Source organism: Fistularia commersonii, chromosome 25 (assembly GCF_037954325.1).
Source record: "Fistularia commersonii isolate RoL2024-O1a breed Wild chromosome 25, RoL_Fcom_v1.0, whole genome shotgun sequence".
Taxonomy (NCBI): domain Eukaryota; kingdom Metazoa; phylum Chordata; class Actinopteri; order Syngnathiformes; family Fistulariidae; genus Fistularia; species Fistularia commersonii.
This window is the reverse complement of record NC_141308.1, coordinates 14,612,365-14,681,667: the sequence shown is the minus strand read 5'-3', so window position 1 is coordinate 14,681,667 and position 69,303 is coordinate 14,612,365. Positions and strand designations below refer to the sequence as shown.

The window sequence follows — 69,303 nt, the reverse complement described above, 5'->3', positions numbered from 1 at the left end:
GGCCACAGAGCCACGGGGCCACAGAGCCACGGGGCCACAGAGCCACGGGGCCACGGAGCCACAGAGCCACGGGGCCACAGAGCCACGGGGCCACAGAGCCACGGGGCCACAGAGCCAAAGTCTGGGGGGACGAGGACACTTTTAAAGTCAGCAGGAAGACACGTACATGGAGGATTTTACACACTGCAGCACTGGTGTGTGTGTGTGTTTTCACCTGTTGTTTGTGTGTGTTTGTGTGTTTTTCCACGTTCGTGTGTGTGGGTGTCTGTGTGTGTGTGTTTGTCTTTGTGTGTTTCCACCTGTGTGTGTGTGTGTGTGTGTGTGTGTGTGTTTTTCCATGTTTGTTTGTGTGTGTGTGTGTTTGTGTTTTTCCACATTTGTGTGTGTGGGTGTCTGTGTGTGTGTGTGTGTTTGTCTTTTTGTGTTTCCACCTGTGTGTGTGTTTGTCTTTGTGTGTTTCCACCTGTGTGTGTGTGTGTGTGTGTGTGTTTGTGTGTTTTTCCATGTTTGTTTGTGTGTGTGTGTGTGTTTGTGTTTTTCCATGTTTGTTTGTGTGTGTGTGTGTTTGTGTTTTTCCACATTTGTGTGTGTGGGTGTCTGTGTGTGTGTGTGTTTGTCTTTGTGTGTTTCCACCTGTGTGTGTGTTTGTCTTTGTGTGTTTCCACCTGTGTGTGTGTGTGTTTCCACCTGTTGTTTGTGTGTGTGTGTGTTTGTGTGTTTTTCCACGTTTGTGTGTGTGTTTGTGTTTTTCCGTGTGTGTGTGTGTGTATGTGTGTGTGAGCAGTACATGCAGGTCCAGGAGCAGCAGTCCCAGATGTGGAGCCAGGCCCAGGCTGCCCTGCAGAAGATGCCCCCCCTGCAGATGCCCCTGAAGCAGCAGCAGCAGCAGCAGCAGCAGCAGCAGCAGCAGACCTTCTACATGGCCTCCCAGGACCCCCTCAAGCTGTTCGAGCACCAGCTGCCCCCCCCCAACATGGACAAGAAGCTGAAGTACGACCTGAAGGTGCAGGACTTCTACTGGGAGCCGTCCTACCGGGTGGGGGACAGCCTGGCCGTCATGGCGGAGCGTCTGAAGAGGCCCCCCGGGGGTCTGGGCCCCGAGCAGGACCCCGGCTCCTCGGCCCGCGGGCCCCCCTTCGAGGTGGGTGGTTGTCCCGTGTCTCCTCCTCCCGTACGCCGCGATCCGAACCCCCTCGGCCCAAACATCTCACCTGAGCCGTGTGAAGAGCAGGGAGAACCCAGAGGCCGCTGTGATGCTGCTTTGACCTTCTGTTTCCAACTCTGACTGTCCTTTATCCCTTGTACTCCTCCTCCTTCCTCCTCCCCGTCTTTCTTCTCCTCCTCCTCCTCCTCCTCTCTCCTCAGGACACCAAGTCGCCTCTTCTACCTCCTGACCTGTTAAAAACTCTAGCAGATTTAGAGGAGGAGGAGGAGCTGCTGTTTTCTAAGCCTCCTGATTTCTTCCAGGCTCTGGCTGCTCCTCTTAGCTCCGCTCCCGGACCAAACATCTTTGTATGTAGCCTGTCTTCACCCCTGACCTCCGACCCCTGACCCCTGACCCCCATCACCCCCCCGGCCCCCCGCCTTTCACAGCCTCACTTCCTAAGACTTGTCTGATGTTCATAAAGAGGCCAGTCCCTGGGTTCCTCATTAGAACCCGGAGGAGGAGCTGAAACGGTGGAGAACACCAGCAGATCAGGGTGGTCCTCTGGCGGCCCGGCAAAGGGGGCATTTTGATTGGTGGTCTGGGGCGATGATGTCATGGGTCTGTGTCCAGGTTTACGCTTGAGATGACGACCGTCTGAGCTGACGCTCTGGATGATTGACAGGGTGTGTGTGTGTGTGTGTGTGTGTGTATGTGTGTGTGTGTGTGTGTGTGTGTGTGTGTGTGTGTGTGTGTGTGTGTCTGCAGCTGAACCAGACCAGGATGGACAGCGTCCCCGAGGTCGGCCCCTCCTCCTCCCTGCTGCCCATGTCTGGCTTCCCCATGCAGGTCAGCATGTCAGCACCTCAACCTGTACAAGCCTGCATCATAGAGTCCTGGTCTGCAGACCAGAACCGTGGCTTCAGGTGGTCTGCAGACCAGAACCCTGAGGTGGCATTAAGGTTTCCCTTAATGGACATGAAACCAGGTCCTTGTAGGTCTTCCAGATCTGTCTTGGTGTCCTACTGTGTCCAGCTACTGGTGTCCAGCTCCACCCAACACTCATACTCACACACACACACACACACACACACCCATGTGTATCTGCTGGTGGTTGGCTGCAGCAGAAGTAACGGAGGTCCTCCTGTGTGTCCTGGTGACAGGAGTTCAACCAGAACAGCATCTTCAGCCAGGCGTACGGGAAGAACCTGCCCCCCAGCTCCAAGGCCGACGCTCCCATGATGCACCAGGAGCCGTCCCTGTACTCCCTGTTCGAGGGGACCCCCTGGTCCCCCTCCCTGCCCGCCAGCTCAGGTAGGCCCCGCCCCCTCCGGCGCCGCCCTCCCTCCCTCTGGCCCGCCGTGAGTAACCTTGGCTGTGATTGGCAGATCACTCCACCCCGGCCAGCCAGTCTCCTCACTCGTCCAACCCCAGCAGCCTGCCGTCCTCCCCCCCCACCCACAACCACGGCGCCCCTCCTTTCTCCAACTTCGGTCCGATCGGCCAGTCGGACAGCCGCGAGCGCCGCGGCCTGGACCGCTGGAAGGCCGACAAGCCCGGCGAGCTGAGACGGGGCTGCGGGTTGTTTTCCTCCGAGGTGGAGGCCGGCCCCGCCGCCGCGTCTTCCACCGTGGGCGGCTTCGGCCTGGACTACCTGCCGCCCGCCGGACCCTCCGCCGCCGCCGCCTCGGACGGCGGCTGGCGCCAGGCCCCGCCCGCCGCCGGCTCCTGGACCAATCAGGAGTCCCCCATGGAGGAGTCGTCCTCCACCGTGCTGCTCGACAGCCTCAAGGTCCGATGCCTGCCGTGCACCCGCCCGCAGGGGCGACAACCAGCATCACTAGGTCAAACCAGTATCAGTAGTCATAGGTATAATGTATAACTAGTAACATTGGTTACAGGTACTACCCACAATTAGCATCACTTGCTTCAAGCACTGCCTACAACCAGTATCACATGCTTCAAGTACTACCTACAACTAGTAGCACTTGCTACAGGTACTACATACAACTAGCATCATTTGCTAAGGTACTACCTACAACTAGTATCACTTGCTTCAATTATTACCTACAACTAGCATCACTTGTTACAGGTACTACCTACAACTAGTATCACATGCTACAGGCACTACCTACAACTAGCACCACTTGCTGCAAGTACTACCTACAACTAGCATCATTTGCTAAGGTACTACCTACAACTAGTATCACTTGCTTCAAGTATTACCTACAACTAGCATCACTTACTTCAAGCACTACCTACAACTAGCATCACTTGCTACAGGTACTACCTACAACTAGTATCACTCGCTTCAAGTACTGCCTACAGCTAGTATCACTTGCTTCAAGCACTACCTACAACAAGCATCACTGTTTAAGTTACATTTACAATTATTATCACTGGTTAAAAGAACTACTTGCCACTGGTATCACTAGTTATGAGGACTTTGAATAACTAGTATAATTAGAGTAGAGGGTGTTGCTACTTACAACTAGTATTGATTATTTCACCTAGTACTACGAGTTACAGCCAGGTCTATTTATAAGTGGGTACTATTATTCACAAGTAGGTTCTCCTAGTCAATATTACCCACAAGATATATTGTATTTTGCTAGTTCTGTCCACTATCACTAGTTATAAGTGCATATTAGGAGTTGAAATTAGTATGACTAGTTGTTAGTAGATACTGCTAGTAACAACAGCTACTGCCAATTGTAAACGTAAACTAGTTATAAACACTATTGCTGTTTATGAGTAGACGCTGCTAGTAATAGCCATGTAGATACTGCTAGTTGGAACCATGGTTACTAAGGATAATTACATATTGCTAGCTATGATTAGAGAATGCTAGTTGTGATTAGCTACTGGTAGTTATAGCTACGATTGCTAGTTATGTGTTGTGACGGCTAGTTGTAATTGCAATAGCTAGTTCTGAGTTCCTTGTTGGATTGAAGATGGCGGTGAATGTCGCCGGTCATGTAGTTGGCGTCCGTCCTTGCTGGTGGCTCCAGACCGCTAACGCTGTGTTTGGGTCCTCAGTCCATCTGGTCCAACACCATGATGCAGCCGGGCCCGTCGGCGGTGGAGCAGCTGCTGCTGCAGCAGAAGCAGAAGCAGCAGCGAGGTCACGGCGCCATGAACCCGCCGCACTGAGTCCGCCGCCGCCGCCACACGGAGGAAGAAGCTCGTTCGACCGGCTCCGAACACAATGGAAGATTAGAGCGGCCTGAAGCGGCGGAGCTGGGGAGGCCGCGACCCCCCCAGGCCGACAACCCCCATCCCCCACCCCTCGGCCGTCGAGGAGCGGGGACGCCTCACCCGCATCGGAGGGCGCGGGATCTCTTGGCGCCGCACGCCACCGGAGCTCAACCCGTGGAAACCTGAACATTGAGGAACACCCCGCCCACCCCCGCCCCCGTTTGGACCCCCCCGACCTGTACCAAAACAAACAGCGCGTGGACGTCTGATTGGTCGGCTCCAGGCGCCCCTTTTTTTTTTTTTTTTTTTTTTTTTTTCTCTGTGCCGCCGCCACAGAATGACGGCTGAGTGGTTGGAGAACGCCACCGCCAGGAGGTCCGGCTGAGGGTGGGCAAGGAATCACCGCGGGGGGTGCATTAACTCTTATTTCTCTGTTAACTTTGACTATGGAGGCGGAGGAGGACGAGCGGCTGCGGCTGATCGGCCGGACGAAGGAGATGACAAACCGCCGTCTACTTATATAAATACCTATTTATCGCCACAGCGACTCGTGATGGGCCGGTGACATCACACGGAGGAGGCGGGGCTTAGTCTTAGCTTCAGGAGAGAAAGTGTACTTTGTGATTTGTTTGTAGCCGTTTTAGCGTGGACACTTTTAGTTTCCTGCCTGCGTACCTCGGCCCTCCTCTTCCCCATCTTCCTTCCAGCGAAGAGCTTTCCTTTCCAAGGGACGTCCCTCCGCGGCCGGAGGCCGGGCAGAAGGTTCCCGGGGGGCCGGTCAGTCGGCCGCAGAAAAGGTGAACTTTGTGCCAAAATGAAGCTGTTTTGTGCGAAGGCCCTCGCCTGACGCAGCGGGAATCACCCGCAGGCTTAGGAAGCAAGGGGGAAGCGACGGGGACAGTTTGGCCGCTCGGAAACCATCATGCGGACGACGACGCGTGACGGATCTGCCCGAGGACGGACGGAAAGGTTCTCGTCGTCGACTTGTAAATATTTACTCGCATGGATGGACATCAGGAGAGGAGGCGGGACCTCACGCATCGCCACGACATCACCGGGAGAGCCGCCGCTCCCGTCGTAGACTTGTTGTCTCCGATGCCGCCTCGAGACGGCGAGCGCGGCGGCGGCGGCCGTCACACGGGTCCCCTTCGGACGCCGTGGTCTGCCCCGGGAAGCCCCGCCCCCTGCGTTCAACCAGCCCAGACTCCGCCCACTCCGCGCCTCCATCCGGCCTCTCGGTCGCCACGGGGCGAGGATCGGAACACCCGCTGGACTTTGGAGGTCGATGGAACCTTGTAGTCATGGAAACCAAGGTGGAAGCGACATCGCCATGACGACCAGCAAACTGTTTGAAAGTCTTGTTTCCTGCTTAGACAGGAAGTTGTCCTTCAGAGCCGTCGGAGACAGACGACAGAGACGCACCTGCTTTTTACTCCCGAACAAACAGCCCTTTCTTTTAGTTTGATCCAGAACCCGAGAGGCCGGAAGAGGTGTTTTTTAAAGTTCTCCCGCGGGGGAACCGGCGGAGCGTCCCGATGGAGCGGAGATGTTCTCGCAGCAGGTCCGCCGCTGACCTCCCGTGGGTCGGGAGGGAGGCCGGCGGGCCGGCACATTCCGCTCGGCTCGTGACGAGAAATGATGGTTCGGGTCTCGGTTTTGTTTTTCTGTTGAATTGACCTTTAAATAAAGTGCAGCCATGTTCTCCCTCCACGCCGCGTCCACCTTCAGTTGGTTCCCAGCAGCAGCTCAGCACTAACGTCACCTCCTCTCATCCAGATGGGTGGTTTTCTTTGTTCTTGTAGGTGGAGCCCAGAGAACCAAGTCATCCTCAGCAGATGTTCTTCAGAAGGTAGTTTCTTTCAGCTCCTGTTTGTCCCACAGCCCCCTCCTGATAGGAGGCGTTTCCAGGAAAGAAGGTAACTGAAGTTTGGAGATACCGCTTTGATGGTTGATTTCCGTGGCAGCTCAGAGCCTCAACTGTCACTCGTAGGCCAGATCTACTCTTGTGACTGGAGGGTTTCTGGAGTTCCAGGAGTTGACAGGACGATGGATGGTGACAACATGCAGCCAGTCATTTCACTTTGAGGATTTGTGTTCAGAATCAACGGGAGTGGTGTCACTCCGGAGCCGGTGTGACGGCCGGACGGTCGATAAGGGGTTGGAGCTGCTCCTCCGTTTGACCGATGGTCTCAGAATCGAGGGGAACGTGCAGCTTCTGCTCCGTTGCTTCTTGAGCTCTTCGTGCCCGGTGACATCATGCTGTCATGTGACCCACCTGGCTGATTGAACCCCCCAGGTGGGGTTCTGCTTTGGATCCCATCAGATAAATCCCCCCCAAAGAACCACAGGGGTTTGTGGCGCCGCCGCCTGCAGCTGCCTCCAGTGACTGAGAGGTGAAGAGTTTTTGTGTGGCAGGTTCTCACAGTGGGTTATACAATGGGGCTTATATACCCACAGTGAGAGATACTGCGAGGCGGCGCTAAGAGAATCCCCTGTGGCCTTGGTGGACGGGTATTGACTGGAAATCAGAAAATCAAAAGGAGCGATTGCAGTCTTAGAAGAGACCCGGACACGACCACGTATGAGAACGTCAGTCTGGGTTTCATTCAGAGTCCCTTTATGTGTTTGGCAGTTTCTTGGGGGAAAATAAGGAACCAGAGTCAGTTTTGGTCCTCCTGACATCTCAAAGACAACTTCTCTCTTTCATTCATGTGACCCAAACTTCACCATCCTTTAGAGTTCCAAGAGAGATGGAGGGCAGTTCATGCTCCATCCTGCTCCCACTGGCCAGACTCATAGATTCTGAGGCCGTATCTACTCCAACCTGTAGACCGGCAGACGGCCGGTTCAGGAATGGGACCAGGGCCTCTAACTTACCCAAACTGGTTTTACACTCTGCTGTAAATCACGCCGGCACCCCCTGAAGGTCAAATGATTGTGGAACCAACGGGACCACCTTCTCGACAGCCTCAGATAGGTACACTGTCCTCCCCGAGGAGGCCCGGTCCAAGAAGATCTTGTCTAGAACAGGTGGCAGGGTTGAGGGTTCTAGCTGTCCAACTCTTCCAGGACCCAGACAAAATCAGTTGATCCTTCTTCTTTCAGCTTTCCCTTCAGGTGTCGCCACAGCGAATCAACTTTCCCCATCTAACCCTATTCTCTGTATCCTCTCTCACACCAACTACCTTCATATCTCTCACTACGTCCACAAATCTTCTCTTTGGTCTTCCTCGAGACCTCCTGCCTTGCAGTTCCAATTCCAGCATCCGTCTACCAATACATCCACTCTCCCTCCTCTGTCCATGACCCAACCATCTCAGTCTGGCTTCTCTGACCTTCTCTCCAAAACATCTAACATGTGCTGTTCCTCTGATAGACTCATTCCTGATCCTCTCCATCCTGGTCACTCCCAAAGAGAACCTCAACATCTTCATCTCTGCAACCTGCCTGCTGTCTTTTGGTCATTGTAACAGTTTCAAGTCCATACATCATCGCTGGTCTCACCACTGTCTTGTACACCTTTCCTTTCCTTCTGGCTGATGTTCTTCTATCTCTTGGTACCCCTGACACTTTTCTCCACCCATTCCAACCTGCTTGGACCCGTCTCTTCACCTCTTTTCCACACTCTCCTACGCTCTGGACTGTTGACCCTAAGTACCTGAAATCCTCCAGCTTCTTGATCTCCACTCCCTGTAGCCTCACCGTTCCACCTGAGTTCCTCTCATTCACACATATATTCTGTCATGCTGCGACTAACTTTCATTCCTCTCCTTTCCAGATCATACCTCCACCTCTCTAGATGTTCCTCTACCTGTTTTCTGTGGTCTGATGCAAACATCATGGTCCATGGAGATTCCTGTCTAACCTCATCTGTCAGCCTATCCATCACCATTGCAAACAAGAAGGGGCTCAGAGCTGATCCCTGATGGAGTCCCAACTCCACCTTGAACTTCTCGGTTACCCCTACAGCACACCGTACCAGTGTCTCACAGCTAGCATACATGTCCTGCACCAGTCTAACATACTTCTCTTCCACTCCAGACTTCCTCATACAATACCAGAGCTCCTCTCTTGGCACCCTGTCATATGCTTTTTCTAGGTCTACAAAAACACAATGCAGCTCCCTCTGGCCTTCTCTGTACTTTTCTATTAGCATTCTCAACGCAAATACTGCATCTGTAGTACTCTTCCTCGGCATGAAGCCATACTGCTGTTCACAAATGCTGACTTCTGCTCTCTGTCTAGTTTCCACTACTCTTTCCCATAACTTCATTGTATGGCTCATCAACTTTAGCCCTCTATAGTTGCCACAATTCTGCACATCCCCTTTATTCTTAAAAATAGGCACCATCACACTTTGTCTCCATTCTTCAGGCATCTTCTCACTCTCTAAGGTTCTGTTGAATAATCTAGTCAGAAACTCTACCGCTGCCTCTCCTAGACACTTCCACACCTCCACAGGTATATCATCAGGACCAACTGCTTTTCCGCTCTTCATCCTCTTCAATGCCTTCCTCACTTCACTTTTACTAATCTCTGCTACTTTGTGGTCTACAATAGTCACCTCTTCTACCCTTGCCTCTCTTTCATTTTCCACATTCATCAGCTCTTCAAAGTACTCTTTCCATCTTCCCATCACTCTTCGAGCATCTGTCAATACATGTCCCTCTCTGTCCTTAATCACCCGGACCTGTTGTACATCCTTTCCATCTTTATCTCTGTTTCGCCAACCTGTATAGATCATTCTCACCCTCCTTACTATCCAGCCAAGCATACAAGTCATCATACGCCCTTTGTTTTGCCTTTGCTACCTCTATCTTTACCTTTCGCCGCATCTCCCTGAACTCCTGTCTGTTCTCTTCAGTCCTCTCAGTATCCCACTTCTTCTTCGCTAACTGCTTTCTCTGTATACACTCCTGCACTTCCTCATTCCACCACCAAGTCTCCTTATCTACTTTCCTTCCAGATGACACACCAAGTACTCTTCTACCTGTCTCCCTGATAACACTAGCTGTTGTTGTCTGGAAGCTCACCCTGACCACCCAGACCCTTTCTCAACTCCTCCCTGAAAACCATGCAACACTCCTCCCTTTTCAGCTTCCACCACTTTGACCTCTGCTCTGCCTTTGTCCTCTTCATCTTCCTTGTCACCGGAGTCATACTACAAACCACCATCCTATGCTGTCTGGCTACACTCTCACCTACAACTACTTTGCAGTCACTGGTCTCTTTCAGGTTACCTCGTCTATACAAGATGTAGTCTACCTGCGTGCTCCTACCTCTGCTCTTATAAGTTACCCTATGTTCCTGTTTTTTCTGGAAAAAGGTGTTCGCTGCAGCCATTTCCATCCTTTTTGCAAAATCTACCACCATCTGTCCCTCGGCATTCCTATCCTGGATACCAAATCTGCCCATCACTTCTTCATCCCCTCTATTGCCTTCACCGACATGTCCATTGAAGTCTGCACCAATTATCACTCTCTCATTTCTGGGAATATTCTGCATCACTTCATCTAACTCATTCCAGAACTTCTCCTTCTCTTCAGATTCACATCCCACCTGTGGTTCATAGCCACTAACAACATTGAGCATCACACCTTCAACTTCCAGTTTCAGACTCAAAAGTCTATCTGACATTCTTTTCACCTCTAGGACGTTTCTTACAAACTCCTCCTTCAAGATAACTCCTACTCCATTTCTCTTCTTGTCAGTACCATAATAGTACAACTTAAAGCTGCTCCTAAGCTTCTAGCCTTACTACCTTTCCACCTGGTCTCCTGGACACACAGTATATCCACCTTCCTTCTCTGCATCATGTCCACCAACTCTCTACCTTTTCCTGTCATAGTCCCAATATTCAAAGTCCCTCCTCTCAGTCCCAGGCTCTTTCCTTTCCTCCTCTCTCTCTGCTTCCGAACACGCACTCTTCCTCCTCTTCTTGTTCTTGTTCTTCGACCTGCAGTAGCCCATTAGTACCCTGTAGGTCATCAGTACCAATGGCGGTCGTTGTTAACCCGGTCCGCGACCGATCCGGTATGGTATAGTTATGATTGACTCGCAAGTTTGGTTTTGGCAAAAGTTTTACGCCGGATGCCCTTCCTGACGCAACCCTCTGCATTTATGCGGGCTTGGGACCGGCTCAGGGAGACACTGCACTGCCGCCCCAAGGCAGGCTTGGAGAGACTCGGGCCAGTGCCGCCCTGAGGCTGCATTCTTCTGGCCTTAGTCGTCATGATGCCAATATTTTCTTCAGGGTGTTGAGGACACCCCCCTCCACTGCTGCAGGTTTGAATGACTCAACCTGCAGGCACAGCTCGACAAGAACCTGCTGCGTCCAGATGATGGTCACACATCCTCCAGACAAGGTCCAGACAACATCTGAATGACTTCTGGACAACTTCAGGATGTCGTCCATCTACTGATTCCTTAGTACAGGTAACTTGTGTGCGTGTGTGTGTGTGTGTGCGTGTGTGTGTGTGTGTGTGTGTGTGTGTGTGTGCTGGGTCTGCTTGGTAGGGGTGTGTGTGTGTGTGTGTGTGTGTGTGTGTGTGTGCGCACTAGGTCTGCTGGGTAGGTGTGTGTGCCTGTGCACTTGCACGCTTAGTCTGTTAAGTGTGTGTGTGTGTGTGTGTGTGTGTGTGTGTGTGTGTGCCAGGTGGAGCAGGTTTTTGTATGAGGATGTCACACAGTGTTTGCTCTTCGGTTCTCCAATTCGCCTGAGAGTGATTCCTAAAGGTAAGAACAACTTCTCCTCCTGGGTTCTTCAAATGGGCAGAAGGGGTTCTGGGTTCTGGAGCAGAACGTTCCTCTGATGGACCAGAACGTTTGTTAGATGGAGTAGAACGTTCCTCCGATAGACCTGAATGTTTATTCGATGGAGCAGAAGTTTGTAAGATGGAGCAGAACATTCCTCTGATAGACCAGAACGTTTGTTAGATGGACCAGAATGTTCGTTAGATGGAGCAGAATGTTCGTTACATGGTGAAGAACGTTTGTGAGATGGAGCAGAACGTTCTTCTGATAGACCCGGACATTCATTAGATGGATCAGAACGTTTGTTAGATGGAGGAGAACATTCTTCTGATAGACCAGAACGTTCGTTAGATGGAGCAAAACGTTTATTAGTCTGGAGCAGAACGTTCCCCTGATGGACCAGAACGTCTGTTAGATGAAGCAGAATGTTCGTTAGATGGACCAGAACGTTCGTTAGATGGAGCAGAACGTTCCCCTGATGGAGCAGAACGTCTGTTAGATGGAGCAGAATGTTCGTTAGATGGACCAGAACGTTCGTTAGATGGAGCAGAACGTTCCCCTGATGGAGCAGAACGTCTGTTAGATGGAGCAGAATGTTCGTTAGATGGACCAGAACGCTCGTTAGATGGAGCAGAACGTTCCCCTGATGGAGCAGAACGTCCGTTAGATGGAGCTGAACGTTTATTAGTCTGGAGCAGAATGTTCCCCTGATGGACCAGAACGTCTGTTAGATGGAGCAGAATGTTCATTAGATGGAGCAGAACGTTCCCCTGATAGACCAAATGGAGCTAGATGGAGGTGCTTCTGGACCTCTGGGCTGGTTGTTGGAGGTTTAGGTCTCAGTAGCTTCCCAGACCTGGATTCTTTCCCCATCGCAGGTTCTCCAGGCATCTTTGGAAACCTGTGTGTTTACACCAGTGGTGGGCCGTCAGGGCCTGCAACACCTTCTCTGCTGGCCCAAAAAATATCTGAATCACAAACGTCAATTAAAATTTGTCCATGAATACTAATTAAATAATTCCAAAGGGTCCGTTCTCTTCCTTTCATAGCTTTTCTCCTGGTTGTGCCGCTTCCAGACATGTATTTTCATACTAGAGCTTTTAACCAATCACATTTCAGCCATAATCTGTTGCTAGGCAGGGTCAAAGTCAAAGGAGTCTGCCTGGGGGGGCCTGCACAATCGGTTCTGCAAGCCCTTTCTGCAAAAAATAAGTGTTGTTGACGCTGTTGCTTCAACCAATCAGATTTTGAGTTGTCGACATCAGAGCCTTCTAGCAGGCTACAGCAACGTCAGCGTATTCACACCCTCTGATTGGACAGTCAGAGAGTGGACAAGTGTATTCGCAAGGAGATGCTTACTAGCGAGCTGCGAACAGAAATATAGTTATGTTTGTTTAATATTGTTTTTTTCACCCAACAATGGCTGCAGGAGGAGAAGAAACAGATTTAGTCACTAATATATTGTTAAAGCCATTTTCTTTGCTAAGAAAAGCTGGACATGGGAAAGAACGGTTGGGCAACTCCTGAGCTAGCGAACCTTTCACAACCAGGAAAAGGATTTGTCCGACATTTTCAAGCCACAAACTACGACCGGTAGCCCTGATTCACAGGCTCCGACGCGCACTGCAAATTATATTGCTGGGAGCCGAAGCGCACGGATAATCTGTACCGCAGAATAATTGAACTCTGTTTGAGAAAGAAAAGAGGATGGATTTTGTCTACAAATGATCCTAAATAATACTGCAGGTTTATCAGGTTATTATTTGTGTTTTTTATGTCTCGCAGCTGTTTGCTAGAGAGGCATTTATTGTGGCTACTGTCCGTTTGTGTGGCTCCCGCCACGCAAACCGACTTTTGTTGTCCCGGTGTGTTCAGGAACTGATCAAGCAAGGATGGTTTATTCAAAGTCAGGAAAGGAGATATATACACTAAGGAGATACCCCGGGCTAGAATGACTGTCACCCCGAGAGGATGGTTCACCCTCTGCACACCCGCTGAGACGCCTCCAGCGGATGTGCGGGTGAGGAGGTTCCGGCGCCGAGCCGAGGAGGCGCCGTCATTTTATACCATCGCCTCAACGCTCGGGTTTATTTCCAAATAAGGACTTGTTTTACACACTCGTGGAATTTGGGCACTCGGGGTGGCGGGGTGCACAGGGCCGGCCCCGGACAAAACCACGGGGTGCCGATCGATGACGTCCGGGGTGTCAGTGTAAGAGAACAGTTGGGCGTCCCTTTGTCGTCACGTGATGCTCCGTGAACGAATGTTATCACTACACGTGTTATTTATCTGCGATGCACCTCTTACACGCATTTCTGCTTCATAAGATGCTTTTATACCCAAAAACTAATTATTGGGTGGATTGATTCAGAGCACTACAGAAGGCCTGGGTGGTTTACACGTATGTGTTTAAGTGTGTGTGTGTGTGGGTGTGTGTGTGTCAGATGAAGCCCCCCCCTCCCTGGCGGTGTTGCGCCCCCTGCAGAAAGGCGGGCCCGAGGCCTGCGTGGCCCTGAATTTCCGTCTGTTGGGGGGACAGATGGTTCTGAGCTTGTCCGGCGGCGGCCAGAAGGTCCTGAACACCAGCGCCGCCTCCTTGTCCCCAAAGGACAGGAGCTTCGTCCTCAGCGGCTTCAGCTACAAAGCCATCCAGTCCTGCCAGCTGCACGGACGAATGGCCGTCCCTGGTGAGCCTGCCGCCATCTTTGCTCCGCCCGCTGCCGTCCCTCGGAACAGTCCGGGTCCCGGTCCCGGTCCTGGTCCGGGTCCCGGTCCGGGGGACGATCTGGGTGGACGTGGGATTGACGGCCTGGTGTTGTGTCTCCTTCCTCCAGCTCGCTGTGATGTCGCCGAGCCTCCGGGTGAGTCCTCGTCCCCTGGAGGTCCTGGTTCAAGGAGAACCTCGACGGACCCTGTTCTTGGCTGATCTTCTTCTCTGTCAGCAGAAGTTGCCAAGCTCAACTTCCAGCTGCTCATCATGAACGGCGTGCGGCTCATCTTCATCAAGACCGTGGCGGCCGGCGGCGCCCTCACATTCTGCAACCTGCTGCCCTGAGGCCTCCTCTCTCCCTTCTCCTCCATCTCTTCTCCTTCTTACCTTCTCCTCCTTCCCTCCACCTCCTCCTCCTCCATCTCTTCTCCTCCTTAGCTTCTCCTCCTCCTCCTCCTCTTCTTCCTCCTGGCCTGTGCCGTCACGATAAGCCCCGCCCCTCTGAGTTTGTCCCCGCGTGAACTAGCGGAGATGTTTCCTGGGTTTCCCAGAGGCCGTCCCTGAGCGGCGCAGGTGGAGGCTCCATCTCAGCCTCCACCTGGGCTCCTCTGGACCAGAAGCCCTGAAGCTCCCTCCTGTTCTTCACGCGGTCCCAGCTGCTCTCCGTCCGGAGGCAGCAGCTGAAACCACCATCCAACCGTCGCTCCAGGTGCGTCCGCCGACCTCCGCTTCCCGTCGGCCCGCCTCGTCGCCGTGGAGACGCCGAGCATCCGAGCCCGAGACCCACCGGCGACCGATCAATCGACGCGATTGGCCGCATCGTTTCGGGGTTATCGGCGTGACCTCCTCCCCGGGTCGTCACGGCGACCGCGCCGCTCATGTCATCTTCTCCTGGACGGGTGTCGGGTGTTATTAAAAGCAAACATGAAAATGGCGATGTGTGCTGTCTGTTGTCATGGTAACGGCCGGCGGTCCGATAGAAACCTCAAAGGACAAAGAATCGCGTCACGTTTTGAAGGCCGTGGATCTCCGATCGCCGGGTGACGACCGAAAGTCCTCGGGCGGTTCTCCTGAGGGGAACCGGAGAACCTCCGGGGCGTCGCGGTGGAAGGAGGCGTGCCGCTGCCACCTGCTGGACAAAGACCTCCAGCACACCTGCAGAGGGACGAGCAACCTCAAGGTGACAACGCAAAGTTCCTTCTACCTCCTTCTTCTGTCTACTGAAAGCCCTGACCTGGACCCGGACCCAGGCCCAGACCCAGACCCTGACCTGGACTCTGACCCTGACCTGGACTCTGACCCGGACCCGTCCTCCTGTTTCGGCTTCCTGTCTCGGAGACGTCCTGGAGCTCCAGCGAGTCGCTCCTGGTATCCGAGGACTTTTTAGGAAGGTTTTAACTCCAGATAAGCTCTGAAGAATTTTGCGAGTGGTTTTCAAACCGACTTTGAGGAGAAGATCAGAAGACCAAGAACAACCAATGGGAAGGCTCCTTCGCCTCCACTAGGTGACCTCAGTAGGCTGGGGAAGGAGCTCTGAAAGGTGCTTCTCTTTCTGGTTTCAGACCCAGAAGATCAGAAGGTTCCAGGTGGTGAACTTTGCTGCCACGGCAACAATGGGATGTTGGGGCGGAGCTTAAAGACCAGACGCCCGACGGCTCGGTGGTCTGAGCGTTGGAGACGAGGATCAGACGGAGGTGAGACAAATCTGGGGGGAGTGAGATGGTGAACGGGTAGAGGTCAGATGGAGGTCAGCTGAAGGTCAGATGAAGGTCAGCTGAAGGTCAGATGAAGGTCAGATGAGGGTCAGATGAAGGTCAGCTGGATGGTACAGAAGATGGCGGCGGCTCCCGAGGAGGGGGAGCCTTTTCTGAGCTCTTGGAGCCGAAAGTCCCGGTCGCGAGGATCGGACTCGGACCAGGATCCGGACTTATGATGGAACCCGGCGCCGCATCGCTTTTGTGACATCACGTCACGGCGTGGAGACGAAGACCGGCGGACGATCTTGTTTCACTCAAGCTGTGGACGGAAGACGGTGAGAACGGGATTTTCCGGACGTTGTCAGATCGGACAGGGTTGACTGAAGCTACTAAACTAGCGAGCTCACCTGCCAACTTGACAACTAGTCAACTCGCTAGATGATCAAAGACGTGATGACTGAAGGATCAATAGGCCCAGTAAACCTCCATGTTTGTAGTCCTTGGCAGTTGGTTACTGCGGAGGTGGTCAGAAGCAGCATCCAAACAGACCGGAGCTCAGAGAACTTCAGCTTTGGCCTCCAAACACGTCACGGTCGGGGGGGCAGAGTCTTCACTGACTCCAGGGAGGGAATTCATTCCTTCTCAGGGGGTCAGGAACCAGAGGCTTGAGGCTCCTCTGGCCCACGAGTGGACTTCAACTCACGGGTAACCAGACTCACTTCATCAGATCACAGTGGGTTGGATCAGATTAGATGTTAGATCAGATTAGATGTTTGATCAGATTAGATGTTAGATCAGTTTAGATGTCAGATCAGATGAGATGTCAGATCAGATGAGATGTTAGATCAGATTAGATGTCAGATCAGATGAGATGTCAGATCAGATGAGATGTCAGATCAGATGAGAGCAGAAGGCAGCAGCAGCAGCAGGTTCTTGTAGTGATGCCTCACGTCGTGTGACTTCAGGAGCAGATAAAGTGATCTTTGGAGGAGGAACCAGGTTAAACATCGGATCCAGTGAGTTCTGATCCAGATTCCTGCCTTAGATTGCTTTCTTCTTGTGTCTGAAAGTAGAAGGTTCCTCTTCTTGTTGTGTGTGTGTGTGTGTGTGTGTGTGTGGTTCTGTTGGCTGTGAATGGCAGCGGTGGGTTCCGTATGTTGACCGGTGGGTCCAGGATGTTGTCTGGACACCTTTGGAGAAAATCCTAAACTGAAGGATGATTTCCTGATCAGACTGAGGCCAGATGTTCGGCAGGTGATTTTAAAACGCCACCGACTTGTCCAGAAGACCCCCTGAAGACCCCCTGAAGACCCCCTGAAGACCCCCTGAAGACCCCCTGAAGACCCCCTGAAGACCTCCTGAAGACCTCCAGAAGACCTCGCGGTTGTTACAGGCTGCGTGAACGGGAATGGGATGGTCTTTGGAAGAGGTACCAAGCTCGGTGTGCAGGACAAGGAAGATCTGATCACATGATGGCTCCAGTCCTCCGGACAGACGTTTTGATGAAGGATTCTTCGATCAAACCTTCTCCCAGGTTTGTTTCACGAGGCGTCGCAAACAGACGGGATTCTAAACAGACATTCATAAAATGCTCCTGTTTGCCGACGATGCGATGAACATTTTTATTTTCATTTGAAGAATGTCCAGAAGTGTCAACTTCACATTTAATGTGATAAAATCACACTGCAAATGAACTTAAGTTTGAAAGATATGGTCTGATAGTGTGACGTAAAGTAGTTTGCGGACGATGTGAGGATGTCGGGCAGTTGTTGTGAGGAACTCTGGAACCACGACTGGCTTTGCAAGGAACAGGAACGACTCATCTGATTGTTGAAGCCAGTGGGTGAAACGCTGACCTCAAAACGGTTGAAACTGGTAGGATGGACTGAGGAAGATCGTTTTTGAAGACCTTACTCATGTGGAGACTTTCTGCTGGGAGTATTTGAGGATTCGCCGAACATACTTTGTGTTGAAGTTTTTGTGTAGAAGTTCCATGTTGTGTGACTGCTGGCATGGCAAACAGGATGCTGTTTGGACGTGGAAGCAGACTGGTGATCGAGCCCAGTAAGTTCTGAGACCACAACAAAAGACTGGATCGCCTCAAGAGGGGACAGGAACTACTGGCTTCCTACTGCGACTGCAAACCCGATCCCTGAATTTTTAACCGTAACGTCGAACTCTTCTCGGTATCTTTGCGAGCGAATGACGTCGGAGTAACTGTTTGCACTGAGATCTGAAGTTGAAACGCTTGCGTGGCAGAATCAGGTCTGACCGTTGATCCGGCCGGATCAGGATCCGCCGATGAAGTAACAATATCTGGATCGGTGTCTCAGACTTTTACCGATTCGAGACCCAAAGTGTTGACATGAAGTCCGGAAACGTGTTTTCCTGTGCGATAAAATTCTGCCTTCGCTGTCCACCGTGAGGCCAGATGGGCGGGAGAAGCAAACCGTAAATGAGAAGCATGTTGTGAGCGTGAACCGAGAAGCAAACCGTGTCAACGGAATGCTGAAAGAAAGAGTGCAAATGCAAGTGTGAACGGTTGTCTTTCACGTTGTGTGCACGCCGAGAAAGGCGAGCGCGGCTTCGTGGCCACGGGTTTGGTTTAAATGAAGAGATTTCTCGGCTGTTTCCGACGCGAGTCCTTCTTCAGTGAGAGTTCCACGTGCTGCCGAGCAGCTTGTTTTTGCATTGAAGCCTCGTGTTGTGTGAACAACGCTGGAAACAGGATGTTGTTTGGACGCGGAAGCAGACTGGTGATTCAGTCCAGTAAGTTGTTTTACAACAAACCATGACAAAACTTTAACGCGGATTGAAATTACGATCGGACGAAAAAAAATACCCGTTGAGAATCTGAATATTTCAAACGATGATGGTGTTCTTCTCTGGACATGACCAAAGTGACCGTGAGCACGGAGATGTAAAGTCTGCGCATGTAAAAGCGGCCGTTAATGTGCGAAGGGTTTGCAGACGACGCGATGATGTTCCCTGGAGTTTTAGATCTCGGAAAGAACTTTGAACTGCGCGAGCGACGATGGCTCACGGCTTTGTCTTTTTTAGCCGCAGGGACACGTTTGAAATGTCGCATCCAGTGAGTAAAACACTTCTCAGTGATCAGAGACCACAGAAACTGCGTTGAACTAAGCACATCTACATGGGGGTCCAGGACTTTCTTCAGTGAGTAGCTGATCTCGTGCTGAAAGGACTTTGAGGAGTTTGCGTGCTGAAGTTCCATGTCGTGTCACTAGAAGTGCATCCGGGATGTGGTTTGGATGTGGAACCAGGCTGATTATTGAATCCAGTAAGTTCTGATATCCGTGATCCGCCTGAGGAAATCTGAGGTCGGTTCCGGATCGATTGTTTTGGAAAGTCATGATAAATGTGCCCGAAACATCAGGCGTTGACTTGGAGTTTGAATTCACGACACTTTGACTGTAAAAGCTGAAAGATGTTTGCAGACGATACGAAGACGTTCTACAGTTGTTGTGGAGAAGACGGGGACTGTGACGGGATACGTTTGTGTTTGCCGAAGGAACACATCTAGCTGTTGGATCCAGTGAGTAAAACTTGACTTCCAAGTGATCAGAAACAGGAGAGAGTCGGATGAAGGCGAGACATCGACACGCGTGTCAAAGATGCGTTTCTTCAGTGAGTAATTCATGATTTGCTGAAAGTGCTTTTGTCGAGTTTTTGTGTCGAAGCTTCTTGTCGTGTGAATACCGGCACAAACAGGATGTGGTTCGGACGAGGAACCAGGCTGACGATCGAAGCCAGTAAGTTCGGAGACCAGTTGTGTTCCAACAAATTACAAAACCTCAGTGTGGATAGAAATGACTTTTGGAAGCAAAATACCTGCTGAATAATTTTGATGAGAACACTGTGCTTTTCTCAGCGTCTTTGTTTGTGAGTCATATGATCAAAGTTAATGTTACAACTGACATTTTACTGACAGAGTTCGTTCTGAAAAATCATGTCTGAACGTGTGAAGGTGAAGATGTTCTGTAGAAATCGGTTTTGCAACCTTAATGCAAAACTCCGAGTCCGGATAGAAACGTTATTGGACAAAAATACCTGCGGAACATCTGAATCTTTTTAACCATAAAACTGTCTTTTTCATGATGCGTGAATCGAAGCGGCAGGTGTGACTTTTGCAAGATACGTGGTTTTGCAGACGATGATGTTCTGCAGTTGTTGACTGGAGGAGGATTTTGAAAACTTTGCTTTGCTAAAGGAGCTCTTATGACGGTGAATCCAGTGAGTGAGAGGTTCACTTTCAAGTGATGTAAAACGACGGGAACTCCGATGATCTTCGTGCTTGTCAAAGACTTTTGTTGATGGAGACTTTTCTGAATGGGAGACTTTCTTGAGTGAGTATTAGATGTTCTGCTGAAAGAACTCTGAGGAGTTTGTGTGTTGAAGCTTCATGTTGTGTGAATGCTGGTGGTGCATCCAGAATGAGGTTTGGAAGTGGAACCAGACTGACGGTTGAAGCCAGTAAGTTCTGAGATCAGTTGTTTTCCAACAAAATGCTGCAAAACCTCAGCATGGATAGAAATGACTTTAGGAAACCAAATACCTGCTGAACATCTGAATCTTTCCACAAAAACATTGTACTTTTCTCAGTATTTTCCAAGTTACAATCAGAACTGAGAGAGCTTGTATTGAAAAATGGAGTCTGAATGTGAGAAGATAAAGTTGCTCTGCTCTGCAGCTCTGCCTCTCGACCGGAGGCTGATTTAGGAAAAACACTTTTGTCCAAAGGAAAAGATCTGACCGTTCAATCCAGTGAGTAAAACGTTGGTTTCAAAGTGATCAGAAAGCAAACAAGCTCTGACAAAGTAAATATATCTAGATTGTTGTTGAGGACTGTTCTTAATAAGAAACTTTCTTCAGTGACGATTTGATGTTCTGCTGAACGTACTTTGAGATTTTGTGTTGGAGTTTCATGTTGTGTGAATAATTTTGGAGGCAAGATGTTGTTTGGACGTGGAACCAGACTGAAGGTTGAAGCCAGTAAGTTCTGATTCTTCTTCTGACTGTTGTTTTCCAGAAAATAACGACAACACTTATCAGACTGTTAGCAAGAATATAGTTTGAACCGTAGCGGCTGCTGAACATCCGAATATGTTAAAACCAACATCGTCCTTCTCTCAGTACCTTTGTGAGCGAAGGACGTGAGAATCTATCGGTCCTGAGATCTTACTTGAGACGCTCGTAGTGAAAGATCAGGCGTGAACTTTGCAAGATAAAGTCGTTTGCGGACGACTTGATGATGTTCTGAAGTTCTTGACGGGAGGATTTTCAAAAGTTTAATTTGCTGAAGGAACTCGTCTGGCCGAAACTTTCACCTCAAAGTGATCAGAAGCAAAAGAAGCTCTGATGAAGAAACAATATCTAAATCATTGTTGGAGACTTTTATTCATTTGAAAATGTCAGCAGTGAGTTTTTTCTGATTTGCTGGAGGTCCTTTGATGAGTTTGTGTAGTGACGCTCCGTGCTGTGTGAATACTGGTGGTGTTGGAGGCAGGATGTTGTTTGGACGTGGAACCAGACTGAAGGTTGAACCCAGTAAGTTCTGATACCAGCTGTTTCACAACAAAATTCTCGTATTGAAATTTCCAGTCCGAGTGTGTGAAGATAAAGTTGTTTGCAAGAAAGCGACGATGGTCCTTGGAGCTTCTGACATCTGAACATTCTTATCCCCAGTCTTGTAGTTTTCTTTGAGAGTGGATGAAACCACTCACCCAGAAACCTGCTAAAACCAAGACGTTGTACTTGTGAAAAGTTAAGGTGGTTTGCAGACGATGCAACGATGTTCTGCGGTTCTTGATGAGAACACTGAAACTCTGTGACTCAAAGTGGATTCGGTCAACTAGTTTTGGCCAAAGGAAGACATCTGAGCGTTGAGTCCAGTGAGTAAAACTTCACTTCAGAGTGAGCAGATACAATCCAGAGTCAGATGAGGTCAAATGAACGATATTCTTGTTGAAAACTCTGATGAATGTCAGACTTCCTTCAGTGAGTATTTGATGTTAGCTGGAAGTCCTTTGAGGAGTTTGTGTTGTGACGTTCCATGTTGTGTGAATACTGGTGGTGGATTCAAGATACTGTTTGGACGTGGAACCAGACTGATGGTTGAAGCCAGTAAGTTCTGATTCCAGTTTTACAACAAGTCAGATACAAATGTAGTATCAGAAAGAAGTACCTGATGAACCTCAGACTAGTTGAAGTGTTGGACTTTTCTCAGTAACTAGAAAAAGTGGAAGTCTTTCACAGGCGATGCAACGATGTTCTGCAGTTCTTGTCCAGAAGACTGGAACTGTGTGACTGGAAGTGGATTTAGGAAACTAGTTTTGGCTGAAGGAACACATCTGGCTGTTGAATCCAGTGAGTAAAACTTCACTTCAAGGTGATCAGAAACAATAGGAACTCAGATGAAGCCAAAAGTTGATCTTGTTGATGAAGACTTTTCTGAATGGGAGACTTTTATGAGTGAATATTAGATGTTCTGCTGAAAGAACTCTGAGGAGTTTGTGTGTTGAAGCTTCATGTTGTGTGAATGTTGGTGGTGCATCCAGAATGAGGTTTGGAAGTGGAACCAGACTGACGGTTGAAGCCAGTAAGTTCTGAGATCAGTTGTTTTCCAACAAAATGCTGCAAAACCTCAGCATGGATAGAAATGACTTTAGGAAACTAAATACCTGCTGAACATCTGAATCTTTTCCACAAAAACATTGTACTTTTCTCAGTATTTTCCAAGTTACAATCAGAACTGAGAGAGCTTGTATTGGAAAATGGAGTCTGAATGTGAGAAGATAAAGTTGCTCTGCTCTGCAGCTCTGCCTCTCGACCGGAGGCTGATTTAGGAAAAACACTTTTGTCCAAAGGAAAAGATCTGACCGTTCAATCCAGTGAGTAAAACGTTGGTTTCAAAGTGATCAGAAAGCAAACAAGCTCTGACAAAGTAAATACATCTAGATTGTTGTTGAGGACTGTTCTTAATAAGAAACTTTCTTCAGTGACTATTTGATGTTCTGCTGAACGTACTTTGAGATTTTGTGTTGGAGTTTCATGTTGTGTGAATTCTGGTGGTGGACTCAAGATGTTGTTTGGAAGTGGAACCAGACTGAAGGTTGAAGCCAGTAAGTTCTGATTCTTCTTCTGACTGTTGTTTTCCAGAAAATAACGACAACACTTATCAGACTGTTAGCAAGAATATAGTTTGAACCGTAGCGGCTGCTGAACATCTGAATATGTTAAAAACAACATCGTCCTTCTCTCAGTACCTTTGTGAGCGAAGGACGTGAGAATCTATCGGTCCTGAGATCTTACTTGAGACGCTCGTAGTGAAAGATCAGGCGTGAACTTTGCAAGATAAAGTCGTTTGCGGACGACTTGATGATGTTCTTGATGGGAGGATTTTCAAAAGTTTAATTTGCTGAAGGAACTCGTCTGGCCGAAACTTTCACCTCAAAGTGATCAGAAGCAAAAGAAGCTCTGATGAAGAAACAATATCTAAATCATTGTTGGAGACTTTTATTCATTTGAAAATGTCAGCAGTGAGTTTTTTCTGATTTGCTGGAGGTCCTTTGATGAGTTTGTGTAGTGACGCTCCGTGCTGTGTGAATACTGGTGGTGCAGGCAGGATGTTGTTTGGACGTGGAACCAGACTGAAGGTTGAACCCAGTAAGTTCTGATACCAGCTGTTTCACAACAAAATTCTTGTATTGAAATTTCCAGTCCGAGTGTGTGAAGATAAAGTTGTTTGCAAGAAAGCGACGATGTTCCCTGGAGCTTCTGACATCTGAACATTCTTATCCCCAGTCTTGTAGTTTTCTTTGAGAGTGGATGAAACCACTCACCCAGAAACCTGCTAAAACCAAGACGTTGTTCTTGTGAAAAGTTAAGGTGGTTTGCAGACGATGCAACGATGTTCTGCGGTTCTTGCCGGGAACACTGAAACTCTGTGACTCAAAGTGGATTCGGTCAACTAGTTTTGGCCAAAGGAAGACATCTGAGCGTTGAGTCCAGTGAGTAAAACTTCACTTCAGAGTGAGCAGATACAATCCAGAGTCAGATGAGGTCAAATGAACGATATTCTTGTTGAAAACTCTGATGAATGTCAGACTTCCTTCAGTGAGTATTTGATGATTTGCTGAACGTGAGTTGAGGAGTTTGTGTTGTGACGTTCCATGTTGTGTGAATACTGGTAGTGCATACAAGATGGTGTTTGGACGTGGAACCAGACTGATGGTTGAAGCCAGTAAGTTCTGATTCCAGTTTTACAACAAGTCAGATACAAACGTAGTATCAGAAAGAAGTACCTGATGAACCTCAGACTAGTTGAAGTGTTGGACTTTTCTCAGTAACTGTAAAAAGTGGAAGTCTTTCACAGGCGATGCAACGATGTTCTGCAGTTCTTGTCCAGAAGACTGGAACTGTGTGACTGGAAGTGGAGTTAACAAACTAGTTTTGGCTAAAGGAACACATCTGGCTGTTGAATCCAGTGAGTAAAACTTCACTTCAAGGTGATCAGAAACAATAGGAACTCAGATGAAGCCAAAAGTTGATCTTGTTGATGAAGACTTTTCTGAATGGGAGACTTTTATGAGTGAGTATTAGATGTTCTGCTGAAAGAACTCTGAGGAGTTTGTGTGTTGAAGCTTCATGTTGTGTGAATGCTGGTGGTGCATCCAGAATGAGGTTTGGAAGTGGAACCAGACTGACGGTTGAAGCCAGTAAGTTCTGAGATCAGTTGTTTTCCAACAAAATGCTGCAAAACCTCAGCATGGATAGAAATGACTTTAGGAAACTAAATACCTGCTGAACATCTGAATCTTTTCCACAAAAACATTGTACTTTTCTCAGTATTTTCCAAGTTACAATCAGAACTGAGAGAGCTTGTATTGGAAAATGGGGTCTGAATGTGAGAAGATAAAGTTGCTCTGCTCTGCAGCTCTGCCTCTCGACCGGAGGCTGATTTAGGAAAAACACTTTTGTCCAAAGGAAAAGATCTGACCGTTCAATCCAGTGAGTAAAACGTTGGTTTCAAAGTGATCAGAAAGCAAACAAGCTCTGACAAAGTAAATATATCTAGATTGTTGTTGAGGACTGTTCTTAATAAGAAACTTTCTTCAGTGACTATTTGATGTTCTGCTGAACGTACTTTGAGATTTTGTGTTGGAGTTTCATGTTGTGTGAATACTGGTGGTGGACTCAAGATGTTGTTTGGAAGTGGAACCAGACTGATGGTTGAAGCCAGTAAGTTCTGATTCTTCTTCTGACTGTTGTTTTCCAGAAAATAACGACAACACTTATCAGACTGTTAGCAAGAATATAGTTTGAACCGTAGCGGCTGCTGAACATCTGAATATGTTAAAACCAACATCGTCCTTCTCTCAGTACCTTTGTGAGCGAAGGACGTGAGAATCTATCGGTCCTGAGATCTTACTTGAGACGCTCGTAGTGAAAGATCAGGCGTGAACTTTGCAAGATAAAGTTGTTTGCGGACGACTTGATGATGTTCTGAAGTTCTTGACGGGAGGATTTTCAAAAGTTTAATTTGCTGAAGGAACTCGTCTGGCCGAAACTTTCACCTCAAAGTGATCAGAAGCAAAAGAAGCTCTGATGAAGAAACAATATCTAAATCATTGTTGGAGACTTTTATTCATTTGAAAATGTCAGCAGTGAGTTTTTTCTGATTTGCTGGAGGTCCTTTGATGAGTTTGTGTAGTGACGCTCCGTGCTGTGTGAATACTGGTGCAGGCAGGATGTTGTTTGGACGTGGAACCAGACTGAAGGTTGAACCCAGTAAGTTCTGATACCAGCTGTTTCACAACAAAATTCTCGTATTGAAATTTCCAGTCCGAGTGTGTGAAGATAAAGTTGTTTGCAAGAAAGCGACGATGTTCCTTGGAACTTCTGACATCTGAACATTCTTATCCCCAGTCTTGTAGTTTTCTTTGAGAGTGGATGAAACCACTCACCCAGAAACCTGCTAAAACCAAGACGTTGTTCTTGTGAAAAGTTAAGGTGGTTTGCAGACGATGCAACGATGTTCTGCGGTTCTTGCCGGGAACACTGAAACTCTGTGACTCAAAGTGGATTCGGTCAACTAGTTTTGGCCAAAGGAAGACATCTGAGCGTTGAGTCCAGTGAGTAAAACTTCACTTCAGAGTGAGCAGATACAATCCAGAGTCAGATGAGGTCAAATGAACGATATTCTTGTTGAAAACTCTGATGAATGTCAGACTTCCTTCAGTGAGTATTTGATGTTAGCTGGAAGTCCTTTGAGGAGTTTGTGTTGTGACGTTCCATGTTGTGTGAATACTGGTAGTGGATACAAGATGGTGTTTGGACGTGGAACCAGACTGATGGTTGAAGCCAGTAAGTTCTGATTCCAGTTTTACAACAAGTCAGATACAAATGTAGTATCAGAAAGAAGTACCTGATGAACCTCAGACTAGTTGAAGTGTTGGACTTTTCTCAGTAACTGTAAAAAGTGGAAGTCTTTCACAGGCGATGCAACGAAGTTCTGCAGTTCTTGTCCAGAAGACTGGAACTGTGTGACTGGAAGTGGAGTTAACAAACTAGTTTTGGCTGAAGGAACACATCTGGCTGTTGAATCCAGTGAGTAAAACTTCACTTCAAGGTGATCAGAAACAATAGGAACTCAGATGAAGCCAAAAGTTGATCTTGTTGATGAAGACTTTTCTGAATGGGAGACTTTCTTCAGTGAGTATTAGATGTTCTGCTGAAAGAACTCTGAGGAGTTTGTGTTGTGAAGTTCCATGTTGTGTGAAAGCTGGTGTTGGATACAAGATGTTGTTTGGACGTGGAACCAGACTGATGGTTGAAGCCAGTAAGTTCTGATACTTGTTGTGTTAAAAGAAAATACGCCATAACCTCCATATGAACAGAGATTACTTTTGAAAATAAAAAACCTGCTGGACATCCGATTATTTTCCACAACAACATGTACTTTTCTCAGTATTTTAGAACTGAGATTTTACTGAAAGAGCTTGTATTGAAAAATGGGGTCTGAAAGTGTGAATATGAAGGAGTTTGCAGAAATCAGTTTTACAACCTGGTTGCAAAACTGTGAGACCGGATAGAAATTACCTTCGGGAACAAATTCCTGCTGAAAATCTGAATCTTTTTAACCTTAATATTGTCTATTTTATTAGAGTCTTTGTAAGTGACTGGCATGAAGTAAAAGTATGTTTGTGTTGTTCAGTTACAGGGATTTTACCTAAAGTGCTTGTACTGAGCAATCGGTCTGAAGGTGTGAAGATAAAGTTGCTCTGCAGTTCTGCCTCTCGACCAGAGGCCGATTTGGCCAAAGCAAAACATCTGACTGTCCAATCCAGCCAGAAGAACTGTCACTTCAAAGTGATCAGAAGCAACAGAAGCTCTGATAAAGTTGGAATATCCAGATTATAGTTGAAACTTTTATTAATGAGAGATTTCAGCAGTGAGTATTTGATGTTTGCTGGAAGTCCTTTGAAGAGTTTCTGTTGTGAAGTTCCATGTTGTGTGAATACGGCTTCTATCAAGATGTTGTTTGGACGTGGAACCAGACTGACGGTTGAAGCCAGTAAGTTCAGAAACCAGTTTTATAACCTCACTTCAAAAACATGACTTGAGATTGGATCAGAGTTGGTTTTGGAAACAAAATACCTGCTGAACATCTGAATATCTTCAGCCATAATATTTTGCCTTTTTATCAGTATCTTTGAAAGTAAATGACACCAACCAAGTATCTTTATGTCTTTTGTTTCCAAAGATTTGATTTCAAGTGCTTGTTTTGGAGCATCAAGTCTGAAATTGTGAAGATAAAGATGTTTGCAGATGTGATGATGTTCTGCAGTTCTTCTGATGTCGGCCAGTGGTGATTTGGAAAAAGGCCCAGATAAAGTCAAAATATCCGTATCATTGTTGAAGGCTTGTTCACTGGTGGAGGAGTTGGCGACTTGAAGCTTCATGTTGTGTGAATGCTGGTGCATCCAGAATGAGGTTTGGAAGTGGAACCAGACTGATGGTTGAAGCCAGTAAGTTCTGATTCTTCTTCTGACTGTTGTTTTCCAGAAAATAACGACAACACTTATCAGACTGTTAGCAAGAATATAGTTTGAACCGTAGCGGCTGCTGAACATCCGAATATGTTAAAACCAACATCGTCCTTCTCTCAGTACCTTTGTGAGCGAAGGACGTGAGAATCTATCGGTCCTGAGATCTTACTTGAGACGCTCGTAGTGAAAGATCAGGCGTGAACTTTGCAAGATAAAGTCGTTTGTGGACGACTTGATGATGTTCTGAAGTTCTTGACGGGAGGATTTTCAAAAGTTTAATTTGCTGAAGGAACTCGTCTGGCCGAAACTTTCACCTCAAAGTGATCAGAAGCAAAAGAAGCTCTGATGAAGAAACAATATCTAAATCATTGTTGGAGACTTTTATTCATTTGAAAATGTCAGCAGTGAGTTTTTTCTGATTTGCTAGAGGTCCTTTGATGAGTTTGTGTAGTGACGCTCCGTGCTGTGTGAATACTGGTGCTGGAGACAGGATATTGTTTGGACGTGGAACCAGACTGAAGGTTGAAGCCAGTAAGTTCTGATACCAGCTGTTTCACAACAAAATTCTCGTATTGAAATTTCCAGTCCGAGTGTGTGAAGATAAAGTTGTTTGCAAGAAAGCGACGATGTTCCTTGGAGCTTCTGACATCTGAACATTCTTATCCCCAGTCTTGTAGTTTTCTTTGAGAGTGGATGAAACCACTCACCCAGAAACCTGCTAAAACCAAGACGTTGTTCTTGTGAAAAGTTAAGGTGGTTTGCAGACGATGCAACGATGTTCTGCGGTTCTTGCCGGGAACACTGAAACTCTGTGACTCAAAGTGGATTCGGTCAACTAGTTTTGGCCAAAGGAAGACTTCTGAGCATTGAGTCCAGTGAGTAAAACTTCACTTCAGAGTGAGCAGATACAATCCAGAGTCAGATGAGGTCAAATGAACGATATTCTTGTTGAAAACTCTGATGAATGTCAGACTTCCTTCAGTGAGTATTTGATGTTAGCTGGAAGTCCTTTGAGGAGTTTGTGTTGTGACGTTCCATGTTGTGTGAATACTGGTGGTGGATTCAAGATACTGTTTGGACGTGGAACCAGACTGAAGGTTGAAGCCAGTAAGTTCTGATTCCAGTTTTACAACAAGTCAGATACAAACGTAGTATCAGAAAGAAGTACCTGATGAACCTCAGACTAGTTAAAGTGTTGGACTTTTCTCAGTAACTGTAAAAAGTGGAAGTCTTTCGCAGGCGATGCAACGATGTTCTGCAGTTCTTGTCCAGAAGACTGGAACTGTGTGACTGGAAGTGGATTTAGGAAACTAGTTTTGGCTAAAGGAACACATCTGGCTGTTGAATCCAGTGAGTAAAACTTCACTTCAAGGTGATCAGAAACAATAGGAACTCAGATGAAGCCAAAAGTTGATCTTGTTGATGAAGACTTTTCTGAATGGGAGACTTTTATGAGTGAATATTAGATGTTCTGCTGAAAGAACTCTGAGGAGTTTGTGTTGTGACGTTCCATGTTGTGTGAATACTAATGCATACAAGATGTTGTTCGGACGTGGAACCAGACTGACGGTTGAAGCCAGTAAGTTCTGATTCCAGTTTTACAACAAGTCAGATACAAATGTAGTATCAGAAAGAAGTACCTGATGAACCTCAGACCAGTTGAAGTGTTGGACTTTTCTCCGCAGCTTTGAGAGTTAAAGACATCATTCATACTGACACCTGCAAGAATCAGGAGTTTATTGAGTCTGAACTTCTCATCGTTTGTGTCCACAAAAAGCATGATCAGAAATCAAAACTTAGAAAAATAGCTGACATCTGTTCAGGATGAATGTTTTGGAAACTCAAGTGACAGAAACTTCAAGCATTTACTTGGAGTTGTTGCTTGAATTCAAGACACTGTAGCTGTAAAAAGTGGAAGTCTTTCACAGGCGATGCAACGAAGTTCTGCAGTTCTTGTCCAGAAGACTGGAACTGTGTGACTGGAAGTGGAGTTAACAAACTAGTTTTGGCTAAAGGAACACATCTGGCTGTTGAATCCAGTGAGTAAAACTTCACTTCAAGGTGATCAGAAACAATAGGAACTCAGATGAAGCCAAAAGTTGATCTTGTTGATGAAGACTTTTCTGAATGGGAGACTTTCTTCAGTGAGTATTAGATGTTCTGCTGAAAGAACTCTGAGGAGTTTGTGTGTTGAAGCTCCATGTTGTGTGAAAGCTGGTGTTGGATACAAGATGTTGTTTGGACGTGGAACCAGACTGAAGGTTGAAGCCAGTAAGTTCTGAGATCAGTTGTTTTCCAACAAAATGCTGCAAAACCTCAGCATGGATAGAAATGACTTTAGGAAACTAAATACCTGCTGAACATCTGAATCTTTTCCACAAAAACATTGTACTTTTCTCAGTATTTTCCAAGTTACAATCAGAACGTAGAGAGCTTGTATTGGAAAATGGAGTCTGAATGTGAGAAGATAAAGTTGCTCTGCTCTGCAGCTCTGCCTCTCGACCGGAGGCTGATTTAGGAAAAACACTTTTGTCCAAAGGAAAAGATCTGACCGTTCAATCCAGTGAGTAAAATGTTGGTTTCAAAGTGATCAGAAAGCAAACAAGCTCTGACAAAGTAATTATATCTAGATTGTTGTTGAGGACTGTTCTTAATAAGAAACTTTCTTCAGTGACTATTTGATGTTCTGCTGAACGTACTTTGAGATTTTGTGTTGGAGTTTCATGTTGTGTGAATAATTTTGGAGGCAAGATGTTGTTTGGAAGTGGAACCAGACTGAAGGTTGAAGCCAGTAGGTTCTGATTCTTCTTCTGACTGTTGTTTTCCAGAAAATAACGACAACACTTATCAGACTGTTAGCAAGAATATAGTTTGAACCGTAGCGGCTGCTGAACATCTGAATATGTTAAAAACAACATCGTCCTTCTCTCAGTACCTTTGTGAGCGAAGGACGTGAGAATCTATCGGTCCTGAGATCTTACTTGAGACGCTCGTAGTGAAAGATCAGGCGTGAACTTTGCAAGATAAAGTCGTTTGCGGACGACTTGATGATGTTCTTGACGGGAGGATTTTCAAAAGTTTAATTTGCTGAAGGAACTCGTCTGGCCGAAACTTTCACCTCAAAGTGATCAGAAGCAAAAGAAGCTCTGATGAAGAAACAATATCAAAATCATTGTTGGAGACTTTTATTCATTTGAAAATGTCAGCAGTGAGTTTTTTCTGATTTGCTGGAGGTCCTTTGATGAGTTTGTGTAGTGACGCTCCGTGCTGTGTGAATACTGGTGCTGGAGGCAGGATGTTGTTTGGACGTGGAACCAGACTGAAGGTTGAACCCAGTAAGTTCTGATACCAGCTGTTTCACAACAAAATTCTCGTATTGAAATTTCCAGTCCGAGTGTGTGAAGATAAAGTTGTTTGCAAGAAAGCGACGATGTTCCCTGGAGCTTCTGACATCTGAACATTCTTATCCCCAGTCTTGTAGTTTTCTTTGAGAGTGGATGAAACCACTCACCCAGAAACCTGCTAAAACCAAGACGTTGTACTTGTGAAAAGTTAAGGTGGTTTGCAGACGATGCAACGATGTTCTGCGGTTCTTGCCGGGAACACTGAAACTCTGTGACTCAAAGTGGATTCGGTCAACTAGTTTTGGCCAAAGGAAGACATCTGAGCGTTGAGTCCAGTGAGTAAAACTTCACTTCAGAGTGAGCAGATACAATCCAGAGTCAGATGAGGTCAAATGAACGATATTCTTGTTGAAAACTCTGATGAATGTCAGACTTCCTTCAGTGAGTATTTGATGATTTGCTGAACGTGAGTTGAGGAGTTTGTGTTGTGACGTTCCATGTTGTGTGAATACTGGTAGTGGATACAAGATACTGTTTGGACGTGGAACCAGACTGAAGGTTGAAGCCAGTAAGTTCTGATTCCAGTTTTACAAGTCAGATACAAACGTAGTATCAGAAAGAAGTACCTGATGAACCTCAGACTAGTTGAAGTGTTGGACTTTTCTCAGTAACTGTAAAAAGTGGAAGTCTTTCACAGGCGATGCAACGAAGTTCTGCAGTTCTTGTCCAGAAGACTGGAACTGTGTGACTGGAAGTGGATTTAACAAACTAGTTTTGGCTAAAGGAACACATCTGGCTGTTGAATCCAGTGAGTAAAACTTCACTTCAAGGTGATCAGAAACAATAGGAACTCAGATGAAGCCAAAAGTTGATCTTGTTGATGGAGACTTTTCTGAATGGGAGACTTTCTTGAGTGAGTATTAGATGTTCTGCTGAAAGAACTCTGAGGAGTTTGTGTGTTGAAGCTTCATGTTGTGTGAATACTGGTGGTGTATACAAGATGTTGTTTGGACGTGGAACCGGACTGAAGGTTGAAGCCAGTAAGTTCTGAGATCAGTTGTTTTCCAACAAAATGCTGCAAAACCTCAGCATGGATAGAAATGACTTTAGGAAACCAAATACCTGCTGAACATCTGAATCTTTTCCACAACAACATTGTACTTTTCTCAGTATTTTCCAAGCTACAATCAGAACGTAGAGAGCTTGTATTGAAAAATGGAGTCTGAATGTGAGAAGATAAAGTTGCTCTGCTCTGCAGCTCTGCCTCTCGACCGGAGGCTGATTTAGGAAAAACACTTTTGTCCAAAGGAAAAGATCTGACCGTTCAATCCAGTGAGTAAAACGTTGGTTTCAAAGTGATCAGAAAGCAAACAAGCTCTGACAAAGTAAATACATCTAGATTGTTGTTGAGGACTGTTCTTAATAAGAAACTTTCTTCAGTGACTATTTGATGTTCTGCTGAACGTACTTTGAGATTTTGTGTTGGAGGTTCATGTTGTGTGAATACTGGTGGTGGACTCAAGATGTTGTTTGGACGTGGAACCAGACTGAAGGTTGAACCCAGTAAGTTCTGATACCAGCTGTTTCACAACAAAATTCTCGTATTGAAATTTCCAGTCCGAGTGTGTGAAGATAAAGTTGTTTGCAAGAAAGCGACGATGTTCCTTGGAGCTTCTGACATCTGAACATTCTTATCCCCAGTCTTGTAGTTTTCTTTGAGAGTGGATGAAACCACTCACCCAGAAACCTGCTAAAACCAAGACGTTGTACTTGTGAAAAGTTAAGGTGGTTTGCAGACGATGCAACGATGTTCTGCGGTTCTTGCCGGGAACACTGAAACTCTGTGACTCAAAGTGGATTCGGTCAACTAGTTTTGGCCAAAGGAAGACATCTGAGCGTTGAGTCCAGTGAGTAAAACTTCACTTCAGAGTGAGCAGATACAATCCAGAGTCAGATGAGGTCAAATGAACGATATTCTTGTTGAAAACTCTGATGAATGTCAGACTTCCTTCAGTGAGTATTTGACGTTTGCTGGAAGTCCTTTGAGGAGTTTGTGTTGTGACGTTCCATGTTGTGTGAATACTAATGCATACAAGATGTTGTTTGGACGTGGAACCAGACTGAAGGTTGAAGCCAGTAAGTTCTGATTCCAGTTTTACAACAAGTCAGATACAAATGTAGTATCAGAAAGAAGTACCTGATGAACCTCAGACTAGTTGAAGTGTTGGACTTTTCTCCGCAGCTTTGAGAGTTAAAGACATCATTCATACTGACACCTGCAAGAATCAGGAGTTTATTGAGTCTGAACTTCTCATCGTTTGTGTCCACAAAAACATGATCAGAAATCAAAACTTAGAAAAATAGCTGACATCTGTTCAGGATGAATGTTTTGGAAACTCAAGTGACAGAAACTTCAAGCATTTACTTGGAGTTGTTGCTTGAATTCAAGACACTGTAGCTGTAAAAAGTGGAAGTCTTTCACAGGCGATGCAACGAAGTTCTGCAGTTCTTGTCCAGAAGACTGGAACTGTGTGACTGGAAGTGGATTTAGGAAACTAGTTTTGGCTAAAGGAACACATCTGGCTGTTGAATCCAGTGAGTAAAACTTCACTTCAAGGTGATCAGAAACAATAGGAACTCAGATGAAGCCAAAAGTTGATCTTGTTGATTTGGACTTTTCTGAATGGGAGACTTTCTTGAGTGAGTATTAGATGTTCTGCTGAAAGAACTCTGAGGAGTTTGTGTGTTGAAGTTCCATGTTGTGTGAATGCTGGTGGTGTATACAAGATGTTGTTTGGAAGTGGAACCAGACTGACGGTTGAAGCCAGTAAGTTCTGAGATCAGTTGTTTTCCAACAAAATGCTGCAAAACCTCAGCATGGATAGAAATGACTTTAGGAAACTAAATACCTGCTGAACATCTGAATCTTTCCACAAAAACATTGTACTTTTCTCAGTATTTTCCAAGTTACAATCAGACCTTAGAGAGCTTGTATTGAAAAATGGAGTCTGAATGTGAGAAGATAAAGTTGCTCTGCTCTGCAGCTCTGCCTCTCGACCGGAGGCTGATTTAGGAAAAACACTTTTGTCCAAAGGAAAAGATCTGACCGTTCAATCCAGTGAGTAAAACGTTGGTTTCAAAGTGATCAGAAAGCAAACAAGCTCTGACAAAGTAAATACATCTAGATTGTTGTTGAGGACTGTTCTTAATAAGAAACTTTCTTCAGTGACTATTTGATGTTCTGCTGAACGTACTTTGAGATTTTGTGTTGGAGTTTCATGTTGTGTGAATAATCTTAGGATGTTGTTTGGACGTGGAACCAGACTGAAGGTTGAAGCCAGTAAGTTCTGATTCCAGTTTTACAACAAGTCAGATACAAATGTAGTATCAGAAAGACGTACCTGATGAACCTCAGACAAGTTGATGTGTTGGACTTTTCTCAGTAACTGTAAAAAGTGGAAGTCTTTCGCAGGCGATGCATCGATGTTCTGCAGTTCTTGTCTAGAAGACTGGAACTGTGTGACTGGAGGTGGATTTAACAAACTAGTTTTGGCTAAAGGAACACATCTGGCTGTTGAATCCAGTGAGTAAAACTTCACTTCAAGGTGATCAGAAACAATAGGAACTCAGATGAAGTCAAAAGTTGATCTTGTTGATGAAGACTTTTCTGAATGGGAGACTTTCTTCAGTGAGTATTAGATGTTCTGCTGAAAGAACTCTGAGGAGTTTGTGTGTTGAAGCTCCATGTTGTGTGAATACTGGTGTTGGATACAAGATGTTGTTTGGACGTGGAACCAGACTGACGGTTGAAGCCAGTAAGTTCAGAAACCAGTTTTATAACCTCACTTCAAAAACATGACTTGAGATTGGATCGGAGTTGGTTTTGGAAACAAAATACCTGCTGAACATCTGAATATCTTCAGCCATAATATTTTGCCTTTTTATCAGTATCTTTGAAAGTAAATGACACCAACCAAGTATCTTTATGTCTTTTGTTTCCAAAGATTTGATTTCAAGTGCTTGTTTTGGAGCATCAAGTCTGAAAGTGTGAAGATAAAGATGTTTACAGATGTGATGATGTTCTGCAGTTCTTCTGATGTCGGCCAGAGGTGATTTGGAAAAAGGCCCAGATGAAGTCAAAATATCCGTATCATTGTTGAAGGCTTGTTCACTGGTGGAGGAGTTGGCGACTTGAAGCTTCATGTTGTGTGAATGCTGCTGCATCCAGAATGAGGTTTGGAAGTGGAACCAGACTGACGGTTGAAGCCAGTAAGTTCTGATTCCGGTCGCTTTACAACCAAATACTAGAACAATATCTTCAAGAACTTGAATAGGGACAGAAACTACAATCAGAGAAAATGACCCGCTGAAGATCTGGTTATTTCAGACGATAATACAGTGTTTTCTCAGCGAGGGAAAGACATTATCTTCGTAACTATCGGCACTGAGGTTTTACATACGTTGCTCGTCTGGACGTTTCAGGTCTTCACGTGTGAAGATGTGAGAAGTTGTTTGCTGAGAAAGTGGTTTTGTGTTGGGTTTTTTTCTGAAGCGTTTGAGCTCCATGTCATTTGTTTCCAGGAATTAATCAAAAGAAAAGAAAAATAACAATATACCGGGACATCAGAAATAAGAAATATATATATATATATATTATAAAGATACAGATTTCACCCAAAGTGTAGCTATTTCAATGATTACATCGTCATTGAACTCCTAGAAGAGCCAGGCTGAACGCACTCGTGATAAATGAGACTGAATTGGCTTGAATTCCCGACTGTAACTGTTGTTTGCAGGCGAGGGAAACGTCTTTGCTTCTCGACTGGAGGGAAATTTGGAAGACAAATTCAGGTCTAAAAGCGAGAGGCTGTTTGCGGACGACGTGATGGAGTCAAACTTTCTCCTTCAAAGCGTCCGGAACCGATAGAAACTCAGATGAAGTCAAATGATCTGTAATGTTCTTCGGTGAGCAATTGGTATTTTACTGAAAAGTGTTTTGTTTTTGAGCCGACGCTTCATGCTGTGTGAATTATAATGCAAACAGGATGTCGTTTGGACCTGGAACCAGACTGACGATTCAACCCAGTAAGTTATTTTTCCAACAAAAGTCTACAACAAGTTGGTCCAAAGTAGTGCTGGAAAAAAAACCAACAAAGCTGCTGAACATCTGAATACTTAAAACATCATATTTCACTTTTCTCTGAGCGACTGAATGTGACTATCTGGACAATCTTTCATTCTTAGCACCGAGATCTCACATAAATGGCTTGGATTGAAAAATCAGCCCTGGAACTATGAGGTTAGTTTTTGCAGACGATCTGATGATATTCTGCGGTTCTTGTAAGGAACCCTGGAGCTGTGTGACCGCAGGAGCTTTACAAAAGATGATTTTTGCTGAGGGAACACATCTGACGGTTGAATCTGGTGAGTCAAACTTTGACTAAGAAACAATATCAGTGTTTACAACTTCAAAGCTTGACGCTGCGCTCTAAAAATCTGTCGCTCTGAATCTACAAGAAAATATACATAAAATATGTATAAATAGAATAACCCAAGTTACATCTTTTGATCTGAGAATGACACGTTTGAAATTAAATGCAAGCCATTGGAATAAAATGCTCAAATGAAGGTGAAATGTTGAAAGAATTGCAGAAAAGTAAGGCAGAGTCATTTATTTCTGCGAGCGCTGAGATTCAACCTCAAGTGATTATATCGAAGAACCAAGTACGAACGTGAGACGATAAAGTGGTTTAGCAGACGAGGTGAAAATGTCCTGCAGTTCTTGACTCGAGGTTGATTTGGAAAATGAGTTTCTGCTGATGGGACACGTCTGACTGATGAATCCAGCCGCTAAAACTTTCCCCTCAAAGTGAGCCGAAGCAATAGAAACGTTTACGACCCCAAAGATAGAATCGCTTTTCAATAAGATCCGTGTGAAAACCAGAAACCTGAGGAAATAAAACATCTGTCCAGCTGATGAGAAAAGAAAAATACAAATATTAACCCATGTCGAATATTTGTCCTCAATAACCGGGAGGTCAAAGTCTAAAAAAGTGTTAAAAATAGTTAAAAGTATGAAATAGGAAGTAAATTTAGCGCAGAGATTTTTGAAGTCCTTTGACGAATCCGGCCTGAAAGTGTGAAGACAAATTGTTGCAGACGATGTGATGATCTTCTGGAGCTCCGGCTCTTGGAAACACCGAAGCCGCTGTGCTTTTGGAGTTGGTTTCCAGCAATTACTTTTCTGACTGTTGAATCCGGCAAGTAAAGCTTTCGCTTCCGAGCCACCGGAAGCGCTCGAAACTACCATGGAGTAAAAATGTCCACATTGTCCCGACGGCTTTTCTGAACGGGAAACTTTCTCGGCCGACCGTTTGATGTTTTGCCAAAAGTGCTTCGGTGGGTTTGTGTGCCGGCGCTCCTCGCTGTGTGAACGCTGCTTACGGCAAGATGTTGTTTGGACGCGGAGCCAGACTGATGATTGAACCCAGTAAGTTTTGCTATCAGTTTTATAACAAGTTACCGCGAAACCTGGAGACCGCATAGAGATACGATCGGGAACAAAATCCCCGCTGACCTTCTGGATCTTTTGAACCATGTAAGGGTCTTTTCTAGGAAGCGTGTGACACCAACCGAGGCGCAGTTAGCATTTCGCTCATATTGTTGTGCGACTTAAAAGTTTTGATCGACAGGCCCTGAGAAGATCGGGTCTGAAGGTGTGGAGATAAAGTTGTCGGTGGACACGGTGAGGATGACCTGCAGTTCCAGAGTTCCTTCAGATACGATGGGGTTCTCGCAGGTCTTTGAGATTTAGAGGTATGACGGGGTTCAAAGTGTTCTCCAAGATCTCCTCATGTCTGGCCATGAAGGGCTCGATCGGAGAGGAGAAGGATTTGGAATTGTCCTCCGACTCGTTCAAGGAGAAACAGGATCCTCAGAAAGGTTCTCCTTAGAACGTACGCAGCATCGTTTAGAACACGCCAGAGAGTCTTTAACTGCTTCTCCGAGGACAGGAGAGCGTTTTCTGACCGTCTAGAAGAGACCAAAGCATGGGGTCATTGTGGAGATCTTCTGACAAAGAGTCACAATGGGAAGTACTTTATTGATCCCGGTGTGAAACCCTGCGATCCCAGATGCTGCCTGCAGAAAGAACCGGAAGGATGAAAAGACAACAAAACAGAGGTGGCGTCAGGTGGACAGTGAGAGGCGATGAGGTGTCGTGATGTTCTCCTCATCTTGGAGAACGTTCTCCTCTCACACAGCGCCGTCAGAGAGCGCAGCTGCAACCGAGACCCGGCCGGCCCGATGGACCGGTTGACCGGTTGACCGGTTGACCGGGTCCGATGGTGTCGCCTCTCGAGGGTTCCCGCTGGACACCACGGTCTCATAACGCTTCCAGGGCATCGTGAGGCAGATGTTGAAGGACCTCAGTCGCTTGGCTTTCACAACATTGCACGTGTGAAAGAAGACGGTCCTTGGCACTTGATATATGTGGCAGCTAAAGGTTAAATCCTGGCCAAAGACACTCCCAGGTGTCACGCAGGGGTGCAGGAGGCCAATGTGGCACCATCTAGATGGTTTTATCTCTTTTTCTTAGGTTGGTGGCAAATATTGTGACAAGAAACATCAACGACACAGTAAGTGCATCTCAGCACTGATGGTCCAAAAATCGTGTTCGACAGTGTGAAGATCAAGTTGTTTGCGGACGACGTTGTGATGTTCTTGTGAAAAGCTCTGAAACTGTGTGTCTCTGAGTGGAAGTAGAGCGATCGTGTTTGCAGCAGGAACTCGTCTGACTGTCGCATCCAGTGATTAGAACTTTCACACCAAAGTGATCAGAAGCACGAGAAGCTGCGGTGAAGTAAAACGGACGACACCGTTGTGCAAAACTTTTCTGAATGTGAGCGTTTGATGATTTGCTGAAAGTACTTTGTGGAGTTTGGGGTTGCAGTTCCATGTTGTGTGAGCACTGGAGATGCTCACGCAACATTGAGCCCAGGAAGTTCTGGGACCGGTTTTACGTCCTGATTGCAAAACCTTGAGACTCGATCGATCTTTGTTTGGAAACAAAATACCTGCTGAACATCTGAACGTCTGAAACCATAACGTTTTTTTTTTTTTATGGGATGAGATAAAGTTGTTTGCAGACGTGACGATGAAGATGATGATGATGATGATGATGATGATGATGATATTGGCTCAACGCTGATTTGGGAAAAATACGTTTTTCTGACTTTCACCTCATAGTGATCAGAGTCAAAAGAAACCGGGATGAAGTAAAACCATCTTTGTAATTGTTGGAGACGTTTGTAAATGTGAGTTTGTCTTCAGCGTGTCGTGACGGATGTCCTGAAAGCACTTGGTGGAGTTTGTGTCTTGAAGCTTCATGTTGTGTGAACCTTGGCAGTGGAATCAGGATGTTGTTTGGACGTGGAACCAGACTGACGGTTGAACCCAGTAAGTTCTGATACCTTTTTTTTATTTTTGAGGAAAACAAAATTCCACAAAACATCGATACAGACAGAAATTCCTGGCAGAAACAAAAAGCCCTCCTGAACATTGGAATATCTTTCACTGCACCTTGAGTCCTTGGCGGAATCGGGTCTAACTTTAGGCCTTCAGTTTGTGTTTCACAGAAGGACTGTCAGTCAGAGCGTCTCGAAGTTTGTTTGGAGAAATTAGGGGGAAAAAAAAGGAAAAATAAAATACCAGGACATCAGAAATAAGTCATCAAAAGAAAGTTGTGATGTTGAAATACAAAAATCACCTAGCCTGATGATATTTAGGCGATGAAAGTGATTATGATTGAAACAACCAGGTTGAACGCTTTGGAAACATCAACTGGTGTTTTGAGTTTTTGAATAAAACACGGTAACTGTCAACAGACAGCGTTTTGCAGACGATTCTTGACCGGAGGGGAATTTGAAGGAACACGTCCCCTTCAAAGTGAGCAGAATCTACTGAAACTGATGAAGTAAAAACATACAGTTGATATTGTTGTTGAAACCTTTTATGAATGTCAGACTTTCCTTGACGAGTGTTTGAAGATTTGCTGAAAGTTCTTCGTGGAGTTTTTGGGTTGAAGTTTCATGTTGTGTGACTTCTAGCGGTGGATTCAGGCTGGTCTTTGGACGAGGCACCAGACTGATGATTGAAACCAGTAAGTAAGATACCAGTTTTACAAAATACTCACTCAATACCACAAAACCTGGACACCGGATACAAACTTCGGGTATCGGGAAAAAAAGTTGAAGATCGGGATATTTTCTATCCGTAACCTCGTGCTGCGCTCAGTATCTCTGAGAGCGAATGACATCGTTCACCTTGGAGCTTTAAGAATCAGGACGCCGAAGTTTAGGTTCATTTTTGTGTTTTTATGGAGTTTCAGCGTCAAGAAGTTTATGTCCGGCAAAAAAGTGAGACTAAAGATAATATAACAGCATCAGTTCTAAAGACAGATTTATTTTGAAATGAGACGTACCTTCAAAAATCAGGCGGAGGTGATCTAAAGATACTTCTTTGAAATGGTTGCAAACATTCCCAAAGCAGAGCAACGGGATGGATGACAGAAAAGCCCGCCACGATTGCGTGCGGATCCCGGGAGGTCGAGCCGTGGAACTCCTCCTCGCAGGTCCGAGTGTCGCCGAGCCACTCGTCCAAACCTCGTCCGAAGCCTCGCTGCTCCGGGGCAGAGCTGATGCTCATCATGGCAGCGCAGAAACAATTCACCCACGGGGATTGATCAAGGATCCATTATTATAAATGATTATTATTATTATAAGGTTTGCGGACGATGTGATGATGTTCTTGTAAAGAACTCTGAGGCTGTGTGACTCAGATTGGAAGGAACAAAATCCTGTTTGCTGAAGGAACACGAGTGACTGTTGAATCCAGTGAGTAAAACTACGACCTCAAAGTGATCAGATACGATAGAAACTTGGACGACATCGTGGATGACGAAATATAGATATATTTCAATATGAAATATAAAGAAAAGAAAGGGCTGAAGAAGTGTGTGCAAGCAGGTCGGAAGCAACGGAGAGAAGAGTCAGGGGTGACGAGGAGTATCAACCAACTGTCTGTTTGAAGAAAGGGAAAGAAAATCACTCAAATCCAATATTTGAATTCCATTTTGAAGTAAACTTTTGTGAAAACTAGTTAAAGGTATGTCACGGGAAGTAACTATTACCACTGAGATTTGACTTAATCCGCCGTGAATGTGTGAAGACGTGTCTGCAAATGTTTGCAGACGATGTTCTGCAGTTCTTGTGCAGAGCCCTGAAGGTGTGTGTCTCAAAGTGGACTTTACAAATTACTTTTTGCTGAAGGAACACGTCTGACTGTTGAATCCAGTGAGTAAAGCTTTCGCTTCCAAGTGTTTGTCGAGAAGAATCGGGTCCGAAAGTTTGAAGATTGAGTCATTTGCGGACGATGTGATGATGTTTCCCTGAGTCTTGGTTCTTGTAAAGAACACTTGACCTGTGTGACTGGAGGCAGGTTTCAGAAAATCCGCTTTGCTGAGGGAACACGACTGACCGTTGACTCCAGTGAGTAAAACGTTCACTTCCAACTTAGTTTTGTTTTTCTTCCTTTCTTTGCCCGAAAGGAGAAACCTCTCAAGTATTCAAGTCGTAATGTGTCACAGTAATTGTCGGTTTAACCGCCGGACGTTTCATTTCGATCGTGTCTCAGGTGACTCAACCAAAAGCCATTTATTGTGCCTGTCGTCAATTTAGGCCTCAGAGTTTTCAAATTGCATAAAAATCCTCTCGGTGACGTTGAATAACGGGAAGTTGTGGACCGAGTTTGTTTTTTCCTTTCAACACGTTTCAAAGCTATTTCAACTCTGCAGTGAAATACATTCCTCTGGTGGTTTAATGGAGTTAATGTTCAAATATTGTAATTGTGGGCACAACAGTCAACGTTTGAGTGGAAGCCTCCTCTGGTCCGGGGTTCCTGCCCCAGGAGTTCTCACGGTGTGTCTGGATACACGAAACTCCTCTTTGGCTCTGGAACCAAACTGAGGGTCAGATCCGGTGAGTATTCTTTAAAAAAGTGAGAGCAGGAAAAAAAGAAAAGAAGGAGCGAAAGCGGTCGTTGGTGGATCTCCGGGTTCCCGCAGTGGAGGTTCTCCCTGTGCCAAGGGATACTCCAACACCAGGCTGGTCTTCGGTTCTGCAAGCAGACTCCTAGTTGGATCCGGTCAGTCGGTTCTGGAGCTTTGGTTGGGTTTTCTTGTCCGTTCCAATGACTTTGTTTGTTTCACGGCTTTTGATTCCATGTTGCTGAGCTTTTTCCTTTCTGATCTGGAGTTCCCGGTGGGAGAAGACGGTTGACGCCAAGCAGGCACCACCAGGACTTTCCACGATGACTCGGGCACTTTGGACAAAAGCATTAACTTTAGCTAATGTTCCATGACTTGTCAGCCGAGCATCGAAGGCGCGCAGCAGAAGATTTCAAGTCAGAATCCGAGGCCCGATTAAAAAGACGGGTATTTAACGTTTGTCCCGACACCTCCGGGCTCCTTCTCCATTCTCAGAGAAAGGGAAGTGGAGAAAGAGAACAGTATCAGCTTTTCTAAAGCTTCATCGTTCATCGGCAGTCAGGAAGCAAAGTCGACCCGACCTTTGCTTCCAGTTCTTTGCTTTTCCTTGGTTTTGTCCCTTGGAGATGATGGAGCGCAGCTCGGCAGTTAGGTAGGTCTTTGGTTGGTGGTGTGTTTGGCGGGTTGTTGGGGTCAGATGTTTGCTGAGATGCAACTCTGAGTGGAGACACAAGGCGGGTGGTTCATGTTGAGCTAACATTAGCCCAGAGAGCTAATGAACCCGCAGTTCAGAAGAAAAGACGTCGAGGAGCTTCTTCGTTTCCATCGGGAGTTTCTGTTCACCTCAGCGAGAGTGTGTGACTGACTCGAGCAGGACCCTCCGGTTTGCACCGGGAACCAGACTGGAGGTCGAACGTGAGCTTGATGACGGATTTATTTTGAAGGCTCTTCCTTAAAGCAGTAAATGACTTCTGGGGTCGGGTCGGTTCCATCGCTTGTGGGTTCTTGTTGTGAGTGCCAGTGAATGCCAACCTTCTTTTTGCCCAAAAGCCAGAGCTTTGGACTCCCTGGTGTGTGTGTGTGTGTGTGTGTGTGTGTGTGACTTGATTATTTTGCTTTTACTGTTAATTTCACCTTAAAAAACACTTTCTTCTTTGGCGCCCCTTACAAAGGCCTTAAAGAACTGGTTGACATCGTGGAGACGAGGCTCCTCGTCTCCCTGGGGTTTCCTCGCTCTTTCAGTCCAGACACTCGGCGCCGCCGGTCTGGATCGTTTGCAGGATCTCCTCGGCCGCATCAGAAGAACCCGGGTTTTGTGCGAGACCCCTGCCGTCATTGAACGTCCCCTTGTGTTTCAGAGGCCAACTCCGAGCCGTCCTTCTACAAGCTGCAGAGGGACGATGTGGCGGTGTGTCTGGCCACCGGCTTCAGTCGCTGGGACGCTGCCAAGCGAGGAGATCTGTTCAACGAATCGTCACCCTCGAGGTCTCCTAAGGACCCCCTCTACAGCCAGGTGGCGCGCTTGTCCGACAAGGACAAGGACAAGTGTGAGAGCGGTGAGTGACGCTTGAAACAGGGAAAATGGCCAAAATTCCAAAATACCTGAAAAGTACCTGAGTAACCAATGAAGGAATGTTGTTTTCAGGAGGTCCTGGACCAGGACGCTGCGACCCTCCCCTGCAGCAAGGTCTGCTTTACTTTACCTCATGCTATGCTATGTGCCGTAACGCTGCGTGACCTTATGTGGCACCGCATTGTGTTACGTTACTGACGTAGTGTTTTCTGTTCGGCTGCAGACGAGACGGTCAACCTGGTGTCTCTCAGCGTCCTCGGCCTTCGTCTCCTCCTGCTGAAGACCCTGGTCTTCAACGTCCTGCTGACGCTGCGTCTCTGGAGCCGCTGAGACTCCCGCCCACCGCCTGAGCCGCTTCCTCGCACCATTTCCTGTCTAACGTCTCCTGTACATGAATGCATGTTCTTATAAATACTGCCGTGAAGTTCAATAAACGCAAAACTCAAGTTTGTTTTGTCGTCAGTTTGTCTCATCTGCACTTGTCATGTATGGACAGGGCTGTCTCAAAAAATTAGAATATCATGATAAAGCTCAATATGTTCAGTCCCTCATTTCAGAAAGTGAAATCCATGTATTAAATAGATCCAATCCTTTATATTTTCCTCTAAATTTCCATGATTACGGCTCACGGATAATCCCATCCAACTTCTGACGCTTGTCTGAAGTCGGGTCATGGGGGTGGCAGCCGGAGCAGAGAACCTCCAGACCTCCCTCTGCACAGCCACATGGTCCAGCTCTTCTGGGGGATCCCGAGGCGTTCCCAGGCCAGCCTGGAGACATGGTCTCTCCGGCGTGTCCTGGGTCTTCCATGTGGCCTCCCAGATGGACATGCCCGGAACACCTCCCTGTCCAGGAGGCGTCCTGACCGGAAGCCGAGCTCGACTCCGAGCTCCTCCCGGACGGCCGAACGCCTCACCCTTTTTCTGAGGGAGAGTCCCTCCCTGCGGAGGAAACTCATTTTGGCTGCTTGTATCTGCAACCTCGTTCTTTCGGTCAATACTCACAGCTCGTGACCAGAGGTGAGGGTGGGAACGTAGATCGACCGGTAAATTGAGAACTTCGCCTTCTGGCTCAGCTCCTTCTTCACCGCGACCGACCGGAACAGAGTCGGCATCCGTCTGTCGATCTCCTCCCCCATCCTTCCCTCACTCCTGAACTAGACCCCAGGATACTTGAACTCCTCCACCTGGGGCAGGACCTCTTCCCCGACCCGGAGAGGGCACTCCGCCTGTTTCCTGTTGAGCACCGTGGTCTCGGGCATGGAGGTGCCCGTCCTCATCCCAACCGTTCCGGTGAAAGCTGGAGATCATGGAATGTTGAAGCCAACAGAACCACGTCATCTGCAAAAAGCAGAGACTCGATCCTGCGGCCACCGAACCGGATCCCCTCGACGCCCCGGCTGCGCCTGCAAATTCTGTCCGTACAAGTTATGAGATGAGATGAGAACAACTTTATTAATCCCGAAGGAAATTGTTGTGCCAGAGTTTCAAGTAAAAACATAACAGTAATAGACAATAGTGGAAAGGAGGAAGAATAAGAACTATAATGACGTATAAATTGTCTTAGCTGTTAGCAGTAACTACAAAGATTGAAGAGAAGGGGTGACAAAGTGCAGCCCTGGGAGAGTCCGACTCACTGGAAACAAGTCCGACGTAGAACCGGCAATGCGGACCGAGCTCCGACGCCATCATACAGGGACCGAACAGCCCGTACCACAGGGTTGGTACCCCATTCTCCTGGAGCACCCCAATAAGATTGTCCGCGGGACACGGTCGAATGCCTTCTCCAAATCCACAAAACTCGTGTAGACTGGTCGGGCAAACTTCTCTGCTCCCTCGAGGACCCTGCCGAGGGGTATAGGGCTGGTCCACTGGTCCACGACCAGGACGAAAACCGCACTGCTCTTCCTGGATCCGAGGTTCCACGACCTGGCGGACCCTCTGCCCCAGCACCGCTGAATAGACCTTACCAGGGAGGCTGAGGAGTGTGATCCCCCTGTAGCTGGAGCACAGCCTTCGATCCCCCTTTTTAAAAAGGGGTGTCACCGCCCCGGTCTGCTGGTCAAGCGCCACTGTCCCCAACATCCGCCTGATGCGGCAGAGGTGTGTCAGCCAGGACAGTCCTACAACATCCAGAGCCTTGAAGAGCCCGAGGCGGACCTCATTCACCCTCGGGGTCTCGCTACCCAAGAGCTTTTTGACGGCCTCAGCAACTTCAGCCCCAGAAATACAGTGGCGCAAAAAAGTATTTAGTCAGCCACCAATTGTGCAGGTTCTCCCACTTGAAAAGATGACAGAGGCCTGTAGTTTCCACCATAGGTACATTTGAAGTTTAAGAGACAGAATGCAAAAAACAATCCAGAAAATCACATCATCTGATTTTTAAAGAATTTATTTGCAATTATGGTGGAAAATAAGTATGTGGTCACCAAGAAACAAGCAAGATTTCTGGCTCTCACAGACCTGTAACTTCTTCTGTAAGAGGCGCCTTAGTCGTCCATATGTTACCTGTATTAATGGCACCTGTTTGAACTGGCTATCAGAATAAACGACACCTGTCCACAACCTCAAACAGTCACACTCCAAACTCCACTACGGCCACGACCAAAGAGAAACCAAACTGCAGACCTGCACCAGGCTGGGAAGACTGAACCCGCAAAAGGAAAGCAGCTTGGTGTGAAGAAATCAACTGTGGGAGCAGTTATTGGAGAATGGAAGACAAAGATTATCCCCGATAATCTCCCTCCATCTGGGGCTCCATGCAAGATCTCCCCCCGTGGGGTCAAAATGATCTCAAGAACGGTGAGCAAAAATCCTGGAACCACACGGGAGAACCTGGCGAATGAGCTGCAGAGAGCCGGGACCAAAGTTACACAGGTAACACACTTCTGTAACACACTCCGCCGCCAGGGAGTCAAACCCTGCAGTGCCAGACGGCCCCTCTGCTTGGGGCAGCACATGTCCAGGACCCTCTGAAGTTTGCTAGAGGGCATTTGGATGATCCAGAAGAGAAAAAAATGTGTAATAAGTGTTTGTCATCATGGTGGTGGCATTGGAAACAGGAGTAGTGTTTGTTATAGTAGCTGCGGCGGCGGTCGTAGTAGTACTACAGTACTTCTAGTAGAAAGCCCGTGCAGGACGTCAGCCATCCGGGTCAAAGTGCTTCACAAACGTAAAGGTAAGAATACCGAGGAGAAAGTAAATCTCTGGGTTACATCACAATCAATGTATTATTGATTGATTTTTCACTTCGATCGCTGTGTTTCCTGCAGCTTGACCTTAAAAAGATGGGCGGGAAGGGAGACGAAAATACTTTGGAAATACCGCACTTTCTGACGGTCCTTGAATGGGACTTGTTTGACTGACAGGAACGTGGTATTAAGAATGTTTCTAAAAGTACCGGGAAAATTCCAAAACTGAATATTTTGAACACTTGGAAAGTATGAATGAATGCACATTTCCTCTAATCGTCCCACAGTGGGGAAATTCCAAGAAAAGAAAGGAGACCAAGGAGACCAAGGAGATGAAGGAGATGAAGGAGATGAAGGAGATGAAGGAGACCAAGGAGACCAAGGAGAAGAAGGGGGGAGGAAGAAGGGAAGAAGCCCACTCCCGATCCAGGCTCCCGTGGGGCTCGCAGAGTGGGATCAGGACGAAACTCCTCAGAACATCAGCAACATAATAAGACATTGCAACTGGACTCCAAGACTTGCACATGTGGGGGGGTTGAGGGATCGATCACCTCATCAATAATCATTCCAAACCCTTCCAGACGCCAAGGATCAGCACTGGTGGTTCTGGTATGAGTGATGTACTTCAAAATACCTGCAAAATAACTGCAGTGTGATGTCACTTCCTGTCCTGCAGTGGAACCTGTGTGTGTGTGTGTGTGTGCGTGTGTGTGTGTGTGTGTGTGTGCGCGTTCAAATGACTGGGTCATCAAATCATCAAAGTAAAGAAAAAGAGCACGGAATGGAAGACGGAGTTTCCGCATAAGACAAAAGAAACCACTGAAGAAAAGCCTGGATTTTGGAATCATTTGGTTCAAAGAAGCTGCTTTTTGGAGGAAATGGGAGCGAACGGACATGCGGATGCAGTTCGAGTCGAAGCGATCAGAGATCGATGATCGTCAATCGGTAACCGATCGGGTCCCAGAAAGATCCTCCAGGCCTGGTCTGACAATAATCACGATGTGTTTCCTGGAACGCCACTGTCTGTCGCAGCGCGGCACAAAGGGGAAGCAGAACGCCGTGCCCTGATTGGTCGGCTCATCCGTCGGGTCGGCGCTGCGAAGGCCTCGCCGGCCGCCCGAAAGACTCTTTTTGCCGTCGGACATCTTTGTTGTGCAAAGATGACGCCAACGACAGAGAAAATCATGATAACGACCAACATGCTATTTTCACTCCCGCGGAGCTAAAATGAGTTAGCTTAGCACAGCGGACGAGGCGGGCCGGTTTATGTAGGGTAGAAGTTTGCAGGCCAGACGATACGGTGAAGCGGCGACGCCCCGAAGCCGGGCCGGCGCCGGCGCCATCGAGCGGTTCGTCCTCCCAGCTTCACGTTTCTGCTCGGCGTCTCCGCCGCCGCTCGGCCCGGCGCTTCTCTCCGCGGGCCCGTTTGGATCCCTGCTCTGATAGGCTGCTGCTGGAGGAACATCTTGCGCCTCCAGTTTCCACAGGAAGTGGGCGAGAAAACGCAGGTGACGTCAAAGGCGGAGATGGAGGCGGCGGCGGCGGTTTCTGCCTCGGCTGGGACAGGAAGTGTGTGGGGGTAGAAAGTGGAGCAGGTCGAAGCGCTCGTCTTCTGGTTTCCACTAAATGGGTTCCAGTCGCAGCAGCTGGATCGGCGGTGACCTCTGACCTCTGAATGAAAATGCACACGAGATACGCCGGTCTTTAATTTTTCAAAGTTCATCGCTTTACTCTCCGCAGCTCTTATCCCGCTGTCCGGGTCACGGAGATCGGACGAGAGGCGGGGTCACCCAGGAGAACGGGGTCGGGGTCGGGGTCGGGGTCGGGGTCGGGGTCGGGGTCGGGGTCGGGGTGCGACGCGACCCTTCACCCGACCGCTCAACGTGGGTTCTCCGGTGAACCTCCGTCGTGTGTTTGGACTGCAGGAGGAACCCGGAGGAACCCGGAGGAACCCACGCTGTCGTTCTGTTTGGACTCGATACAATTTTAGCTTTAAAATTAGCAGGAAAGTTGATCAAATCTCGTGGTTAAAAAGAAAAAAACAAAATGAAATAAATGATACATTTTTAAACATCTACCACAAAAAACCCGAAATAAATGTCCGGCTCATTTCATTCAAGTTAAATATTTCATGATCTAATTACAACAATAATGATGATAATAAACTGAATTTGAAACCTCAAAATACTTTAAAACTGGATGAAGTCGGATTGTTTTTCTAGGTCACCTTCTTCATCTTCATCTTCTCTGCGGCGCCGCAGAGGGCCTGGTTTCCTGTGTGACAGGAAGTGCAGCGTGAAGTTGAAACTGACTTTGGTGGTTTTGTTTGTTGTTTGTCGCTGCAGCTTCGCCGCTGACAGGAAGCGGCTGCGGTTCACGAGTCACGTCAAGATTCGAGCTGGAAAAAAACAACGGCCGCAGGTTTCCTGCAGATGACGAAGAGACCAACAAACTGCTGCTGGAGTTTGAAGCTTTTTCATAAATACACAACATGAGCTTCAGGAAACTTTCAACTTTATTAAGAATTTAAACCAGCCTTGAAGGTTTGGATGTCAATTCTACAAATGTGTGCGGCTGCAACCGTCTGTTCTGGGTTGACGGTCCAGCAGAAAACCTTTATGGGCACATGAGAGGGTCAGGGCTCCACAAGGAGACTCCTTGCAGTCCCAGAGGGTCTTCAAGGGCTCCCAGAGAGTCTTCAACTCCTATTAAACACAAAACATCCTGTTCTTTTCCTATAATTCAAAGAGAAAGTAAAGCTGGATATGATTTGAAGTGTTCATGCTTAGATCCCAAACCAGCGGGATCAGGACTGGGACCAGGAGCTGGACTTGCTGCCGGGCCCGGGGACGCCAAACAATGCTTTTCTCTCGCAGACGGCTTCCCTCCCTCAGGTGGCCTCTACCAGGACCGAAGCCCAGCAGCTGTGAAGACGAGGAGAGGTCGGAGCTCGGGCTCCTTCTGCCTCCCCGGCGGGTGATTTCTGTCTTTTGCATCAGTTTCCGTGCCGGTCGCATCCTTTCATTTGTCAAGTTTGTGTGCCTGAACTTGAAGATCTTGGATGAAACCGGTCTGTCTGCCGAATCAAAAGAACCAACTCCATCTGTGAAACCCTGAATTCAAAGTTCTGACAAGAGTTTTTTCATTTTCACTTCAAAGCTGGAAAATGTACTTCCTTGGCGACACCATGGACCGGTCCGGGGCGACTGACCCCGCGGGCCGTGAATGGACCGAGTGTTGGATGTGTTTCCCCCCCACGTCTTCTGACGGCTGAGATCCGCCTCAGTGTACGCCTGCTAGCCTGGCGCTCAAAGTAAGGCTTCGGTTGAGGAGTCAGTCCGAAAGTCACCGCAGGCCTTCTCCACATTGGGATGGATTGGCTCACAGAAGCGATGGCCGCTGACGCCGAGGCTGCTCTCGGCCCGTCTGAGCTTCATGTTGGCCCGAGTAAAACAAGCCTGCGCTCGGGCATCCTGGCGGTGAAGGTCGTGTCTTCAACAAAACCTCCTGATCAACAGAAGAGTTTGATCTGCTCGCTACAGGCGCTTCTTATTCCCTTTGCTGTATCAAGAGATCACACCCTGGTAGAAAAAGGAAAACAGGCCATGTGCCATGTTTTGAAACAAGGCAGAATTCTCCAAGCAACACAGGCAACCGGGTTTTCTCAGTGAAAGTATCCGGTGAAACTCCAAGGAAGGAGGCCGAAGTTGACCCTAAAATCTGGACGTCTTTTCTCTCTGCGCTTCAGTCGCAGGTCAGCGAGGCCGAGGAGGCCGAGGAGGCCGCAGGGCACAAATCATTCACTCTGTTCATACACACACACACACACACACACACACACACACACACACAGCATCACTATCCTCTGAAGCGCACAACTCTTTGACCCCACAGTTCACTCAGCCCCACTGCTGCTGTTGTTGTTGTTCTTATGTGAGGTTTTATTGTTGTTGTTGTTTTATTGATATTGTTGTGTTGAGTTGTGTTGTGCAGTTGTGTTTTTGTTTGTGTGGTGTTGTCCTGTTGTGTTGTTGTGTTTCCTGTCTGAGCTGAGGTGCCTCCCAGACACGGCGCTGCTGTCGGCTTGTGATGGGACATCGGCGCCCTCCTCTGATGAACCTGAAACTTGCAGGTTCTTCATGGATGACAGAAGCTCTGGTTCCTCAGAGTGAAGGTTTCTTTCAGATCTTCAGTCACACAACAATTACTTGCCAGATCCCCCACCGACACCTCCACAGAGGGAAGGCCCCTTACCCTGTTACCACCCAAAGGTGACTCCAGGATCAGACATTTACCAAGGTGGGGAGGGGAGGGAAGGGGAGGGAAGGGAAGGGAAGGGAAGGGAAGGGAAGGGAAGGGAAGGGAAGGGAAGGGAAGGGAAGGGAAGGGAAGGGAAGGGAAGGGAAGGGAAGGCAAGACAAAGCAAGGCAAGGCAAGGCAAGGCAAGGCAAGGCAAGGCAAGGCAAGGCAAGGGAAGGGAAGGGAAGGGAAGGGAAGGGAAGGGAAGGGAAGGGAAGGCAAGGCAAGGCAAGGCAAGGGAAGGGAAGGGAAGGGAAGGGAAGGGAAGGGAAGGGAAGGGAAGGGAAGGCAAGGCAAGGCAAGGCAAGGCAAGGCAAGGCAAGGCAAGGGAAGGGAAGGGAAGGGAAGGGAAGGGAAGGGAAGGGAAGGGAAGGGAAGGGAAGGCAAGGCAAGGCAAGGCAAGGCAAGGCAAGGCAAGGCAAGGCAAGGCAAGGCAAGGGAAGGGAAGGGGAGGCGAGGCGAGGCGAGGCGAGGCGAGGCGAGGCGAGGGGAGGGAAGGCAAGGCAAGGCAAGGCAAGGCAAGGCAAGGCAAGGCAAGGCAAGGCAAGGCAAGGCAAGGCAAGGCAAGGCAAGGCAAGGGAAGGGAAGGGAAGGGAAGGGAAGGGAAGGGAAGGCAAGGGAAGGGAAGGGAAGGGAAGGGAAGGGAAGGGAAGGGAAGGGAAGGGAAGGGAAGGGAAGGGAAGGGAAGGCAAGGCAAGGGGAGGGAAGAGAAGGGAAGGGAAGGCAAGGCAAGGCAAGGCAAGGCAAGGCAAGGCAAGGCAAGGCAAGGCAAGGCAAGGCAAGGCAAGGGAAGGGAAGGGAAGGGAAGGGAAGGGAAGGGAAGGGAAGGGAAGGGAAGGGAAGGGAAGGCGAGGGAAGGCAAGGGAAGGGAAGGGAAGGCAAGGCAAGGGGAGGGAAGAGAAGGGAAGGGAAGGCAAGGCAAGGCAAGGCAAGGCAAGGCAAGGCAAGGCAAGGCAAGGCAAGGCAAGGGAAGGGAAGGGAAGGGAAGGGAAGGGAAGGGAAGGGAAGGCGAGGGAAGGCAAGGGAAGGGAAGGGAAGGGGAGGGAAGGGAAGGGAAGGGAAGGGAAGGGGAGGGAAGGCAAGGCAAGGCAAGGCAAGGCAAGGCAAGGGGAGGGAAGAGAAGGGAAGGGAAGGCAAGGCAAGGCAAGGCAAGGCAAGGCAAGGCAAGGCAAGGGAAGGGAAGGGAAGGGAAGGGAAGGGAAGGGAAGGGAAGGGAAGGGAAGGCGAGGGAAGGCAAGGGAAGGGAAGGGAAGGCAAGGCAAGGGGAGGGAAGAGAAGGGAAGGGAAGGCAAGGCAAGGCAAGGCAAGGCAAGGCAAGGCAAGGCAAGGGAAGGGAAGGGAAGGGAAGGGAAGGGAAGGGAAGGGAAGGGAAGGGAAGGGAAGGGAAGGGAAGGGAAGGGAAGGGAAGGGAAGGGAAGGGAAGGGAAGGGAAGGGAAGGGAAGGCGAGGGAAGGCAAGGGAAGGGAAGGGAAGGGGAGGGAAGGGAAGGGAAGGGAAGGGAAGGGGAGGGAAGGCAAGGCAAGGCAAGGCAAGGCAAGGCAAGGCAAGGCAAGGCAAGGGAAGGGAAGGGAAAGGAAGGGAAGGGAAGGGAAGGGAAGGGAAGGGAAGGGAAGGGAAGGGAAGGGAAGGGAAGGGAAGGGAAGGGAAGGCGAGGGAAGGCAAGGCAAGGCAAGGCAAGGCAAGGCAAGGCAAGGCAAGGCAAGGGAAGGGAAGGGAAGGGAAGGCAAGGCAAGGCAAGGCAAGGCAAGGCAAGGCAAGGCAAGGCAAGGCAAGGCAAGGCAAGGGGAGGGAAGAGAAGGGAAGGGAAGGCAAGGCAAGGCAAGGCAAGGCAAGGCAAGGCAAGGCAAGGCAAGGCAAGGCAAGGGAAGGGAAGGGAAGGGAAGGGAAGGGAAGGGAAGGGAAGGGAAGGGAAGGGAAGGGAAGGCGAGGGAAGGCAAGGGAAGGGAAGGGAAGGCAAGGCAAGGGGAGGGAAGAGAAGGGAAGGGAAGGCAAGGCAAGGCAAGGCAAGGCAAGGCAAGGCAAGGCAAGGCAAGGCAAGGCAAGGGAAGGGAAGGGAAGGGAAGGGAAGGGAAGGGAAGGGAAGGCGAGGGAAGGCAAGGGAAGGGAAGGGAAGGGGAGGGAAGGGAAGGGAAGGGAAGGGAAGGGGAGGGAAGGCAAGGCAAGGCAAGGCAAGGCAAGGCAAGGCAAGGCAAGGCAAGGCAAGGCAAGGCAAGGCAAGGCAAGGGAAGGGAAGGGAAAGGAAGGGAAGGGAAGGGAAGGGAAGGGAAGGGAAGGGAAGGGAAGGGAAGGGAAGGGAAGGGAAGGGGAGGGAAGGGAAGGGAAGGGAAGGGAAGGGAAGGGAAGGGAAGGGAAGGGAAGGGAAGGGAAGGTGCATCCATGATGGGTTCAATGCAGTGGCCAAATGTGGCGGATGTTGTGCTCTGTGTAGAACTGGATGCGACGATAAAGGCATTTCTTCTTCTTTCTTCATCAAGAAGGATGATGTTGAACAACAACCTCAGATATCATGCACAAGGCTTTTAAAAGTTGCTTGTCAGCTACTTACTCACATCCGTTGCTTCCCGGAGCAATGAGAAGGCTGAGGAGAGGCTGGACTGCTGACATCTGTCCTCTACGCTGTGACCATCTGAAACCAGATCTTCTCCTAATAATGCACCGCTCCTTTCAGATAACTCCGGCAGTTCAAAATAGACCGTAGCTTAGCTTGGTACACCTCGTTTACATGATGACGCAAACCCTTCTTGTATTTAAATCATACTTGTGAACAGTTGTATCTGTCCTGGTTTCCTAGATATCTGGTTTTTGTAGTGTCTTATTTATTACATTACATTACACTGCATTTGGCAGATGCTTTTATCCATAGCGACTTACAATAGAGGACATAGGGACTGCAAATACACTTGCAAATACACGATACGATATACATTTATATTGTAACTATCATTCATTTTGCATCACTCGTTTACAATATTCATTTTGTGAGTTGTTCAATTTGCTGTTTGATATTTTGAGTTGGCATTTGCATTGAACTCTTTGGCATTTTTTCCCTTTTCACATCAAAGACAAAGTGAATCGGTGTCTTTGTGTGGGTGAATGTAGATCGGCGGAATATCTGATTGATTTCAATATCTGATTGATTTCAATATCAGATCGATTTCGAGTTGACAAATGACAAAGGTCGTCCCCAAGATGGCGCCACCATCTCAAAGGGCAGATTCATATTAGCTGTCTAGCTAATATTAGCTTCCCTCCCCATGAACTCTGTCCCTCTGTTGAGACGCCGGCCCCCAGGATGAAGACTACTGGCTCGAAACCTCTGGTCGAGTTTTGTTTGTCTGCTGAAAGGACCTTTCTGGTTTCCTTCTTCTGACGCCACACTTCAAATCAGTGTTCATCCATCGCAGAACATCATCACACCCCAATCGATGGGCCGAGTTGGATCCAGTGACGGCCTCCACCCTGACAGACAACAGCATGCCAGATGATCCAAAGACAAGATGTTTTCTCTGACAGCACAAGGACAGAAGCAGTAGAGGAGAGGAGATCAGGACCTCACTGGAGATCAGGTTGGATTCAATCTTGTCCTCCTGCACCCAAGATTCAATCAAAAGGACCTGGAAATCATGCAGTGGGATTTGTGGTCTAGATCCTCAAAACCAGGTCTGGAATTGATCAGTTTGATCAGGTATGATCAGAAAGGACATCAGTCTTCCGTCTGTGTCCTGTTTCCTGCTTCGTTACTGGGGTGAATATCTGTAGGGGAACGAGGATGGCAATGTGAAATAGTGAAGTTAAAAGTGTGTGTGTGTGTGTGTGTGTGTGTGTGTGTGTGTGAAATCCAAAGCCCATCAAAGGCCTGTAATATCAGTGTGGTAGTTGTGTCTTGACGAAAGGTTTCCAACCTTCTGTTGAACGAAAACCCCTGGAGTGGAAACATGTGAGTACGACTAAAAGTCTTCTGCAGGTCTCCATGTTGCCTGCAGAGGTTTTTGTGAAAAGGTGTGGAGTTTCCTGTCACTGTAGCCCTGGATATTGTCGATACCAGAAGAAGCAATCACTACCCCCTGCATCCTTGTGGTATTTGTGATAGAGTGACGGTGCTGCCTTCTAAAGCCCACTCTTCATCCTTGACTGGAGTAAGTTCTTTACTGCTGACACCTGAAGGAAGAGAGAACCTTGTTAGAACATGTTGGAACTTCTTGATAACAGATGGACATCTAGAAAACAATGTCCTTCAACAGAGAAGTATCTTACCTCTCAGAGTGAGGAGGAACAGTAGAGGAAAGTGATGATACTCTGATGACATCATGTTGGAGGATAGTTGTTCTTCAGGTTTGGGTACTGCACTTTAATGAGAAAAGAAGATCTTTTCTTCTAGAGTTTTGTGACACTTGAGGTCCTCCCTGAATTTGTGATCTCCCTGTAGTGATTATACTGACGCCCAGACACTATCAAGTGTCTCCCTCTAGTGGAGGTGAGGGTCTGAGTTTTTGCCTGCAGAGGTTTTTGTACAGTGGACTTCTACTGGCTAGAAGGGGAACTGAGCACTGAATTTACCTGCAGGAATGAATCCCAGCGACCCCTCTAGGAGATTTATGGAAGTCATGAAAGATCCCAGGAAATGACTTTGGTATGGTCTTGAAGGGCTTGAATTGAAATCAGGTGGACAATGTATTTGAAAATTATGTCTTGCCGTGTAGTTTGCATGTTTTGTGTACCAGCTCTGGTTTGTGCCGTTTCCTCCTTGGCCAGGTAACCCTTGTCAAGGACACCCTCAATGTCAATGGGCTTTTTACCTGGTGAAAGAAAGGTATAGAAAAATCATCATAAAAAGAGCAGGATTTATGTTGTGAAAGGACATGAAGTTGGTTGTCATGACAGAAGAGGATGTCGAGAATTGTGTTAGATGGAGATGGATGATTCACAGAGCAGAATCCATCTGATATGAAGCCGGTGTTTGAACGACACCTTGCCTGCTCTTTGAAGAGCAGTCACTTAACTGAGTTTGGGTTTTTGTACAGCATCTTCTTCTCTTTCCACCACTGTGGATCCACAGCACAGTAGTAGAGAGCTGAGTCCTCCAGTTGACACGCTTGATGATGAGTTTGGTCCATGATCCCGATGTGGTTGATGAATATCGACGATCAGGAATATTTTCTTCATCAAAGCTTTTTGCTCGCTTCTAGAGTATAAACTCAGGCGTCTGAAGGTCAGAAGAATGTTTGTACCAGGAAAGATATACATGACTGTCACTCACATCGTAGTTACACCTGAGTACGACTTCTTCTCCTTCTGTTCCACTGACTTCAGATGCTGCAGGATAAATTTTGTCTCCACCTATTTGTCCTGGAAGGAGGTGGAAGAAATGAAACCATAAAAAAACAGTGTGAAGCCAAGAGGACAATGTCCATCTGTGGACAGAAACATAGCCAGTATTCTGACATTCCTGCCGTCAAAGCAAACAAATTTTGGAACACATGGACTACAATCGGATTTTCAGTGACTGAATTGCACTTCTTGTAAGTCCCTTTGGATAGAAGCATCAGCCAAATGACTGCAATGCAATGTAATACCGAATCTCACCAAAGACCAGAGCAGCAGGAATAACCCAGAGCCACTGTTCCATCTCGCAACACGGTTGGAGTCTCAAGGAGGAACTGTGGTGTTCAGTCTTCAGGTTGAGAACTCTTCTGTTCATAGCAGCACTTCTTCGAGACACAGAGGTTGAAAGCAAAGCAGAAGTCAAGCAGTACCTGGTTACTAACAGCGCCCTCTGGTGGAGGACGGTTGGACTGTGTATGTTTCCTGCAGAGGTTTTTGTACAGAGGTGTGGAGTTTCCTGTCACTGTGGGCCTCACGGCACAGTAGTACACAGCAGAGTCTGTCACTGCAGCAGACATGATCTGAAGGTCCATTTGTCTTTGGTTACTGCTCTCTTTCACAGACACTCCAGGGACTGGATTGTTCACTCCTCTTCTTGTTCCTGAGTGTGAGAGGATGAACTGTGGTGGTTCTCCTGGATATTGTCGATACCAGAAGAAGTAATCACTTCCCACTGCAACCTTGTGGTATTTGTAGGACAGAGTGACGGTGCTGCCTTCTAAAGCAAACTCTTCATCCTTGACTGGAGTCAGTTCTTCACTGCTGACACCTGAAGGGAGGAGAGAACCTTGTTAGAACATATTTGAACATCTTCATAACTGATTGACATTATGAAAATAATTTCCTTCAGCAGTGAAGTAACTTACCTCTCAGAGTGAGGAGGAACAGTAGAGGAAGGTGATGATACTCTGATGACATCATGTTGAAGGATAGTTGTTCTTCAGGTTTGGGTACTGCACTTTAATGAGAAAAGAAGATCTTTTCTTCTAGAGTTTTGTGACACTTGTGGTCCTCCCTGAATTTGTGATCTCCCTGTAGTGATTATACCGACGCCCAGACACTATCAAGTGTCTCCCTCTAGTGGAGGTGAGGGTCTGAGTGTTTTTCCTACAGAGGTTTTTGTACAGAGGTGTGGAGTTTCCTGTCACTGTGGGCCTCAGGGCACAGTAGTACACTGCTGAGTCTGACAGTTCAACTTTGGAAATCTGCAGGTTTACTACTTTTCTGCCCTCAGTCAGGGAAGCAGTCATTCGGGGGTTTGGAGGTTGACCTTTCACCACTTGAGGAGAGCTTGTATCTGTGATGAGGAGGAGGAACTGAGGAGCTGTTCCAGGATTGTGTCGATACCACTGAAGATTATTAGCTTCGACTGAATAGTTACAGGACAGAATGACAGTCCGGCCTTCTGATGAAAACACTTGATCACTGCTTGCAGTAATTTCAGCCTCCCAGGAGTGACCTGCTCAAGGAAACATTTTCTATTTAGAGTTGAGATTAAACTGAACACAATACTTAGTAAAGACAAAAAAAGCATTGGAAACGGCAACACACCTGCAAGAGATGAACAAACAATGATCACAATCAGTGTTTCCATGGTGGCAGAGCCTAATAAGTTGGGTTTAGCTTGATGTTTCGAAGCTGGAATCAAACATCCGCCCGCCCTGAGGCTACTTCTGAAAACTGCAAGAGCTGGGAGTCTTTTACTCTTCAGCAGAAAAGACTCAGCACAGAGAACAAGTCCTGACATGTAGTCATACTTAAAGTCTCCCTCTAGTGGAGGTGAGAGTCTGAGGGTTTTTCCTGCAGAGGTTTTTGTACAGAGGTGTGGAGTTTCCTGTCACTGTGGGCCTCAGGGCACAGTAGTACACAGCTGAGTCAGAAAGCTGCAGCTTCTGGATCTCCAGATCAAATGAAGGCTTCCGAATGATTGCATTAATTCTATCCTTCTGTCTTTCTGATGGATCTTCTGTTTTAGTCAAGACCCGTTGAAGTAACATCTTGGGAACGCCATTAAGTTCCTGTTTGTACCAGAACAAGTAGGCAACTGAGTCGGAGGTCTGAAATGTACAATTCAGAGTGACTTTCCGTCCTTCAGTATCAATGACGTCTCCTGCTGGCTGGAACACTTTGTCTTGTCCTTGACACTCTGGGGAAGAAGAGCAGAGGATGAATGAATGAAGACGTTTGACAAGAGTAGAACTACCAGCAGACCCACAGAGGTACCTGGGTAGAGTCAGATACTCATACTTATGGAAACTTCCATTTTATGTGATATTTCTGTTCACATGAAGGTGTCTCAATGGAAGGAGTTGTGTTCTGCTGGTGTGTCAAACCTCACCAAAGATCAGAGCAGCAGGAATAATCCAGAGCCAGTGTTCCATCTCGCAACAGGGTTGGAGTCTCATGGAGGAACTGTGGTGTTCAGTCTTCAGGCTGAGAACTCTTCTGTTCACAGCAGTACTTCTTCGAGACACGGTGGTTGAAGGCAATGCAGAAGTCAAGCAGTGCCTGGTAATTGACAGCGCCCTCTGGTGGAGGAAGGTTGGACTGTGTATGTTTCCTGCAGAGGTTTTTGTACAGAGGTGTGGAGTTTCCTGTCACTGTGGGCCTCATGGCACAGTAGTACACAGCTGAGTCAGAACGCTGCAGCTTCTGGATCTCCAGATCAAATGAAGGCTTCTGAATGATTGCATTAATTCTCTCATTCTGTCTTTCCGATGGATCTTCTGTTTTACTCAAGACCCCTTGAAGTAACATCTTGGGAATGCCATCAAGTTCCTGTTTGTACCAGAACAAATAGGGAAATGAGGCGGAGGTCTGAAATGTACAATTCAGAGTGACTGTCTGTCCTTCAGTATCAATGACGTCTCCTGCTGGCTGGAACACTTTGTCTTGTCCTTGACACTCTGGGGAAGAAGAGCAGAGGATGAATGAATGAAGATGTTCAACAAAAGGTTAACAACCAGCAGACCCACAGAGGTACCTGGGTAGAGTCAGATACTCATACTTATAGAAACTTCCATTTTATGTGATATTTCTGTTCACATAAAGGAGTCTCAATGGAAGGAGTTGTGTTCTGCTGGTGTGTCAAACCTCACCAAAGACCAGAGCAGCAGGAATAATCCACAGCCAGTGTTCCATCCCTGCAACACGGTTGGAGTCTCAAGGAGGAACTGTGGTGTGCAGTCTTCAGGCTGAGAACTCTTCTGTTCACAGCAGCACTTCTTCGAGACACGGTGGTTGAAAGCAAAGCAGAAGTCAAGCAGTGCCCGGTGACTAACAGCGCCCTCTGGTGGAGGAAGGTTGGACTGTGTATGTTTCCTGCAGAGGTTTTTGTACAGAGGTGTGGAGTTTCCTGTCACTTTGGGCCTCACGGCACAGTAGTACACAGCAGAGTCTGTCACTGCAGCAGACCTGATCTGAAGGTCCATTTGTCTTTGGTTACTGGTCTCTTTCACAGACACTCCAGGGACTGGATTGTTCACTCCTTCTCTTGTTCCTGAGTGTGAGAGGATGAACTCGAGAGGTTCTCCTGGATATTGTCGATACCAGAAGAAGTAATCACTTCCCACTGCAACCTTGTGGTATTTGTAGGACAGAGTGACGGTGCTGCCTTCTAAAGCCATCTCTTCATCCTTGACTGGAGTCAGTTCTTCACTGCTGACGCCTCAAGGGAGGAGAGAACCTTGTTAGAACATGTTGGAACAGCTTCATAACTGATTGACATTATGAAAATAATTTCCTTCAGCAGTGAAGTAACTTACCTCTCAGAGTGAGGAGGAACAGTAGAGGAAGGTGATAATACTCTGATGACATCATGTTGGAGGATAGTTGTTCTTCAGGTTTGGGTCCTGCACTTTAATGAGAAAAGAAGATCTTTTCTTCTAGAGTTTTGTGACACTTGAGGTCCTCCCTGAATTTGTGATCTCCCTGTAGTGATTATACTGACGCCCAGACACTATCAAGTGTCTCCCTCTGGTGGAGGTGAGGGTCTGAGTTTTTGCCTGCAGAGGTTTTTGTACAATGGACACTTCTATTGGCTAGAAGGGGAACTGAGCACTGAATTTACCCGCAGGAGTGAATCCCAGCGACCCCTCCAGGAGATTTATGGAAGTCGTGAAAGATCCCAGGAAATGACTTTGGTATGGTCTTGAAGGGCCTTGAATTGAAATCAGGTGGACAATGTATTTGAAAATTATGTCTTGCTGTGCAGTTTGCATGTTTTGTGTACCAGCTCTGGTTTGTGCCGTTTCCTCCTTGGCCAGGTAACCCTTGTCAAGGACACCCTCAATGTCAATGGGCTTTTTACCTGGTTAAATAAAGGTATAGAAAAATCATCATAAAAAGAGCAGGATTTATGTTGTGAAAGGACATGAAGTTGGTTGTCATGACAGAAGAGGATGTCAAGAATTGTGTTAGATGGAGAAGGATGATTCACTCTCAGAAAAAAAGAATACCTGCCACTTCATAGATGGACAGACATCTGAGATACTGACGTCTTCAACGTTGAGATGTCTTTACTCTTGATGACATTCCATCTTGTCCTCTCTTGGGTGGAGATCTGGGCTGTTGTTGGTTGACTGAGACGGGGAATTGTCGCTGAGATCCTGCAATCCTGTCAACAGCTGCTCCTGTTTGGTTTCTGCTTCAGGTTGGAGTCCTTCATCATGTGACTGCCTGGTGGAAGCGTCACCCAGCTGCTCTGGCATGGATGTTGCTTCGTGGCTCCTCAAGACTCCTCCCAGCGTTTGATTAGCAGCTGTAACCAGTCTGATCCGACAGGAAGGAGCAGAATCCATCTGATATGAAGCCGGTGTTTGAACGACACCTGCCTGCTCTTTGAAGAGCAGTCACTTATCTGAGTTTGGGTTTTTGTACAGCATCTTCTTCTCTTTCCACCACTGTGGATCCACAGCGCAGTAGTAGAGAGCTGAGTCCTCCAGGGTGACACGCTTGATGATGAGTTTGGTCCATGATCCCGATGTGGTTGATGAATATCGACGATCAGGAATATTTTCGCCCTGAGAGCCTTTTGCTCGCTTCCAGAGTATAAACTCAGGTGTCTGAAGGTCAGAAGAATGTTTGTACCAGGAAAGATAAACATTGCTGTAACTCACATCGTAGTTACACGTGAGTACGACTTCTTCTCCTTCTGTTCCACTGACTTCAGATGCTGCAGGATAAATTTTGTCTCCACCTATTTGTCCTGGAAGGAGGTGGAAGAAATGAAACCATAAAAAAACAGTGTGAAGCCAAGAGGACAATGTCCATCTGTGGACAGAAACATAGCCAGTATTCTGACATTCCTGCCGTCAAAGCAAACAAATTTTGGAACACATGGACTACAATCGGATCTTCACTGAATTGCACTTCTTGTAAGTCCCTTTGGATAGAAGCATCCGCCAAAGGACTGCGATGTAATGTAATACCGAATCTCACCAAAGACCAGAGCAGCAGGAATAATCCACAGCCAGTGTTCCATCCCTGCAACACGGTTGGAGTCTCAAGGAGGAACTGTGGTGATCAGTCTTCAGGTTGAGAACTCTTCTGTTCATAGCAGCACTTCTTCGAGACACAGTGGTTGAAAGCAAAGCAGAAGTCAAGCAGTACCTGGTTACTAACAGCGCCCTCTGGTGGAGGAAGGTTGGACTGTGTATGTTTCCTGCAGAGGTTTTTGTACAGAGGTGTGGAGTTTCCTGTCATTGTGGGCCTCACGGCACAGTAGTACACAGCAGAGTCTGTCACTGCAGCAGACATGATCTGAAGGTCCATTTGTCTTTGGTTACTGCTCTCTTTCACAGACACTCCAGGGACTGGATTGTTTACTCCCCTTCTTGTTCCTGAGTGTGAGAGGATGAACTCTGGAGGTTCTCCTGGATATTGTCGATACCAGAAGAAGTAATCATTACCCCCTGCTTCTTTGTGGTATTTGTAGGACAGAGTGACGGTGCTGCCTTCTAAAGCCATCTCTTCATCTTTGACTGGAGTCAGTTCTTCACTGCTGACACCTGAAGGAAGAGAGAACCTTGTTAGAACATGTTGGAACTTCTTGATAACAGATGGACATTAAGAAAACAATGTCCTTCAGCAGAGAAGTAACTTACCTCTCAGAGTGAGGAGGAACAGTAGAGGAAGGTGATGATACTCTGATGACATCATGTTGGAGGATAGTTGTTCTTCAGGTTTGGGTACTGCACTTAAATGAGAAAAGAAGATCTTTTCTTCTAGAGTTTTGTTACACTTGTGGTCCTCCCTGAATTTGTGATCTCCCTGTAGTGATTATACCGACACCCTGACACTATCAAGTGTCTCCCTCTAGTGGAGGTGAGGGTCTGAGTGTTTTTCCTGCAGAGGTTTTTGTACAGAGGTGTGGAGTTTCCTGTCACTGTGGGCCTCAGGGCACAGTAGTACACTGCTGAGTCTGACAGCTCAACTTTGGAAATCTGCAGGTTTACTACTTTTCTGCCCTCAGTCAGGGAAGCAGTCAATCGGGGATTTGGAGGTTGACCTTTCACCACTTGAGGAGAGCTTGTATCTGTGATGAGGAGGAGGAACTGAGGAGCTGTTCCAGGATTGTGTCGATACCACTGAAGATTTTCAGCTTTGACTGAATAGTTACAGGACAGAATGACAGTCCGGCCTTCTGATGAAAACACTTGATCACTGCTTGCAGTAATTTCAGCCTCCCAGGAGTGACCTGCTCAAGGAAACATTTTCTATTTAGAGTTGAGATTAAACTGAACACAATACTTAGTAAAGACAAAAAAAGCATTGGAAACGGCAACACACCTGCAAGAGATGAACAAACAATGATAACAATCAGTGTTTCCATGGTGGCAGAGCCTAATAAGTTGAGTTTAGTTTGATGTTTCGAAGCTGGAATCAAACATCCGCCCGCCCTGAGGCTACTTCTGAAAACTGGAAGAGCTGGGAGTCTTTCACTCTTCAGCAGAAAAGACTCAGCACAGAGAACAAGTCCTGACATGTAGTCATACTTAAAGTCTCCCTCTAGTGGAGGTGAGAGTCTGAGGGTTTTTCCTGCAGAGGTTTTTGTACAGAGGTGTGGAGTTTCCTGTCACTGTGGGCCTCAGGGCACAGTAGTACACAGCTGAGTCAGACAGCTGCAGCTTCTGGATCTCCATATCAAATGAAGGCTTCCGAATGATTGCATTAATTCTATCCTTCTGTCTTTCTGATGGATCTTCTGTTTTAGTCAAGACCCGTTGAAGTAACATCTTGGGAATGCCATTAAGTTCCTGTTTGTACCAGAACAAGTAGGCAAGTGAGTCGGAGGTCTGAAATGTACAATTCAGAGTGACTTTCCTTCCTTCAGTATCAATGACGTCTCCTGCTGGCTGGAACACTTTGTCTTGTCCTTGACACTCTGGGGAAGAAGAGCAGAGGATGAATGAATGAAGACGTTTGACAAGAGTAGAACTACCAGCAGACCCACAGAGGTACCTGGGTAGAGTCAGATACTCATACTTATGGAAACTTCCATTTTATGTGATATTTCTGTTCACATGAAGGTGTCTCAATGGAAGGAGTTGTGTTCTGCTGGTGTGTCAAATCTCACCAAAGATCAGAGCAGCAGGAATAATCCACAGCCAGTGTTCCATCTCGCAACAGGGTTGGAGTCTCATGGAGGAACTGTGGTGTTCAGTCTTCAGGTTGAGAACTCTTCTGTTCACAGCAGTACTTCTTCGTGACACGGTGGTTGAAGGCAATGCAGAAGTCAAGCAGTGCCTGGTAATTGACAGCGCCCTCTGGTGGAGGAAGGTTGGACTGTGTATGTTTCCTGCAGAGGTTTTTGTACAGAGGTGTGGAGTTTCCTGTCACTGTGGGCCTCATGGCACAGTAGTACACAGCTGAGTCAGAACGCTGCAGCTTCTGGATCTCCAGATCAAATGAAGGCTTCCGAATGATTGCATTAATTCTCTCATTCTGTCTTTCCGATGGATCTTTTGTTTTACTCAAGACCCCTTGAAGTAACATCTTGGGAATGCCATCAAGTTCCTGTTTGTACCAGAACAAGTTGGGATATGTGTCGGAGGTCTGAAATGTACAATTCAGAGTGACTGTCTGTCCTTCAGTATCAATGACGTCTCCTGCTGGCTGGAACACTTTGTCTTGTCCTTGACACTCTGGGGAAGAAGAGCAGAGGATGAATAAATAAAGATGTTCAACAAAAGGTTAACAACCAGCAGACCCACAGAGGTACCTGGGTAGAGTCAGACACTCATACTTATAGAAACTTCCATTTTATGTGATATTTCTGTTCACATGAAGGTGTCTTAATGGAAGGAGTTGTGTTCTGCTGGTGTGTCAAACCTCACCAAAGACCAGAGCAGCAGGAATAATCCACAGCCAGTGTTCCATCCCTGCAACACGGTTGGAGTCTCAAGGAGGAACTGTGGTGTGCAGTCTTCAGGCTGAGAACTCTTCTGTTCACAGCAGCACTTCTTCGAGACACAGAGGTTGAAAGCACAGCAGAAGTCAAGCAGTGCCTGGTGACTAACAGCGCCCTCTGTTGGAGGAAGGTTGGACTGTGTATGTTTCCTGCAGAGGTTTTTGTACACAGATATGGAGTTTCCTGTCACTGTGGGCCTCATGGCACAGTAGTACACAGCAGAGTCTGTCACTGCAGCAGACCTGATCTGAAGGTCCATTTGTCTTTGGTTACTGCTCTCTTTCACAGACACTCCAGGGACTGGATTGTTCACTCCTTCTCTTGTTCCTGAGTGTGAGAGGATGAACTCGAGAGGTTCTCCTGGATATTGTCGATACCAGAAGAAGTAATCACTTCCCACTGCAACCTTGTGGTATTTGTAGGACAGAGTGACGGTGCTGCCTTCTAAAGCCATCTCTTCATCCTTGACTGGAGTCAGTTCTTCACTGCTGACACCTCAAGGGAGGAGAGAACCTTGTTAGAACATGTTGGAACAGCTTCATAACTGATTGACATTATGAAAATAATTTCCTTCAGCAGTGAAGTAACTTACCTCTCAGAGTGAGGAGGAACAGTAGAGGAAGGTGATGATACTCTGATGACATCATGTTGGAGGATAGTTGTTCTTCAGGTTTGGGTACTGCACTTTAATGGGAAAAGAAGATCTTTTCTTCAAGAGTTTTGTGACACTTGTGGTCCTCCCTGAATTTGTGATCTCCCTGTAGTGATTATACTGACGCCCAGACACTATCAAGTGTCTCCCTCTAGTGGAGGTGAGGGTCTGAGTGTTTTTCCTGCAGAGGTTTTTGTACAGAGGTGTGGAGTTTCCTGTCACTGTGGGCCTCAGGGCACAGTAGTACACTGCTGAGTCAGAACGCTGCAGCTTCTGGATCTCCAGATCGAATGAAGGCTTCCGAATGATTGCATTTATTCTCTCATTCTGTCTTTCAGATGGATCTTCTGTTTTAGTCAAGACCCATTGAAGTAACATCTTGGGAACGCCATTAAGTTCCTGTTTGTACCAGAACAAGTTGGGATATGTGTCGGAGGTCTGAAATGTACAATTCAGAGTGACTGTCTGTCCTTCAGTATCAATGACATCTCCTGCTGGCTGGAACACTTTGTCTTGTCCTTGACACTCTGGGGAAGAAGAGCAGAGGATGAATGAATGCAGATGTTCAACAAAAGGTTAACAACCAGCAGACCCACAGAGGTACCTGGGTAGAGTCAGATACTCTAATTTATGGAAACTTCCATTTTATGTGATATTTCTGTTCACATGAAGGAGTCTCAATGGAAGGAGTTGTGTTCTGCTGGTGTGTCAAACCTCACCAAAGACCAGAGCAGCAGGAATAATCCACAGCCAGTGTTCCATCCCTGCAACACGGTTGGAGTCTCAAGGAGGAACTGTGGTGTTCAGTCTTCAGGTTGAGAACTCTTCTGTTCACAGCAGCACTTCTTCGAGACACGGTGGTTGAAAGCAAAGCAGAAGTCAAGCAGTACCTGGTTACTAACAGCGCCCTCTGGTGGAGGAAGGTTGGACTGTGTATGTTTCCTGCAGAGGTTTTTGTACAGAGGTGTGGAGTTTCCTGTCACTGTGGGCCTCACGGCACAGTAGTACACAGCAGAGTCTTTCACTGCAGCAGACATGATCTGAAGGTCCATTTGTTTTTGGTTACTGCTCTCTTTCACAGACACACCAGGGACTGGATTGTTTACTCCCCTTCTTGTTCCTGAGTGTGAGAGGATGAACTCTGGAGGTTCTCCTGGATATTGTCGATACCAGAAGAAGTAATCACTACCCCCTGCTTCTTTGTGGTATTTGTAGGACAGAGTGACGGTGCTGCCTTCTAAAGCCATCTCTTGATCTTTGACTGGAGTCAGTTCTTCACTGCTGACACCTGAAGGAAGAGAGAACCTTGTTAGAACATATTTGAACATCTTCATAACTGACTAACATTTAGAAAACAATGTCCTTCAGCAGAGAAGTAACTTACCTCTCAGAGTGAGGAGGAACAGTAGAGGAAGGTGATGATACTCTGATGACATCATGTTGGAGGATAGTTGTTCTTCAGGTTTGGGTACTGCACTTTAATGAGAAAAGAAGATCTTTTCTTCTAGAGTTTTGTTAAACTCGTGGTCCTCCCTGAATTTGTGATCTCCCTGTAGTGATTATACTGACACCCAGACACTATCAAGTGTCTCCCTCTAGTGGAGGTGAGGGTCTGAGTGTTTTTCCTACAGAGGTTTTTGTACAGAGGTGTGGAGTTTCCTGTCACTGTGGGCCTCAAGGCACAGTAGTACACTGCTGAGTCTGACAGCTCAACTTTGGAAATCTGCAGGTTTACTACTTTTCTGCCCTCAGTCAGGGAAGCAGTCAATCGGGGGTTTGGAGGTTGACCTTTCACCACTTGAGGAGAGCTTGTATCTGTGATGAGGAGGAGGAACTGAGGAGCTGTTCCAGGATTGTGTCGATACCACTGAAGATTTTCAGCTTTGACTGAATAGTTACAGGACAGAATGACAGTCCGGCCTTCTGATGAAAACACTTGATCACTGCTTGCAGTAATTTCAGCCTCCCAGGAGTGACCTGCTCAAGGAAACATTTTCTATTTAGAGTTGAGATTAAACTGAACACAATACTTAGTAAAGACAAAAAAAGCATTGGAAACGGCAACACACCTGCAAGAGATGAACAAACAATGATAACAATCAGTGTTTCCATGGTGGCAGAGCCTAATAAGTTGGGTTTAGCTTGATGTTTCTAAGCTGGAATCAAACATCCGCCCGCCCTGAGGCTACTTCTGAAAAATGGAAGAGCTGGGAGTCTTTCACTCTTCAGCAGAAAAGACTCAGCACAGAGAACAAGTCCTGACATGTAGTCATACTTAAAGTCTCCCTCTAGTGGAGGTGAGAGTCTGAGGGTTTTTCCTGCAGAGGTTTTTGTACAGAGGTGTGGAGTTTCCTGTCACTGTGGGCCTCAGGGCACAGTAGTACACAGCTGAGTCAGAAAGCTGCAGCTTCTGGATCTCCAGATCAAATGAAGGCTTCCGAATGATTGCATTAATTCTATCCTTCTGTCTTTCTGATGGATCTTCTGTTTTAGTCAAGACCCGTTGAAGTAACATCTTGGGAACGCCATTAAGTTCCTGTTTGTACCAGAACAAGTAGGCAACTGAGTCGGAGGTCTGAAATGTACAATTCAGAGTGACTTTCCGTCCTTCAGTATCAATGACGTCTCCTGCTGGCTGGAACACTTTGTCTTGTCCTTGACACTCTGGGGAAGAAGAGCAGAGGATGAATGAATGAAGACGTTTGACAAGAGTAGAACTACCAGCAGACCCACAGAGGTACCTGGGTAGAGTCAGATACTCATACTTATGGAAACTTCCATTTTATGTGATATTTCTGTTCACATGAAGGAGTCTCAATGGAAGGAGTTGTGTTCTGCTGGTGTGTCAAACCTCACCAAAGATCAGAGCAGCAGGAATAATCCACAGCCAGTGTTCCATCTCGCAACACGGTTGGAGTCTCATGGAGGAACTGTGGTGTTCAGTCTTCAGGTTGAGAACTCTTCTGTTCACAGCAGCACTTCTTCGAGACACAGTGGTTGAAAGCACAGCAGAAGTCAAGCAGTGCCTGGTGACTAACAGCGCCCTCTGGTGGAGGAAGGTTGGACTGTGTATGTTTCCTGCAGAGGTTTTTGTACAGAGGTGTGGAGTTTCCTGTCACTGTGGGCCTCACGGCACAGTAGTACACACCAGAGTCTGTCAGTGCAGCAGACATGATCTGAAGGTCCATTTGTTTTTGGTTACTGCTCTCTTTCACAGACACTCCAGGGACTGGATTTTTCAGTGTTGTTCTTGTTCCTGTGTGTGAGAGGATGAACTCTGGAGGTTCTCCTGGATATTGTCGATACCAGAAGAAGTAATCACCACCGCCTGCTTCTTTGTGGTATTTGTAGGACAGAGTGACGGTGCTGCCTTCTAAAACTGACTCTTCATCCTTGACTGGAGTCAGTTCTTCACTGCTGACACCTGAAGGGAGAAGAGAACCTAGTTAGAACATGTTGGAACTTCTTGATAACAGATGGACATTAAGACAAAAATGTCCTTCAGCGGAGAAGTAACTTACCTCTCAGAGTGAGGAGGAACAGTAGAGGAAGGTGATGATACTCTGATGACATCATGTTGGAGGATAGTTGTTCTTCAGGTTTGGGTACTGCACTTTAATGAGAAAAGATCTTTTCTTCTAGAGTTTTGTTACACTTGAGGTCCTCCCTGAATTTGTGATCTCCCTGTAGTGATTATACTGACACCCAGACACTATCAAGTGTCTCCCTCTAGTGGAGGTGAGGGTCTGAGTGTTTTTTCCTACAGAGGTTTTTGTACAGAGGTGTGGAGTTTCCTGTCACTGTGGGCCTCAGGGCACAGTAGTACACTGCTGAGT

The 69,303-nt window shown here is 47.2% G+C and overlaps 3 protein-coding genes and 3 long non-coding RNA genes across 7 annotated transcripts in view; 3 read left to right on the top strand and 3 right to left on the bottom strand.

The window, feature by feature from the left end:
• The window catches only part of smg7 (SMG7 nonsense mediated mRNA decay factor), a 13,045-nt gene extending 6,993 nt beyond the window's left edge, over positions 1-6,052 (top strand). The window contains exons 17-22 of one of the 2 annotated variants that reach the window (XM_086173008.1): positions 785-1,141; positions 1,366-1,512; positions 1,913-1,993; positions 2,308-2,458; positions 2,533-2,936; positions 4,184-6,052. In XM_086173008.1, the coding sequence (XP_086029134.1) occupies positions 785-1,141; positions 1,366-1,512; positions 1,913-1,993; positions 2,308-2,458; positions 2,533-2,936; positions 4,184-4,297 (1,254 nt within the window). In that variant the 3' untranslated portion in view covers positions 4,298-6,052. The remainder of the gene's footprint in view (positions 1-784; positions 1,142-1,365; positions 1,513-1,912; positions 1,994-2,307; positions 2,459-2,532; positions 2,937-4,183) is intronic. The other variant, XM_086173009.1, reaches the window with a different exon arrangement.
• Positions 6,053-11,058: 5,006 nt separating this feature from the next.
• On the top strand, positions 11,059-14,739 carry LOC147219502 (uncharacterized). The gene is made up of 4 exons (XR_015108748.1): positions 11,059-11,077; positions 13,540-13,782; positions 13,930-13,956; positions 14,041-14,739. It is a non-coding gene; the product is annotated as an uncharacterized LOC147219502 (long non-coding RNA).
• Positions 14,740-17,512: 2,773 nt separating this feature from the next.
• On the top strand, positions 17,513-43,980 carry LOC147219501 (M1-specific T cell receptor alpha chain-like). Its single transcript, XM_086173181.1, has 4 exons — positions 17,513-17,566; positions 43,320-43,517; positions 43,607-43,648; positions 43,758-43,980. The coding sequence occupies exons 1-4, from the start codon at positions 17,515-17,517 to the stop codon at positions 43,862-43,864; spliced, it is 399 nt and encodes a 132-aa protein (XP_086029307.1). The 5' UTR covers positions 17,513-17,514; the 3' UTR covers positions 43,865-43,980.
• Positions 43,981-53,891: 9,911 nt separating this feature from the next.
• Positions 53,892-55,324, bottom strand: LOC147219500 (uncharacterized). Its single transcript, XR_015108699.1, has 3 exons — positions 55,278-55,324; positions 54,580-55,181; positions 53,892-54,482 (listed from the first exon to the last, which is right to left on the bottom strand). It is a non-coding gene; the product is annotated as an uncharacterized LOC147219500 (long non-coding RNA).
• A 31-nt stretch (positions 55,325-55,355) lies between these two features.
• LOC147219499 (uncharacterized) lies at positions 55,356-56,175 on the bottom strand. Its single transcript, XR_015108735.1, has 3 exons — positions 56,024-56,175; positions 55,581-55,819; positions 55,356-55,369 (listed from the first exon to the last, which is right to left on the bottom strand). It is a non-coding gene; the product is annotated as an uncharacterized LOC147219499 (long non-coding RNA).
• Positions 56,176-65,618: 9,443 nt separating this feature from the next.
• On the bottom strand, positions 65,619-67,674 carry LOC147219498 (uncharacterized). Its single transcript, XM_086173150.1, has 5 exons — positions 67,537-67,674; positions 67,097-67,444; positions 66,852-66,938; positions 66,358-66,755; positions 65,619-65,648 (listed from the first exon to the last, which is right to left on the bottom strand). Exons 1-5 carry the CDS (start codon positions 67,577-67,579, stop codon positions 65,619-65,621), a joined length of 906 nt encoding a protein of 301 aa, XP_086029276.1. The 5' UTR covers positions 67,580-67,674.
• Positions 67,675-69,303: the final 1,629 nt, after the last annotated feature.

Excerpts from the sequence above, each read along its gene's own strand:
- LOC147219501 (XM_086173181.1), top strand. The coding sequence starts at position 17,515 with ATGGCAAACAGGATGCTGTTTGGACGTGGAAGCAGACTGGTGATCGAG. Across the intron at positions 43,518-43,606 it reads CAAGGACAAGTGTGAGAGCG|GAGGTCCTGGACCAGGACGC; the intron begins GTGAGTGACGCT and ends TGTTGTTTTCAG. Across the intron at positions 43,649-43,757 it reads CGACCCTCCCCTGCAGCAAG|ACGAGACGGTCAACCTGGTG; the intron begins GTCTGCTTTACT and ends GTTCGGCTGCAG.
- LOC147219498 (XM_086173150.1), bottom strand. The coding sequence starts at position 67,579 with ATGGAAACACTGATTGTTATCATTGTTTGTTCATCTCTTGCAG. Across the intron at positions 66,939-67,096 it reads ACCTCTGTACAAAAACCTCT|TACCCAAACCTGAAGAACAA; the intron begins GTAGGAAAAACA and ends ATTAAAGTGCAG. Across the intron at positions 66,756-66,851 it reads GTTCCTCCTCACTCTGAGAG|GTGTCAGCAGTGAAGAACTG; the intron begins GTAAGTTACTTC and ends CTCTTCCTTCAG.